Genomic DNA, 72,089 nt, shown 5'->3' on the forward strand with positions numbered 1-72,089 from the left:
CTCGCAGTTCCACGTGGCTGAGGAGACCTTACATCATGGAGGAAGGTGAAAGGCACTTCTTACATGGTGGAGGCAAGACAGAATGAGAAAGAAGTGAAGGCAGAAACCCCTTATAGAACCATCAGATTGTATGAGACTTATTCACTATCACGAGAACAGTATGGAGGAAACCACCATGATTCAATTATCTCCCATTGGGTCCCTCTCAGAACACGTGGGAATTATGGGAGTACAATTCAAGATGAGATTTAGGTGGGGACACAGACCCAAACCATATCAGGAGTAGAGTATGCTTTCTTCTGTAATTAAGTGAACTGTATGCAAGAAAACTCAAGGGAGCTAACTGAAGATGGAATAGCATCATGAGTCATTGGTTCCTCTTTACAATAAAGTACTCATAAGTTATCAAGTCTCTTCCATTGTGCCTCAAAAACAAGAAATGGACTCAGCCAAAGGAACACAGTCCTATATGCAGTCAAATGGGAGCTTAATATCCTCTACTACAATTGCTAAATAGGCTATTCGGTCAGTTTCCATCATTATGAGAACTAGCATTAAGTGGCAAGTGAATATATGTTTTTGTTTGATCATATTCTCTAATGAAATCACTAGTGACATCTTGCTGAAACTAGGGTCCAGTGGAACCCTGGTTGAAAAACACTAGTTGCTGAAAAATAATGCTTTTAAATTTTGTCATTCCATATAAACGTTTAGAGATATTTTTCAGTAAGTGTTTAAAATTGAAAGAGTAAAATAGTGTGAAATAAGATATGCAATATTTTTTCTTGGTATTTGCATATTTGAATACATACATGAAGTATTTTACTGAATTTGAGTAATGTGTCTAAACTTGATAATTATTCTTTAAAACAGATATTTGTTTTAAAATAAAATGAGTAAATAATAATTATTACTGATGATTGCATCTTAACTTTTTGAAAATTCATTTTAAATGTATTTTTTGAAAACATGTTGAATATAGCAAAACATTCTGATAATATATTGAACTAAGCTAATCATTTTTAACTTATCTTGTTTCCAGGATTTATCTTGTTTTTGCGTTCCTATAGATAGAAATTCCAAAGACATAGCATATAGTTATTTTATTTTTAATTTTTTGGGGGTACATAGTAAGTTTATTTATCTATGGAGTACACGAGATGTTTTGATACAGGCATTCAATATGAAATAAGCACAGCATGGAGAATGGGGCAGCCATCCCCTCAGGCATTTATCCTTTGAGTTACAACCAATTCAATTACACTTTTTAAGTTATTTTAAAATGTACAATTATGTTATTGGTTATGGTCACCCTGTTGTGCTATAAAGTAGTGGGTCTTATTTGTTCTATTTTTTTTTTTTTTTTTTTGTACTCATTAACCATCCTCACTTCTCCCAAGTCACCCACTGCTCTTCCCAGCCTATGGTAACCATCCTTCTACTCTGTAAATCCATGAGTTCAACTGTTTTGATTTTTAAGTATCACAAATAAGTGAGAATATGTAATGTTTGTCTTTCCGTGCCTGGCTTATTTCAGTTAACGTAATGATTTCCAGTTCATCCAAGTTGTTGCAAATGACTAGATCTCATTGTTTTCTATGACTGAATCGTACTCCTTTGTGCATATGTACTGCATTTTCTTTATCCATTAATCTGTTGATAGACACTTAGATTGCTTACAAATATTTGCTATTGTAAACACTACTTCAACAAATGTAGGAGTGCAGATATATCTTTGTTGTAATGATTCTCTTTCTTTTGGGTATATATGCAATAGTGGGCTGACTGAATCATATGGTATCTCAAGTTTTAGTTTTTTAAGGAACCTCCAAACTGTTCTCCATAGTGGTTGTACTAATTTACATTCACATCAACAGCATACAAGGAGCATTCCCTTTTCTCCACATCTTTGCCAGCATTTGTTATTGCCTGTCTTTTGGATATAAGCCATTTTAACTGTGTTGAGATGATATCCTATTGTACTTTTGATGTGCATTTCTCTGATCATCAACAATGTTGAGCACCTTTTCATATGCCTGTTTGCCATTTGTATGTCTTCTTTTGAGAAATGTCTATTCATATCTTCTGCCCATATTTTGATTGAATTATTAGAATGTTTCTATATTTTTTGAACTCTTTATATATTCTGGTTATTATTTCCTGTCAGATGGATAATTAGCAAATATTTTTTTCCATTTTGTTGGTAGTCTTTTCATTTTATTGACTGTATCTTTTACTGTGCAGAAACTTTTTAACTTGATGTGATCTCACTTGTCCATGTTTGCTTTCGTTGCCTGTGCTTGTGGGGTATTTCTCAGTAAGTCTTTGCCCAGATTAATGTCCTGGAGAATTCTCTCAATGTTTTCTTTTCATAGTTTTATAGTTTGAGGCCTTAGGTTTAAGTCTTTAATCCATTTTGATTGGATTTTTATGTATGGTGAGAGAGAGGGATCTAGTTTCATTGTTCTTCATATGGATATCTAGTTTTCCTAGCATCATATATCGAAAAGACTATCTTTTCCCCAGTGTTTGTTCTTGGCACCTTTGTCAAAAATGAGTTCACTGTAGGTTTGTAGATTTGTTTCTGGGATATCTATTCCCTTTCATTGGTCTCTGTGTGTATTTTTATGGCAGTACCATGCTGTTTTGTTTACCATAGCACTGTAATATAATTTGAAGTCAAGTAATGTAATTCCTCCAGTTCTGTGTTTTTTGGGTTAGGATAGCTTTGGTTATTATTATTATTATTTTTTGTGGTTCAATAAAAATATTAGGATTGTTTTTTTCTATTTCTAGAATGTCATTGGTATTTTGATAGAGATTGCATTGAATCTGTAGATTGCTTTGGATAATATGAACATTTTAATAATATTGATTCTTCCAACTCATGAACATGGAGTTATTTTCCATTTTTTTTGTCCTTTTCAATTTTTTCAATCAGTGTTTTATAGTTGTCATTATAGAGTTTTTACTTCTCTCATTAAGTTAATCCATAGGTATTTAATTTTATGTGTGGCTATTGTAAATGGGATTACTTTAATTTTTTTTTTCACATTGTTCATTCTTGGCATACAGAAATGCTACTGATTTTTATATGTTGATTTTGTGTTCTGCAACTTTACTGGGTTTGTTTATCAGTTCCAATTGTTTTTGTGTTGGAGTCTTTAGGTTTTTCCAAATGTAAGTTCATATTATCTTCACATAAGGATAATTTGGCTTCTTCCTTTCCAATTTGGATGCCTTTTCTATTTTTCTCTTGTCTAATTGTTCAAGCAAAGACTTCCAGTACCATGTTGAAAAACAGTGGTAACAAAGGGCATTCTAATTGTGTTTCAGATCTTAGAGGAAAGGCTTTCATGTTTTCCCCTTCAGCATAATACTAGCTGTGAGTCTGTTGTATATGGTTTTTCTTATATTGGCATATGTTCCTTCTATCCCAAGTTTCTTCTACAAGCCTGTAGCCTTGAGTTAGGCAATTATAACCTCTTAAACTAGAGTCTCTATGGCTATTTGCAGGGTGACCTTACTGATGTCTTCATCCATCATCGCATCAATCACAGTTTCGTAGCCACATCCTGTTCCCGTATGATTTGGGCCAATGCAGGGATGGGATATCACGGACTCCAAGTAAAGTGCTTGCTACCCCAAGACACTTTATGGTGTCTGGGACATCTTAGCACCTCTCTTAACACCTGGCATGGGACATATCATAATTCCAGTCACAATTATACTATAACCTTTATTCATAATTACACTGACCAGTGCCTAATTTGCACTACCCATCCATATGTTTCCTTATGGGAACTAATATTTCCATTACACCCCAAAGCTCCACATTTGTGACCCAGGTGCAGGAACAGGCTTGGTTCACCTCATGCATCACTAATTACAATATATCTAATTTAAATATTACTAGTGTCATGGTATTAAAAAGACAATCTGTGGCATTCCTACCAGTCAATTTGACATGTGATTGGCAAGGTTCTTCTGTTCTTGCCACCTTAGAATGTACCCTATCCCAGGTCAGATGCAAAAGATTCATAGGCACACTTTTAGCTTTTATAGTCTCCACTAAAGTCATCCTAGCAACTGCTAGTGCTGCTGTAGCATCTATTACTGAATCAGTACAAACAGCTACTTTTGTAGATAATTTGGCCAGAAATGTATCTAATGAACTTCTCTTACAGCAGGGTATAGATGAAAACATCCTTGCACATCTGCAGGCTCTTGATGCTACCTTGAAATATGTTGAGGAGTGACAAAATGCACTGGTATTCTGACAGCAATTAAACTGCGACTGGGGGCATAAACATATCTGTGTCACTTCTCTGCCATGGAATCAATCAATACATCATTGGTATTAGGTGAAACAACAACTTTGAGGAAACTTTCATGACAATTTAACAGCAGATGTGAAACAACTTAAAACTAAAATTTTAGAATCCCTTCACACCATAGATCTACACATCCAACAAACAGCCATATGGAAGGGTGTGCAAGATCATCTCTCCCGGACAGGACCTCACTCTTGAGGGTCACACCTTGATTGGAAAAAATGTTGCTGATTATACTCATGTATGTCTTATGCTCTTCGCTAATTCTAGGATGCAAAGCTGTAATACCAGCAGTGACCACCATGCCTGACTGACATGTTGCTGCACACTTCTGTACTCTTCAATCAACAAAACCTGATGCAAAAAACAGAAAAAGTCCGGAGGTTCGCATAGTTTCAGTAAAAGATTTGGCTTACGGCAGTCTAATCCTCTTACCTTGAGTTAATAGCTTAAAGTAGGTATATAAGAACATAAGGGAGTTTATCTAAAGAGCTTGTTTACTCACGTGGTCCTAAGACCAACCTTTAATTATTTGTAGGACTGCTCTCTCCGGGGGAGGGCGAAGAGATTAATTTCCCACAGGTTTGTGACTAAAAGCCTTTGTCATTAAATCTATGCTGAATAAATGCCAGCAAGGCTGGCTATCCGTGCGCAGCGGCCACAACTCTTTCTGTGAGTGGCCCAGCCCCCTGGCCTGCTCTTTCACTGAATATCTGTGTCTGAGTACATTATTCATCTGTCATGCAGCCTGGGTCTGTGGGTCAGACCCTGCCACTATGATGCATTCTTCAGTATACTAATTGCATTTTCAGCTCTAGAATTTCTGCTTATTTTTAATCATTTCAATTTCTTTGTTAAATTTCTTTGGTGGCATTCTAAATTCCTTCTCTATGTTATCTTTAATTTCTTTGAATTTCCCCAAGACAGCTATTTTGAATTCTCTATCTGAAAAGTCACATATATGTGTTTCTCCAGAATTAGTATCTGATGCCTTATTTAGTTCATTTGATGAGGTCCTATCTTCCTGGATGATGTTGATGCTGGTAGATGTTCTACAGTGTCTGGGCACTGAAGAGTCAGGTATGTGTTACAGTCTTCACTGTCTGGACTTCTTTGTAGCCATACTTCTTGGGAAGGCTTTCCAGATATTTGAAAGAGCTTGAGAGTTGTCATCTAAGTTGTATCTGCTTTAGGGGGCTCCCCAAGTCCAGTAACACTGTGATTCTTGTAGACTTTATAGGTACTGCCTTGATGGTCTTGAACAAGATCCAGAAGAATTTTCTGGATTGCTAGGCAGTGACTCTTGTCCTCTTCTCTCACTTTCTCCAAAACAGAGTTGCATTCTCTGTTCTCCACCACTTAAAGCAAGAGGTGGAGTGACATGAGCATCCCTGTGGCCACCACTATGACTGCACTGGGTGAGATGTAAAGCCAGCACAGCACTGGGCCTTACCCAAGGCCTGCTGTAACTGCTCCCTGGCTACTGTCTAAGTTTGCTTAAGGTTCTGGGGCTCTACAATCAGCAGGTGGCAAAGCCAGTCCAGCCTTCGTCCTTCCCTTCAGCGAATTTATGTCCCCCAGGCCTTAGGTGGGTCCGGAAGTGCCATCTGGTAGTCAAGGACTAGATTTATAAACCTTAGAAGTCTACTTGGTACTTTCCTGTACTGTGGCTGAGCCAACACTCAAATCACAATATGCAGTTCTTCTTACTCCTTTCTTCCTTTTCCAAAGGCAGAGGAGGCTCACCCCACAAGCCACAAGGAGTATTGCCAGACTACTGCTGATGTTCCCCTAAGGCCCAAGGTCTCTTAAGTCTCTTGTGAATGCTGCCTGGCTTGGGACTTCAGGGCAGTGGGATCCCATCTGGCCCAGTGTAAGTCCAGAAATATCATCCAAGTGTCAAGTCTTGGAATCAGAGAACCCAAGCGCCCACTTGGTGCTCTACCTGCCTGTGGCCATGCTGGTACCTAAGGTGCAAGATGAAGTCCCCTTTACTTTTTCTTCTGCTTTTCTCAAGCAGAAGGAGACCCTCCCCTTAAACCACAGCTAGTAATGTGCTGAGTCTCACCTGAAGCCAGCTTCTCTGAGGCTCACCCAAGGTTTTTGATATAGTACCTGTGTATTTCTGCTGGTTATTCAAGAACCAAAAGCTCTTCAGTTAACAGGTGATAAATGCTGGCATGACTGGGTCTTTCCTTCAAAGCAGTGGCTTTCCTTCTGCCCAGTGGATGTCTAGAAATTTCATCTGGGAGCTAGGACCTGGAACAGGGGCCTCATGATTCTGACAGGTATCCTATCCTGCTGTGGCTGAGCTGCTCTCCAAGATACAAGACAAAGTACTCTCCACTCTTCCCTCTCCTCTCCTAAGCAGAAGGAAGAAGTCTCTGTTGGTGTGTTGAGCTGTGCAGCCTGGGGTTAGGGGATGGGTGATTCCAGCACTATTTTGGCTTCCCCAGGTGGTATCTCAGAATGTCACATGCTGACCCAATCTACTGTCTCTGAGCAAGGTTCAGTGCTAGGACTTCCATAAGTGTTGCAGTCCTTATGCCCTAGATTGCCTTTCAAATGTAGTTGGAGACACAGAGTGCTATAGCCCTTGGGGGCAAGGTTTGCAGGAACTCAGTTTTGGACCACTGGGGTGGTTGATTCCCCTCTGGCTAGGGCTGGTTCCCTCCATGGGCATCAACTGAGTTTGCTTCTGTCTTCCTTTGTGCTCTAACAGGACAGCACTGAGTTCAATGTCTCTCAATTGCTGAATTCTTCTCCTGCAATACTCAGCATGCTCTCTCACCACTCCCTGCTGCCAGGATAGAGAAGGCGTGGTGTCAGTGATTCAGGACTTTTGTTTTGTTTTCTATCCCTTCAATTCCTCTTTTAATCATTTGAAGTTACAGACAGGTAATATGGGTGCTTACCTGATTTTTGGTTCCAATGAAGGTGTTTTTTCTTGTGAATACTTGTTAACGCATTGTCCTTGTAGGGGGCTGGGATAATGATCACGGGAGCCTTGTATTCCACCATCTTGCTCTGCTTCTTCCCCAGAAGTAACATGCAATTGGCCCTCGAAGAATGTGAGCTCGTACTGCATTGGTCCACTAATACATGTTTTTTTTTTTTTTTTTTTTTTTTTTTTTAATAAAAATATTGGAAAATGTTTTAAAGAATTTTTTAAAAACTAAAAATACTAGCAGATGAACTACATAGCCCAGAAATATCAAAAATATTAAGAAAAAGCTGCCATGAATGCACAAAATATATCTGGATGCTAGTCTATAATTTACTACCATAAAATATACACAAATATATTTTTAAAATTAAAACTGATCAAAACTTATACACGCAAATGCCTAAAGATGATACTTACCACCAGTCAAAAGAAATGTAAACAAATGTAAAGATTCAATATTAAATTATAACTGTATAAAATTGACTGTAGTATATACTGTATGACTAACAATTTTGTAGTTACTCCCTGTTGCTATTGCAGTGAGCTAAAGTGTTGTGAATATCCCATAAAACACTGTGTGACACCAATCATCTCCATGTGAAAAGTTTGTCTCTCAGTAAATTGCAGATCACAAGCAAAAAGTGGTCTCTTGTGTGTCTTGCATATTTTTCATCATGTTTAGTGCCTATAAAACCTGAATAACATTACGGGGTCCATACAAAGTGCCACTAGTGAGACTAGAAGTGCTTCAAAGAAGCAAAGTCATGACATTACAAAAGAAAGTTGAATTGTTTGATATGTACTATAGATCGAGGTCTACAGCTGCAGCTGCCTGCCATTTCAAGATAAATAAATCCAGCATAAGGGCCCTTGTAAAAGAAGAAAAGGAAATTCATGAAGCTGTCACTGCAGCTATGCCAGTAAGCACAAAAATCTTGCACTTTTTGTAAAATGCCTTCTTATCTTATACCGAAAATACAGCTTTTATGTAGGTGCAAAGCTGCTATAAGAAAGACATACCTATAGACTCTAATATAATTTGAGAAAAAGTTAAGTAATTACATGAAAACTTAAAGCAAAAGGAAGATGAAGGATCTACATCTACAGAACTTACCACCAGCAAAGGATGATTTGATAAATTTAGAAATTTAGATGATTTGATAATTTAAGCCTAGCCAGAGGGGTTTGGCTTAAAATATGTCAAAATAACAGGAGAAGCAGCTTCTGCTGACCAAGAGGCAGCAGAGTTATCAGAAACCATTAGGAAAATCTTAGAGGAGAAAGGGCATCCTTCCGAAAGCAGACAATAGTTGACTGTTCTGGGGGCAAAAGCCACAAGGACATTTATTAGTAAGGAAGAGAAGTTAGTATCACTATTTAAGGCAGGAAGGGATATAGGATAACCCTACAATTTTGTGAAAATGTAGTCGGGCTTACGATCAGAATATAAAGCTGCTAACCCCTGAACCTTGAAGGGAAAGATAAACACAAGCTGAAAGTGTTTTGTCTCCATACCAAGAAGCCCTGAACAATAAGAATCCTTTTTTTTCTGCATTGGTTTCAATGATACTTTGTCCCTTAAGTCAGGATGGACCTTGCCAGTAAAGGGTTGCCTTTTAAAGTTCTTTTGACATTGGACAATGCCCCTAGCAACCCAGAACCTCACGAGTTTGTGTCAAAGTGGTCTACTTGACCCCAAACACACCTCTAATTCAGCCTCTAGATCAGAAGTTCAATGGTACCATTAAGGCTCATTACACACTGTACTTTTTGGAAAGAATTATGAATGCTATGGAAGAGAACTTCAATAGAAAGAACATTATGAAAGCCTGGAAGGGTTACATCATGAAGAAGTCATCATTGTTAGAGAAAGAGCTGTGAAAGCCATCAAGCCTGAGATAATAAATTCCTGCAGGAAAAATCTATGTTCAAATGTGGCTATGACTTCCCAGGATTTAGGACAGAACCAATCCAGCAGAACATAAAAGAGATTGTGGATATGGCAGGAAAAGGAAAAAAAAAAAAGCTGTTTGGGGATTGGCGGGAGTGCTAACGGCTTTCTAGATATGAATCTTGGAGAAATTTAAGAACGGATAGACACTGCAATGGAGGAATTAACAGAAGATGACTCGGTGGAGGTGACTGCTTTCAGGTCAGTGCCAGATGATGAGAAAGAAGAGGTGCCAGAGGAAAAAAAAATGACATTATCTGTCAGAAGGGTTCCAGTTATTCACAACTGTTTTTGACATCTTTTACAAGATGAACCCTTCTACGATATGAGCACTGAAACAAAACAGAACAAAACAAAATGATGCAATAAGGATCGGTACTGTGTAGAAACATTTTTGGAGAAATGTGAAAGCAAAATGTCAGAAATTACGATGTTTTCAAGTTACATGGAGTGTGCCTGCCTCTCCTGTTTTCCCTTTCAACTTCTTTTCCTCTTCTGCCTCTGCCACCTCTGAGAGAGAGACACCAACTTTTGTTTCTCCTCCTCCTCCTCAGTCTGCTGAACATGAAGCCAGTGAGGATGAAGCTTTGAATAATGATCCAATTTCACTTAATGACCAGTAATTATGTTTTCTCTTCGTTATGGTTTTCTTACTAACATTTTTTTTCTCTAGCCTACTTTATTATAATAGTGTATATCTATATAACATAGAAAATATTTGCTGACTTCTGGAAACACATAGAAAAATAGGAAACAGTACCCATTTTTTAAGACATTTCAATGCAGAAAAGAAACTGATTATTTATACTGAGGTGTGATATCCTATATTAAAGGTATAAGCAAAAGGTTATGGAATGTAAAGAAGGGGATAATACAGATTTCAAGTTAAGGGGAAGGGATTATTTTAAGAATTAGAGACTAGCTTACAGTTTTCAAAAAATTAAGGGTTGCTGAGAACCCCTGTCTGCCACACTGTTATTACATATACGAGTAACAGGAATATTATTCATTTATAAGTTAATTATTTTGAAGATGTTCAAATAAGGACTTATTTCCTCCTAATTATAGAGGTAACTAATTTAAAAATTCTGAGTATTTCTATATGGTTTTGTGCTTAAAGAGCCAAGATATATAATTCAACAAATTCTAACAGTGATACTTTTACACTTGGCTAGAGATACTCGGCAATTTCCAGAATTTATCTAACTTGAAATAAAATCTGTTTGCAACTTACCCTCATTCTTATATATCCATTAATATTAATAGAAATCTTTAAAGTAGTATTTAGAAACTAAATGCAAATTAATCAAGGCTATCACTTATGAACCACTTCAAATCGAATCTCTTTCATATGCCCTTTCTCCTCTACAGTGAGCAATTTCTACCCTTTCTAACCATTCAGCATTCACTTTTTGGGGCTACATTATGGTAATATTTTATCCTGTGTAGAACCTACTTTTCCTTGGTTGGGACAGTCTTTTTCTCTTTTTAATGTGTGTTGTTTCATTTTTCTTGGCTTCAGAAAATTCAACCTTGAGCATAACAAGAACTCATATTCCTTTTTTAACATTTTATTTTGAAAAAAACTCAGACTTACTGAAAAGTTGAAAAATAATACAAAGAATCCCCATGCAAGTCACAGATATTCTCCCAAAGTTAGAATTTTACTGCATTTGCTTTATTATTTTCTCTTTATTTCTATTCTTTCTCCATGTGAGTACTTGTGCGTATGTGTGTGTGTGTGTGTACTTTCTTCTGTAATGTTTAAGTGTAAGTTGTCGAGCTGATGACATATTGCTAAATAATTTAATGCATATTTACTAGAGTCAAGAAATTCTATTCCATAACTTCAGTTAAATTTTTGAAATCAGAAAAGTAATGTTAATACACTATTAATACCTAATATATAGGCATTCTAATTTTGTAATTGTTTCACTATTTTTCTTTATAGAAAGAGAAAGAAAGATTCTCTGGTTCTGGATCCAATCCAAATGAAGATTGTATTTCATTTGGACTTTCTGTAGTCTCCTTACTTCAGAATAGAAGTCTTTCTTTAACATTCATTACTTGACTGTTTAGAAGATTAGCGGCCATTTGGTCAAAGGTCCCTTTATTTGCATTTATTTGGTGTTTCCTCATGATTACATTAACTTGATGCAATTTTGTCTAGACTATCACAGAACTGATCCTCTGGTTTTTTTTTTCAGTGAATCCTATCAGGAAGTTTAAGATGTCAGTCAAAAGTCATAGTCTCTTATTTGTGTTACAAATAGATGAACATTCCCCCAGTCCCCAGAAAATTGGACATAATTAGATTAGAATAGTACAAATCAAGATATCTAGTACTGGCATAATTTTATTTTTTTACTTTTTAAATTTGTTTATTTTTATTTTACTTTAAGTTCTGGGATACATGTGCAGAACATGCAGGTTTGTTACATAGGTACACATGTGCCATCATGGTTTGCTGTACCTATCAAACCATCATCTAGGTTTTAAGCCCTTCATGTATTAGATATTTGCCCTAATGCTCTCCCCACCCATTCTCCTCACCCCCTGACAGGCCCTGGTGTGTGATGTTCCCCTCCCTGTGTCCTTGTGTTCTCATTGCTCAACTCCCACTTATGAGTGAGAACATGCGGTTTTTGGTTTTCTGTTCCTGTTAGTTTGCTGATAATGATAGTTTCCAGCTTCATCCATGTCCCTGCAAAGGACGTGAACACATTCTTTTGTATGGTCACATAGTATTTCATGCTGTATATGTGCCACATTTTCTTTATCCAGTCTATCACTGACAGGCATTTGGGTTGGTTCCAAGTCTTTGCTATTGTGAATAATGCTGCAAGAAACACACGTGTGCATATGTCTTTATAGTAGAATGACCTACAATCCTTTGGGTATACACCCAGTAATGGGATTGCTGGGTCAAATGGTATTTCTAGTTCTAGATCCTTTAGGAAATGCCACCCTGTCTTTCACAATGGTTGAACTAATTTACATTCCCAGCAACAGTGGAAAAGCATTCCTATTTCTCCACAGCCTGTCCAGCATCTGTTGTTTCCTGACTTTTTAATGATCGCCATTCTAACTAGCGTGAGATAGTATCTCATTGGGGTTTTGATTTGCATTTCTCCAATGACCAGTAATGATGAGCTTCTTTTTTATGTTTGCTGGTCACAGAAATGTCTTCTTTTGAGAAGTGTCTGTTTATATCCTTCGCTCACATTTTGATTTTTTGTTGTTGATGTTTGTTTGTTTGCTGTAAATTTAAGTTCCTTGTAGATTCTGGATATTAGAACTCAGTCAGATGGATTAGATTGCAAAATTTTTCTTCCATTCTCTAGGTTGCCTGTTCACTCTGATGATAGTTTCTTTTGCTGTGTAGAAACTCTTTAGTTTAATTAGATCCCATTTGTAATCTTAACTTTAATTTGACATTGAATTTTTAACTTTCATTTGGTTTCCTAAAGAACAATTTATAAATAATTAGCATTTGTTTTATATATGCTGAATTAATTCATTGCATAGAAATACTGACAGATACATAATGAATCTATGTGGAGATATATATATATATATAAACACATATATGTATTTTTTTGAAGTGTATGTATTTCACAGGGGTAAAACACTTCAAGATCTGTAAATATATTGGGCATAGGCATGAAATAGAATATCACTGAAATAATTTTGATCGTATGTTTTATTAGTGACAACATATGTATTTTAATTCAGGAGAACTGGTATCAATTCTGGGTATCAGTATTCTTGGGTTCTAACATCTGTGCTGACTTTACAATGACTGTAAAACTTTGTGTAAGTTAACAAATTCATCTAGGTAGCACGTTCCACAATTATTTCGCGAAGATAATAGAATAGAATATTATGCCTTTTTTTCCTCTCAGGGAGTTTTAAGGTTAAAATTAAGCTAATACATAATATTGAATTTAATTAAAATTACTCTTGGAACGTAGTATTAGTTTATAAATCAATAGTTCACAAGGGAAGAAATTGTGCTAATATAACTGAGAGAAATGTTATCCCATTTATTTTGTTCGTCAGTAAGTGGATGTGGTGTTTCATTAAAAAATGATTGTCTACCTACCATAAAAATATTAGATCATTCTTTGAGAGAAATAGACCAGTAAAACTCTGGGATTTTGACATGAGTTCACTTTTTAATATTTCAGTTATCAAAAGTCACTGCCTCGATGAGAAAACAGTAGAATGTTTATGAAGGTTTATAGCTGGCTCATTTATAAATACCCAAAACTCTTTGCAGACAATAAAACTGCATGCCAAGTTAATCGTAAACGCCACCTGCCTCTCATATATTTTTGGTAATTAAACTTACAGAGCTTTCAGAGAATTTTCGGTCGTCTCTTAATATGTAAGACTACTGCAAATGCCTTTCCCGTGATGCTTATATTTTCGCTTTTGGTAATGTTGGTTGTTGGTTATTTTTACAGTTGATTTTTTAAAAAACTTCATCAATACCTCAGAGAGCACATATAGCTTCAAGTGTCTTCCCTGACTAAATCTGTACTAATCTTTTGTCCAATTGTTGACCCCTCCACTCTCTACATATCTCATACACATTTGTACTGTCTGTTGTTGGGTCTTATGTTAAGTGTGTAAGTTCCTTTAAATCTGCTCCCTGTTCTCTAATTTCTTTGCCTGGACATAATTTCAGGTCTCACCCTTCTTGTAATGGAGTATGATAGTGACCACAAAATGGCATCCCTACCTTCTCTCGGTTCTTTCTTCAAGCCACTCAAATGTTTCCAAAGTGCAATTAAAATCATTGTACCTTCTTGTCCACATCTTTCTAGGAATATCCACTAAATACCAAATCAAATACTAGACCTTGGTTTAAAAAGAAGCATTTGGTGAAGTGTATAATATATGGGCTTTTGAATAGGATATGGATTGACTCTTCGTTTTTCCCTGAGCAAGGTTTTGAAACTCTGAAAGCCCCACCTTTCTTATTTGTTTTAAAACCTACCAGATGACTATGAAGATTTATGTCAGTTAATTTATATAAGGCATCCAGATCACTGCTTGATGTACTTCCTGCACTCAAATAAATGCATCCCTCCCACTGCCCTAAAATAGTCACATACTTCTCCTTTTCGGCTTCCTGTATATACAATGTTCTTTCTTGTCTCCTACAAAGAAGCCAAAAGAGGGGTTGTGTGTATGTGTGTGTTTCTTCTTCTCCATTTTTTGTCGTTTTTGCTTCTCTCTTTCCACAACTTAGAATATTCACTGACTGTTAAGTGTCTTCTTGTTTTCTCACCTATAAAAATTTTATCTGACCTTCAAGTTTCATCTCACATTCCAACTACTGCGTGCATTATTTTTCAATTTCTTTCCACTGAAATGTTGATTACTTTCTTTTGAAACTCCATAGTTCTATATTCTTTGCTTATGATATCTGGCACATTCAACCTTGTATTATACTATTTGAATTTTTGTTGCTGAACTCCACTCCAGATGGTTAGCAGATTCAGGGACGACGTATCTTAAGGCTTCCAGCAATTTCACAAGCTAGAAATCCAATAAATATTTATGTGACAGATTATACTTTCCAAAGATGGCTGCAACAATAACTCCCATTGCACATATGTTATGTAATGTAACATTGGCTATTCCCCATCAAGAAGTAGAGTGTCTCTCTTCTCTCTCTTGAACCTGGGCAGAAATTTTGAATATTTGGGGTAATTAGAATAGGACAGAAGTGAGGCTGTTCCTCTTGGTAGCTTTCACTTCCTGACTCTTAGAATGTTTGCTCTTAAGATTCTCCCTTCCTGGAACTCCTTTTTCTCTTTGTGTTTCAGTTTGCATAATTTCTGTTGATCTATCTCTATATATCTCCAATACACCTTCAAGTTTACAGATTCTTTTCTTGGCTGTGTTGAGTCAATAATGAGCTTGTCAAAGTCAGCCAGACACGATGGCTTATGCCTGTAATCCCAGCACTCTGGGAGGCTGAGGTGGGTGGATCACCTGAGGTCAGGAGTTCGAGACCAGCCTGGCCAACATGGTGAAACTCCATCTCTACTAATAATACAAAAATTAGCTGGGCTTGGTGGTGCATGCCACTAATCCCAGCTACTTGGGAGACTGAGGCAGGAGAATTGCTTGAACCAAGGAGGCGGAGGTTGCAATGAGCCAACATCACGCCATTGCACTCCAAACTGGGCGACAACAATAACTAAACTCTCTCTCAAAAAAAAAAAAAAAAAAAAGAGCGCATTTTTCTCATATATATTTTATTTCTCATATTTTCATTTGATTATGTCTTATAGCTTTCATCTCTCTGCTAAAATCACCCACCAGATTATGCATACTCTCCACCAGAGCACTTAACATAGCAATCGTAGTTTACCTAAAATCACTGTTTGATACTGTAGCATCTGAATCATATTGGCTATTGTCCTCTTGATTACCTTCTTTACACTGCTTTTTTTTTTTTTTAATTGAAATCTATTTTGTGTAGGATATTGGAGGCCAAGATAAGCAGCTTCATACCTGGAAATGGGCCTGCCTTTCCTTCAGCTGAACCCTTAATATGAAGGCCAAGGGAAAAAGTAAACCTAGTGACACGGTGAACTGGATTTGAGATTTGTTGTTGCTGTTGTTATCTTTAGTGTACATAGGCTTCAGATACCTCAAGTATTACCTTATTTTTAGTGTGAGAAAAGCTTTGTCAGTGGGAGTTTCTCAATATCTGTTCCATCCTCAACTTTAGGAGTTTCCTTTCTGCTTCACCTCAGACAGCATACTCTCCAAATTCTTGCCACATTCCCCGCCATAGTCAATTTGTTAGCTGGTTACCTCGGCAGATGGCACTCTCTTTCATTCTGATTAAGTTCCAGTATTAGAGGTGGGGACTTCTTAGTAACACTGTTTCAGTCCCAGTTAGTAGATCTACTGGGTCAACATGTATGCATGCCACAGTTCCAGGAGTAGATTTTATTTTCCTGTTAACTTTCTGTAGAGGTAGTGAGCTTTCGGTGATGGAATATGGGTGACAGTTTTTGTTTTCTTATTTAAAAAAAATATATATATATATATATAATTTGAACTTTTATTTTAGATTTATGAAAGATTTCTACAAGGAGAACTACAAAACACTGCTGAAAGAAATCATAGATGTTTGTTGTCTTTCTTCAAAAATCGAAGGATTTAATTTGCAGAAGAGACAGGAAAAGATGATCTAGATGGGGCTTCCTTTACACACCAGCTGCCGTTCTCTCTGTCAGGTCTGTGCCGTGAGGCATGGGCTCCTGTTTCACGGAAACTCTGGGATAATTAATGTTTGTTGTTTTAAGCCCTAAGTTTTGGGCTAATTTGTTACCTAGCACTGGATCTCAATAAATATTATCTGCTAGCTGCTATCATGTGGTGAAAAACCTTAAGACTCTTATATTAGGAAGACTTGCCTGAGGAAATAGTTTTAATAGGAAAGCTAGAATTATAAGTTAATTCTCACTATGCAAGATCTGGGTATTTGTCTACCGTATGATACTATATCTGATTGATTATTTAACTCTTAATTAACACAAATCTATTGATTAAGGTATGTCTCCTATCACTTCAAGTTTACATGCTTTCAACTAGTCATCAAATCAGCTGTGTTTAGAAGTAACCTTCCTCTTCTAAGAGCAATAGTTACTATAAGATGACATAGCTGCTTAGGATTCAATAGAAGTTTATTGTCTGCATAGAAAAACCTGAGTCTAAATGAAAGAGAAGATATCAGTGATTCTGTGAATAGCTATGACATGGCCTCTGAATAATAAAAGGGGAATTTCTGTGAATTTACCAATGCCTAGTAAAGTAGTTTGTTCTAGCTGAAGTGAAATCAGTAGAAATAAGCGAAGCTGAAGCCAAATTTTGATCTAAATAGCTGAAGGTCATACTAAGTGAGTAAACATACTGCAATTTAATAATTATGAAATATTATATTTCTTAAGTATCTGTTTAGCTATTAATGTTTGGCTTGATGATTTAAAAACTAAAGATGTTTTTAGTTAGGGTGGACTAACTGCTATAAAAACAAACCTAAAATCTCAGTAACTTACCATAATGAAGGTTTATTTCTTACTCACGTCACTGGTCATTAGTAAACTAATGCCTCATTGAAGTAGGTGTTTTCCGGTTAGGGCTGCTTCATGCAGGTATCATGGATCCAGGCTTCTTGTACCTATGGTTCCACACGTTTTAAGGGCTCAGTTTTCTAAATCTGTCTAGCAGAGAAGTGAAATTCAGACTGTGGTGAAAATGTTCTCAATGACTTTTGCCCAGTGGTGACACACATCAATTTCATTTTCATTCCATTATTGAGAACAATCACGTCTGATGGGTAAGAGGCCTGGTCAAGAAGATCTAACAGTGTGTCAAGATGAAATAAGTGTTGGGAAATAGCTAGCCAGTTTATGCTACAAGATACATGTCTATATAATTGCATTTATGTTTTGTGATTTCCTTTTACATCAAGAAGAAGTCAGAAAGGATTATGTATGAAATTGAATGGGAGAAAATTGTGATGTGTGAAGTAGAACAGATTAGGTAAATACATCTTGAATATCACTATTATTTCTTCTTCAAATGTTTGCTATAAATCCTTAATGTTGGCTATAATTTGATATAATTTACCAGTAAATCAACTGGAATTCAAGTTGTTTTTAAGACATTTATTTACAAATTTAATTTAAAAAGACAGATATAGAACCATTTAATTCTCAATCTTGTTGGACATAAAATTTTGTAAATAGCAATTAGCTCAAATTAGGTTGTTCAGATTTGTATACTTACTCATATTTTGTCACTTTGATTTCAACTACTAAGAGGTATTAAAATATCTAACTTTGATTGTGAATTATTTCTTCCTTTAGTTTGGCCAGGTTTTCCTTGTGTATTTTGCAGCTCTGTGATTAGACACATATATGTGAATGCTTATTACAACTTCCTCATAAATGATTTTTTTCACAATCATGAAATGTTTCCCTCTGTCCCTGCTATTAACTTTTATTTTCAAGTTTATGTTGCCTGATCTTAATATAGCCATACAAGCTTTCTCATGCTTACTATTAGGATGGTACATTGCTTTACATTCTTTTATTTTAATGAATCTAGGCTTTTATTTTTTATTTTATTTATTTATTTTTTTGAGACAGAGTCTCACTCTGTCACCCAGGCTGGAGTGCAGTTGTGCAATCTCAGCTCACTGCAACCTCTGCCTCTCGGTTCAAGTAATTCTCCTGCCTCAGCCTCCGGAGTAGCTGGGATTACAGGCATGCACCATGAGGCCTGGATAACTTTTATATTTTTAGTGGAGACATGGTTTCACAATGTTGGCCAGGCTGGTCCCGAACTCCTGACCTCAAGTGATACGCCCGCCTTGGCCCCCCAAAGTGCTGGGATTACAGCCATAAGCCACCATGCCTGGCCTGTGCTTTTACTTTAAAGTGTATTTTTAAAGGCAGAAATTGTTGTGTTTTTTTTTTTTTTAATCCAGTATGACAATAATTTCCTTTTAATTTGAATAGTCCATTTGTGTTTAGTGCAATTATTCATGTGTTTGGACTGATTTCTATTATTTTGCTACTTGTTTTGTATTTCATCTCTTTTTTGTGTTATTTTTTATTTTTATTTCTGCTTTCTTTTGAATCAGTAAAGTACTTTGACATTAATGCATTATTTCACTTTCTTTTATTTGTCCTATAGCTATGTCCCTTGTATTATTTTTTATTTGCTTTTCAAGAGATTGCAATAGATATCCTCAAACTGTTAACATCTATTTAAGTTGTTATTGTGTCCCCATTTAGTGTAAAATGTGACTTAAAGAAATTTTTTTTTTTTTTTTTGAGATGAAGTCTCACTCTTTCACCCAGGCTGGAGTGCAGTGGCGCAATCTCAGCTCACTTCAACTCCCACGTCTCAAGTTCAAATGATTCTCCTATCTCAGCCTCCCAAATAGCTGGGATTACAGACGCACGCCACTATGCCTGGCTATTTTTTGTATTTTCAGTAGACCTGGGGTTTTGCCATGTTGGCCAGGCTGGTTTATAACTCCTGACCTCAGGTTGTCTGTCTGCCCAGCCTCCCAAAGTGCTGGGATTACAGGCGTGAGCCTCCATGCCCAGTCAACGTAAAGAAATTTAATAAAATTATTATCCTTCCCTTTTTTTGGTCATGTATTTTACTGTTACTTCAGACTGCCCCTCAGCTATCTCAGGTCTTTGATAAAGTTTTAATATTTTTATTTATTATTTAGATTTAATAATACTTATTAATTTTTCTCCAAGTTCATCAGTCTTTTCTTTTGTAGGTGTTTAATGCTGTTATTCCAATCCAGGCTACTTTTCGTTTCAGATCATGTACTTTTAAGTTATAGAATTTCCATCCATTTCTTCATAACTTCCCATTCTCAAGATTTCCCACTTTTTCATTCACTTTATCTATATTCTGCCTTGCAGTCCTTTGATATATTTTTAGCAACTTAAAAAACAAACAAACAAACAAACAAACAAAAACTTTGTCCCTGCTAATTCCAACATCTTTTCACCTTGGTGTCTCTTTTGATTTTTTTTTTTTCTTGATCATGCACTATATTTTTCTACTTCTTTACATAGATTGTAAGTTTTTATTGTATGTTGGACATAATGGATGACACTTGCAATATGTGAATTATGTTGTTTTTCTGTAAAAGTTATGGTGATTTGTTATGGCAGGCAGTTTAATTATGAAGCATCCTCTTGATTCTATCAGGCTCAATTTTATTTTTTATTAAGACAGATCTATTTTAGTTTTGTCCTAAGAATTGCCCTTACTCTTTAAGTGTGTAGTCTTTCAAGGTTTACCAGAGCCTCCCAATTTTATAGAGAGAGATATATATATATGTACTGAGAAAGTTATCATACCTATGTTTGGCTTCCAAACCCACAGCAGTCATTCTCAGGTAGTGCTCATGGAGTCTAGTTGTGCATATTACAGCCCAGCCTTTATTTAAAGACTCCATGCAAATGTCTGCTATTGCTCCTATGCACAGCTTTTTCCTTTTTAGACCTTGAAATCCTCGCCTCTTCTCCAAGTTTGAAACTTGCACCAGCAGTGTGGTGAGATTGTTGTCTCTTTTGGATTCGTTCTGTCTCCACTGTGCAGTGAAAAGTGCCCCCAGGCTGGAATCCAGTCCAGAAACAGGTATAAAATGATATGTTTTCCTTTTTCAAAAATCATATGCCTGCATTTTAATTTTTGTTATCTCAAATTTTTCCAGTTTCATAGCAGTTTATAGAGGGAGACATGTCTTTTTCCAGTTCCTCCATTATGATAAAAATTAGAAATCCCAGTTGAATCAACTATCGTAATAAATAATTAATAGAAGGCAAAGTCCGTTTTTCTCTTCATGTCTTGTCTTTTTTTACATCATGTAGCTCAGGTAATATTATTGTATGAATACAATGTAGAGTCCTGGGTGCTCATTTTTACAGCTAATTACAATGATTATAATTAATATATAAATACTAATCACCCTATCTAATTTTTAAAATTAAAAAAATAACAGCAATATCAACTCATCTTTAGATGCCACTTATTCAATAGGCAATCACAGCAATTGCCTTAATTAGAAAAGTTATTGGTAGAAGAAAAGACAAACAATAAAATGAAGACTACAACTTTCTGAAAACCAAGTCAACCTTTTTTTCTTTTTTCTAAAAATAACTGTGTCCTTTGATGAGTACTTCTATAGATATAATACCATGGGAAATAAATGACAAGTGTGAAAGGGAGTTTTTCAAATTCACACAGGTTCTCCTACTCTGCCAGCATGAAAATGCTATTGATAATAATAAAATGTGATTTTGTTTTCATCATATGCTTCCAAAAATCCGGTATTAATAATAAATAAATTAAACTGAATAGGATTTAATATAGGAAATCCTGAGTTATAGCCAACTGGAAACCAGAGGTCTTAGAAAATGTAAGTGCCAGTTCCAATGAAAAAGTATGTAGTATATCCTACTAGTTGTCTTTGGAGTATATATGCAGTTAATTAAAATAATTTGACTTCTAAACCCTGTACTAAATGAAAATCAGAATAGCGTACTTTAAAATCAATAGAGTATGTTAAAAAGTTTTAGTTAGCTACTAAGCTAATGAAATTTCAGTTTTGTTAAAAGAAGCATTTAAAACCATTTTTAGTGCCGTGTGCGGTGACTCACGCCTGTAATCCCAGCACTTTGGGAGGTCGAGGCCGGCAGTTCACAAGGTCAGGAGATCAAGACCACAGTGAAACCCCATCTCTACTAAAAATACAAAAAATTAACCGGGCGTGGTGGCGGGCGCCTGTAGTCCCAGCTACTCAGGAGGCTGAGGCAGGAGAATGGTGTGAACCCGGGAGGCGGAGCTTGCAGTGAGCCAAGATCATGCCACTGCACTCCAGCCTGGGCAACAGAGCGAGACTCTGTCTCAAAAAATAAATCAATAAATAAAAATTTTTTTAAAAAAACCATTTTTACTATGTTAGGAATATTATCTATTCTTAATTATTCCAAATTTATACTGTATATCTTATTAACTCCTAATTTCTTCATTTTAAGACTACACATTAATTTCACTGGTTTATTATTTGCATTCAGACACCACAAAAATTAATTAGAAGATATTTTAATGTAACTGTGATTTATTAATATTCTTATATTTATATTCTTAGGTATCTTAGAAAGGTACTTCAATGTGACTTTAAATTCTGTAAGAGTGTCTTTTTAAAATCTTCTCTACTACTTTTATTTATCACCACTTATTACACATCACAATAAATACTTATTTCATATATTTTTCATGTTGTATGTTTGCTAGTATGTATCAAGAAGAAAGAATGGAAGAGCACTCAAGCTTTCTCCAATGCTGACATTTTGAAAATGTCATAGTTTATAAGGAAATAACAAAAAACCGTATTACATGGCAGAACATTCTGACCTTTTGCTTGGAAATTGATACGAGTTCTTGGGCAAACTCTGTAAAGAAACTCAGAGGTAAAATTCAGTTACTAATAAGTAATTGAAGATTTCAAAGGTCACAGCACGAGCAACAATTTGGTCTACAAGCTAGGACATGGAATAAATTTATTTTTCAATTATCAATTTCCTCTCTAATGTTATTTCAGGGCAGCAGACATGTGAAGGCGTGTGTGTGTGTGTGTGTGTGTGTGTGTGTGTGTGTGTTTTAAGGCAGCTTTGGATATTGATTTTTAAAGCATTTTTTAAAGGTTACATTGAGATATAGTTGGCATATAACAGGTTGCGCATAATTAAAACAAACAACTTGATAAAATTTGACATACGTATATACCTGGGAAACCATCACCATGATCAAGATAATGAATGTGTACGTTACAGGCAAACTTTCCTGGTGCCTCTTTGTACTCCATTCTTCCCTATTCCAACTCCTAAGCAGTAACTGATCTACTTTCTATCACTGTGGACTATTTCACATTGTCAAGATATTTTTGTAAATTAAATCATACTGTATGTTCTTCTTAATTATCTGGCTTCTCTCAACAAAATTATGTTGAGACTCATTCATGCTGTAATATATATCAACAGAAGATTGTTATTTATTGCTGAGGAATATTTTGAATGTACATAATACAGTTTGCTTTTTCATTCACCTGGTGATGGAAAGTTCAGTAGTTTCAAAGTTTTGGCTACGATAAAGTTGTATAAATATTTGCATACAAATGAGATGGCTGGATCAGAGTAGGCATATTTTTAACTTTTAATGGAACTGCAAAATGGTTTTTTAAAGCTGTTGTAACACTTTACATGCCTCCCAGCAGTATATGAAAGTTCCAGTTCCTCAACCTCCTTGCCAGGATTTGAAATGTTCAGGTTTAAAAATACTTTTTTCAACTTTTATTTTAGAATCAGGAATAACACACGCAGGTGTGTTACAAGGATACATTGCATGATCCTGAGGTTTGGAGTACAAATGAATCTGTCACACAGGTAGTGAGCATAGTACGCAACAGGTAGTTTTTTCCAACACCTAACCCCCTCTCTCGCTCTCCCCTATTACATTCTCCAATCTCTGTTGTTCTCATTTTTATGACCATTTGTATCCAGTGTGTAGTTTGCCCTTACAAGCAAGAACATGTAGTATTTGATTTTCTGTTTCTCCATTAGTTTGCTGAGGATAATGGTTTCCAGCTGCATCCATGTTGCTGCAAATGTCACGATTTCTTTCTTTTATACGCCTACATAATATCTGATGGTATATATGTACCACATTTTCTTTATCAGATCTACTCTTGATGGGTACCTGGGTTGATTCCATGTGTTTGCTATTGTGAATAACGCTGCAATGAACATATGAGTACACATGTATTTTTGGTCAAAATTTTTTTTTCTTTGGATATATATACCCAGTAGTGGAATTGCTGAGGTGAATGTTAGTTCAACTCTCAGTTCTTCAAGAAATCTCCAAACTGCTTTCCACAGTGGCTGAATTAATTTACATTGCCACCAACAGTTCATAAGTGTTCCTTTTCTTCACAGCCTCACCATGTTATTTTTTTTTAATAATAGCTATCTGTGTTTTTAAAATAATAGCCATTCTGACTCATGTGAGAGGTGTCTCACTGTGATTTCGATTTGCATTTCTCTGATGATTGGTGATGAAGAGCATTGTTGTATGTTTAGTGGATGCTTGTATGTCTTCTTGTGAGAAGTGTCTGTTCATGTTCTTTGACACTTTGTTTTTTCCTTGTTGATTTAAGTTCCTTATATAATCTAGATAATAAGCCTTTGTTGGATGCATAGTTTGTGAATATTTTCTCCCACTCAATAGGTTGTCTGTTTACTCATTTGATAGTTTCTCTTTCTGTGCAGAAGTTCTTTAGTTTAATTACAGTCTATTGTTGCAAGAAAGGGGTTCCGACGCAGATCTCGAGAGAGGGATCTTGAATGTTGCGCAAGAAAAACTCAGGGCAAGCCTGTACAGTAAAGTGAAAGGAAGTTTATTAAGAAAGGAAAGGAATGAAAGAATGGCTACTCCCTAGACAGCGCAGCCCCAAGGGCTGCTGGTTGTTCATTTTTATGGTTATTTTTTGATAATATACTAAATGAGGGGTGGAGTATTCATGTCTCTCCCTTCTAGACCATGTAAGGTAACTTCCTGATGTTGCCATGGCATTTGTAAACACAGTAGGTCAGCTGTGTCTAAACTCCAAAGGGAGGAGGCTTCAATGAGTCTTGTCTAATCTTCCCCACTTTCTGTAAGGGCCTGAACTAATTTTTCAAGTCTTTGGAGTCCTCTTGGCTGAGAGGGGCATCCATTCAGTCAGTTGTGGGGATTAGAGATTTGTTTTTGGCTTACAGTATTGTATCCCAGCAATCTTTGCCTAGTCTAGAAATTTTAAAATTTTACATTTCACATGAAGGCATATAATCGTTTGACTTAATTATTGTATATGATGTGAGGTTTGGATCAAAGTTAATTTAAAATTTTTTATTTTGTATAAGTTATTTCAATAGTTCTTTCACAGTTTTTGAAGACTATCTTTCCCAACTAAATTGCCTTGTAGAAATCTGTTGTCCATGTATATGTGGCTCTCTAATCTCTTCCATACAACTATGTGCGTATCTTTATGTCAATACTACACCGTATGATTACTATGACTTTATGCATCTTTTGTACTTGGTCATTAGCTACTTATATCCAGATGGGTCCTCAACTTATGGTGACTTGATCTGTGAATTTTCAACTTAACTATGGGTTCATCGAGGTATTAAATGCATTTTAAACCTACAGTATGGGGTTTTATCTTGGGTTTACCAGGACACATCCTCATTATAAGTCAGGGAACCTCCGTATTTGTAATTGTTGTATCTTTTTGATATCCTGACCCTTTATCATTATAAAATATTCTTTAACTCTGGCAACATTTTTTGTTTTAAAATCCATTGCCTTTGTTTTAAAATCTATTAGTACAGCCACTCCAACTTTCTCTTGATCATAGACACTTGGGATTTAACCTCAGCATCCCGAAGCTGGGAGTAGGATAAAAATGCTAAAGTCATTATCCTCTGGAGAAGGAAATTCTCCAACTGGGCGCTAGGGTGGGGAGTGGGAGGATGAGGGAGACCTGTGTTTTTGGCTACTGCAGTCTGGAGAGGAGTCTGCTTCGCTGAGCTGGAGAGGAGGGAGGCACTGGTATAGGTTCAAATTCTGTATTATCATCCTTCTTAACCAATTTTTGCAGATTTTCTTGAATAGGTGTTTCTTCTCTTACTTGGTGCTCTTAGGATCAATTCCAGAAGGTTTAAATGATTGGATTCGTTTTTGGAAAATAATTTCTCCCAATTTCCCTGGGGATTGTGTCAGTAGAGCTCTTCATGTTATCATACCTAAAGTGAATCTCTGGAATTTCTAATGTATACATAAAATGTTGCTTTTTAAAAAGCATGAAGTAAAGATGGCAATATGTTTACATGTATTACAACTTGGTACTTACATGGGTTTCAGTTATATTATTTTCTCTGATGTTTTTATGTCTATAATATTTTATAGTTTTAAAAACTAAGAGAAAATTACTAAGAGGGTGTATATCACTGAAAGTATCATGGCACTGACTGAACTGTTTTGCATCTTTATTCCATGTGTAAGATAGATAGGTCTATCATAATCTGGCAGTATTGCTCAGATTGTGATTAATCACAATGAAGATTTATTTACGTATAACTTATCACTATTACTGCCTACTTCAGACCCCCATCGCTCATTCTGGGTCCCCATTGTTTACACAATCCAGTCCACATTTATGTGTAAATAATTTACATTTTTTATTATCAGGACCAAGTCTGCTTCTCCAGCCTTATCATCCACTGCTCTGTTTGCATGGCTTTTAGCCACTATAGAATATTTAATGTTATTCATGTGTACTACATTTTCATTTATATCTGTATTTTGTATTTTCTTTTTTTTTTTTTTTTTGAGACGGAGTCTTGCTCTGTCGCCCAGGCTGGAGTGCAGTGGCCAGATCTCGGCTCACTGCAAGCTCCGCCTCTCGGGTTCACGCCATTCTCCTGCCTCAGCCTCCCGAGTAGCTGGGACTACAGGCACCCGCCACCTCGCCCGGCTAGTTTTTTGTAATATTTAGTAGAGACGGGGTTTCACCGTGTTAGTCAGGATGGTCTCGATCTCCTGACCTCGTGATCCACCCGTCTCCACCTCCCAAAGTGCTGGGATTACAGGCTTGAGCCACCGCGCCCGGCCTGTATTTTGTATTTTCTTTGAACTGAAATTAGCATTCTCCATACTCTATCTGAAGAAATGGTAGTCATTTTCTAGGATGAGCTCATATATTATTCTCTTTGTGAATACAAATAGTAGCTAAAAATTACTGAGCTTGTGTATATGTCAAGCAAACCGCATACAATTCCAGATTTAATTTACTGTCTTTGGAAAGAAGGCAATTTTACCCTCCTAAGTGCATAAAGAACATTACAATGAGTGAATTAAATCCCAGATTTCTATGTCATAGCCAGTATGTCAATATTTCTGACATCATAGATGAGTATCTTTTCTCTAGAACATTCAGGTTTCCACCAAGTTTTCTTCAACATTTTCCTCTTCAATTGTCTCACTTCACTTTCCACACCTATTGTACTTACTTGCTACTTCCCCTCTGTTAACCAAGAATGTTCTTCATAATGCTGAGCTAAATAATGCTGACTTCATATTCTGATCACTTTGATATTTGATATTTACAAGAGGGTATAATTCATTTAATAAATTCTGAAATTATTGAGGCTTTTTTTTGTTATATTCAGCAAAAAGAATCATGAGAAAAACAGAAAAATTCTCAGGAAATATTTGTTGATGGTTCTTGTTTTAATAGATAAGTAATTATGAAGGTTTGGGACTTATTTTTACAATGTGACAGTATTTGTCTTTTTACTTAATAAAATTAAAAATTTATTCCACAGAGGCCAATAAAACATTATTAACATGGGATATATATGTGTGTATACAGTATCCAGTAAAAGTTATGCATTAAATTTTACCTGTAGTTTTAAAAGTTAGGCTTAAAATTTTATGGAAATAAATCAGATTCACATGGGTATATATGAGTAATACAAAACAGATAGCTAGAATAATTTATTTGAATTATATTGCAGTGTAAACATATTTTACTTGATTCTTCATGTATTAGTTCTGACAGATAGGAAATTTATTTCAAACCCCTGGGTTCAATTTTTCAGTCTTTTACTTTCTTCCTAATCTTTAATAAAATAATATTTTAAAAAGTCATACTAGCAAAACATGAGGTAATAGATATCATTAACCATTTATTAAAAAGGACACTTTGCTAATAATTATCCTGATGCCATTTGAAACGGCATCTTCATGTATTCTGTATCTTGCTGCAATTGATCTAGCATTAATAGATTATAATGCCCAGGAAAACTGATGTTCATTCATTTTGGTCAAGGACAAAATGTGAAACTGTGTCAAGTCATTGGAGGATTCTTTTTTTTATAAATATCCTATTCTTAAATTTTACTATGCATATCTACTTCCATTTAGGCATCCTGAATATTAACAAATCTCAATGTGTAAAGTATGCACAACAGGGATTTTTAGCACATATAATGAAGTCAGAAATTTATAGTTTATTTTTTGGTTAAATCTCTTGCCTTCCAAATTTCTTTTTTTCTGCTTTCTTCTTTTCTTCCTGAGTATTTTTAACACAAAGTTAAAATTGCTGGCATATTTCAAGCAACATTATAACCTTCAGAGAAAGAGAAACAAGAGCTGTATGCTTTTTTTTTAAAAAAAATGTAGTCTTAAATAGACAAGCATTGCCAGTAGATTATATTGCATATAATGACAATGACAGTTATTTGACATTGTGTGTGACGTGTGCATGAATGACCAATTGTGTATGTATCAAAGTAGTCATTTGAAATAAGATGGAGCAAAGCATTCTGTTATCATTTAATCATATGCTAAATTAAATGGGTATATAAAATATTTAAACATCAGAAAAATTATGTTTATTTAAATTACAACAATTTAGAACAATGCAGTTATTTTCACTTGTTTTCTTCACCATTTTCTCTTACAGTTTTCATACAGATTTCAAATATCATTTAAAAATTGATGTATCTAAATAATATAAACACAACACTTTACTGTTTTATGCAGTATATCAACTATACTCATGTCTTTCGTTTTCAAAAGCAAAACACATTTACACGTAATCTACTTGCCTTTAAAATTGATAAAAATAAAGTGAAATTATCATCATCCTTTTGTCAGAATGAAAATTCTCATTTTTAGTGGATAAATTAATAGGATCTATCATAAGAATAGCAAATGAACATAGCACTCACATATCATTGAATAACCGGTAAAAACTTACCCCAATGCAAATACTACATGGGTTTGTTTGGATGCCACTTTTTTCCTTCCTGTAGGGGGTGATTTTAAGCAAGCAAGGATAAAGTCATGAGGTGTGTTAGGTGAGGGAGTAGAAATTAGTGAAAGTGATTTTTGTCCTGAAATACCTGGAGTGTTATCAAGTAGCCCTAGCCTAACTACTCCTTTTTGATTATTTCCTTGGGTAAGCAATGCATACTTACACAACAGCATGAGAATAGCTTTCATAGAACTATGTGTGCAAAGCATTGACTGCATCAGCTTAGTTTTGCTGCTTTTTCTCATATATTATTTCTTTTGATGTTCACAAAACTGCAGGACAAGTTTTATTCTTTCAGTTTAGTAAATAAGAAACGAGCTCTCAGAAGGTGTCATATATAAGAATCAAATAGCTAATGATTGTTTTGTTAGGACTTAAATCAGAATCATATTATCCCTCATCGAATTGTCTTTTCACCATATTGCATCTATTGTGGCAAATTTAGTAAGCACTTCAAGGATGGCAGGTGATTTAAAAGCTTTTTTATCCCCCAAACAACTCTGGAGTTTAGTGTTAGAATGTCTGTTTTTCAGATGCAAAACTGTAGCTGAGATAAAATAAATTATTTGCTCAAGAAGTTAGTGGTGTTCAAAAATTGTGCATGTGTTTCAGGCTGCAAAGTCTCTATCATACATTTTTTCTGTTGCAACCATTCACTGGAAAAGTGGAAGTTTATAAAACTGAAAATTGTATAGCCCTATAAATAAGTCTTGAATTCTTTCATTAAACCTGGGCTGTGAACAGAGGCAATCACACACAGGAGTGTGGCAAAAATTTATAGGAATATATAAAATATTAATTCATTAATTAGTAATTTGACTTTAACAAGTTGAAATTTTGTCTATTACTTCATGTGCATCATAAAATATTTATTAAAGCATGAAGTAATCAATATTTAATAGGCAGCCAAATTTATCTTTCCAAGCATTACTCAATATTTTTTTCAATAAAGTGTATATTAAAAAAATTTTAAGCTCTGTCCACGTGCAGCAACTCATGCCTTTAATCTGTATATTTAAAAAATTTTAAGCTCTGTCCACGTGCAGCAACTCATGCCTTAATCTGAGCACTTTGGGAGGTCAAGGCAGGAGGGTCACTTGAGTCCAGGAGTTCAACACAAGCCCAGGCATATGGCAAAACTGTGTCTCCACTAGAAATACATAAAGTAGCTGGGCGTGGTGAGACCCTGTAGTCACAGCTACTTGGGGGTGTGAAGCAGGAGAATCGTGAACCCAGGAGGCAGAGGATGCAGTAAGCCGAGACAGCGCCACTGGACTCCAGTCTATTCTGAGTTATTAAATTAATTACATTAATTTTTAAAAAATATATATATAAAATAAATATATGCCACATATATAGTTAATATCACATATTAATTATATATATGATATGTTTATTTGTGTGCGTGTGTGTGTATATATAAAAGACTAAAATCCTCTTTGGCCACTTTTCGGAGCCATTGATAGTAATGTAGTAATGACATTTTAAAAAGAGAATGTCAGATAAATAGTGAATACAATAAAATTTGTAAGACCTACTATTCCTTTACCTAACACACACACACACACACACACACACACACACACATTTAGAACTAAAGCCGCTAAAGAATAATAGTACTTTCAGCATAGAAGTATAGCCATCCTCACCTGGTTACTTAAGTAAGGTGTCCTGTAAAGGGTTACATTATTAATATTTGAAGTCACTTTTCCAGAGGAGCTATTTTCTCCATTCAGTAGACTTAAATACATATGCACCTATTCATAGCTATAGTGGATGCTTAGGATTTAAAATGCAAAATAGATATTATTTAGAAGTTCTTGCTTGCAATTAAAAGGGTAGAAGAGAGGCTGAATCCATCTTCCCATCTTTTTGGCTCTTTCTGCTAGTAAGCAGAGTTAGGAAATTTTGAGTTTTATCTGTGACAGTATTCCATTGTTCATTCTCTGGTCTTGGTTTGTTGTATATGCAATGTCAGTGGTATATTCATGTATGTTCTTTATTTCCCGGATTGAAGATATCGTTTTGTGTCTATGAACTGATGCCTTCAGTGGTCTCAGAGGTATCTCTGGCAGGCCATTTTTTCATGATCATGGGATCATTCTAAGGTAACTTCAGCATTTCCAATAATTTAGTAACACCCAGTTCTCCATATTAGTTTTTTTTTTTTTTTTTTCCTTAGATTACTTCAAGTAGTTTGTTTCCTTCCTTGGACTGATTTTTGCTGCTATGAGTCTTGTGAGGAACTCTGTAACCTTCTAGCTTTCTTTCCTCTTACCTTTAATCTTATGTATTAACATATTAAGTACAGTGATTCTTAGAAAAAGCATGTATTATTTGCCACCTCCCAAAATTATACACAAAATTGAATTTATAAAATTTGAAGTCTAATTGCAATATCATCATTTTTATTTACTCTTTTTACCTACTAGCAATAAAGAATTCAGGGCAAAATTTAAGTGTTTGAAAAAAGAGTCTGTAATAGTTTTTATTAAATATTTTGAAAAAAGGATTTACTCTGCAAGTTTTTTTCATAGCATTTATTATCTACATTGCTGGTCCTCAATCATAATATTATGAGATGTATTACAGATTACATATAACGAATGATAAGGTGCTTAGTATTTTGATTGTGTAACTTTGCAAAATTAGAGAGGTTTCAAAGTTTTCCTCTCATTGATGCCACTCTTGCTCATTTTGTTGAAGCATTATTTTTAAAATAGTGGTGGAAGTGGAAGGCATATATCTTGAATACTAGTACTTAAGCATTATGGGCCAGCTAACTACAGAACTGTGACAGAACTCTTTGGGAACATTAAAAATGGTAATTACAAGTTAGTTTAGTACTGATATTGCCATGGCTGTAGGTTGGATTTGTGCATAGTATACATTTTTAGGTTCAAGAAATATTTATTGAGCTTCTACTCTGCAGGGTAGAGATGGTGCAGTGATGAAACAGATATAGACCTGGCCTCAAAGACAGTTTTAGCATGGATGATGGACATCAACCAGCCAAATATACAACTTGTTATATATTAAAAACTGTTACAGTTATTAACAGTTATTTGAAATTACTAGCAATTAATTAATTGTTTAATCATATGATTGGGAAATTGAAAGTCTCAAAGGTTAGGAAACATTTTCTTTATCATGGGCCATTTAAACTGAGATTTTAGAGAATGAGTAGAAAGATGATGTTGAATGAAGGAGAGGAGAGCTTTGTCCAAGCATAAGGAATAATATGTGCTCTATATAAATTCATACTGGAAAGAAATGAGGCAACTCTAACAACAAAAAGAGGACTTGTTGCTGTATTATAAAGATCACAGGAGCAGATTTAAAGAATTCAGTTATAAAAGCAATGTGGAGCTATTGGAGGTTTCAAGGAGAAGAATGACATTGTAGAGGACTACGTGCTCGCAAACGAGATGTTCCCGATAAGTCCTGCTCTTGTAAACAAAGCAGGACGTTTCTTCTCTGCAAACAGGAAGAACAAAGGAGTCAGCCGCAAACAGCAGACTGGGAACTGGTTAATGTTTAAGCATCTTGAGAAATCAGAAAGTTAGGGAAAGGTCAGAAAAACAACTCATGACATGAAAACAACTTGTGTCATAAAAACAACTTGTGTCTTGTGACGTAGTAAAATTCCACAAGCGTGTATAAAATAAAGCAGAGCGTGCTGCTCGGGATGGCCACCATGTTTGTCTTGTCCTGTGTTGTCTTGTGTGTTCATTCCTTTGTTTAGGAAACACGTGGACCCCAACATGACATAATTAGTTTTGGATTTTAGAAAGATACTTAGAATGGAAAATTGATTAGAGGAAATTTGTGGGAAGACTAATTATGTTGCCATTTTCTTAATCCAAGCAAAAGGTGATAGTAAGCTGGATGAGGGTATTGGTAGTGTGTATCAGCTGAAAGATGACAGAGAAGTGTTGTATGGATATTATTCAAAGTTCTATTACTGTAAATTTTATCAAAGAAAAAGCATCAATTTTAATCTCTAATGTGACCAAATCATATTTTTCCAGACTATTGTCATGTGCTCTAAATCAAAACAAATGAAAAGTTGAATTATTTGTGTTGTGATGTTGTTCAGCTTAGAGCTAAGATAACAATTTTCAAATTTATTTCATTTGAGAATAAAAATATTTCAAACAAAAATAACAAAATAAAGGTAGCTGGCATAATCACTAATCCTTTTTAAGTAAACAATAATGTGATTCTTGTTTGTGTAATGTGTAGGGAGAAGGAAAACCCGGCTGGGTTTTCTGATTTATTGAAACTCTTTTGAAATTCAACAAGCAGGATTAAGATTGTTGAAAGCCTAAGTTATCTAGAGAGTTTGTGTAGTCTAGCATGGAGACTTTGCTTGTCAGATGTCTCAACTATAGTGAAAGGTAACACTAGCATGACAGAAATGGTACTTGTTGAACATGTTTATAATGCCCCTGGGATGAGATGTCTAATGCAGACATAACTACACAATTCCCTTCCTGAGTTATTTGTTTCTAACATCAGCGTTTTCAGGAAACTAGACAGTTTTTCAATGTAATTTTTCTTAAAGTTCCAATTAACCACATAATTAATGAAAAATATTGAGAATATGTTTTAGCACTTTTAACTTACAAAAATCAATGTGGTGTGTTTGCTTATAGCATGTGTTTTCTTTTTATTTAGTAGCAGCTAACAACTTATATATTGTCACATTAAAATTGTTGATATCTTTACTGGAGACATTCTCAGGGTTTATCACAGTCCCTATATTTATAACATATTGCAAGAAGGCTGTTAGAGCTTAGAAATACGTTGATTGTAGCTCTCCTTATGTAGAGATTTTCATATAGATTACTAAAAGGAGTATATAGTAGTGTGTGATCTGATGTGTGATCACCATAACAACAGTAAACAAAAAAGCAATCATGAGAAGTTGAAGCAAAAAGCTGGGTTCTTAAGTTTAAGAAAGTTTAATCTATCAAGATTTAAAAAGCAAACACTGATTTTTAGAGTCACAGTTCAGAAAATTAGAGAGATGATGAAATGGAAAGTTCTTTGAGCAATGTTATAATTTGCTGCTCTTCCTATTTTTTAAGCCATGACTAGCAATAGACTGGGGGTTTTCTTTGAAGAGATTGGTTTAGAATGTTTCTGGATTCAAGAAAATGGACACATTTTAAGATGAGGGTGAAGTGCTGGAATGAATGAGGATGTAGAGCAACAGAAACTCTCATTCTTTGCTGGTGGGCAAGCAAAATGGCACAGCCACTTTGGGAGACAGTTTGGCAGATTTTCACACAACTAAATATAACCTTATCGTATGACCCAGTAACCTTACCGTATGATCATCCTCCTTGGTATTTACCTAAAGGAATTGAAAATTCCTCTAAAAATGGATGTTTATAGTAGCTTTATTCATAATTGCCAAAACTTGACAGATAAACTGGTACCTTCAGATAATGGAATATCATTCAGTATTAAAAAGAAAGGAGCTATCAAGCCATAAAAAGACATGCAGGAACCTTAACTGCATATTACTAAGTGAAAGAAGCCAATCTGAAATAACTACAAATATCAGGAGTTTGGGGAGAGAAAGATGATTTTTTAGGGCAGTGAAGCTACTCCGTATGGTACTTTAATAGTGTACACAGGTTCATTATATATTTGTCCAAACCCATAGAATGTGCAACCCCAAAATGGACCCTAATGTAAACCACTGACTTTGAATGATAATGATGTACCAATGTAGGTTTATCTATTCTACCAAATGTACCTCTTTGGCGGAGGATGTTGATTAAGGAGCTATGCACATACTGTGGTAGAAGATATGCGAGGAAGTCTCTGTTCCTTCCTTCAATTTTTCTATAAACCTAAAACTTCTCCAAAAAATAAAGCCTATTAAAAAAAAACAACAGGAGGAAGAAATGAAATATATACCGCTGGTTGAGATATAGTTTGTCATAAAATAATAAAGAAAACACCAGTGAACCAACAAATTTTACACAGAAGTACACTGACATTTTCTGAATACAATTTATAAACTCATTATTTAAATATACATAGTTTATTCCACTATAAATTTAGTCATTTTAATAAATCTCTTGCTTTTAAATTTTATTACATAAGCTCTTAGTTTCATTACTGAGTCAAATACTTTGAGGAGCGTTAGCTAAATTGGACAAATGTACTTGAAAATAGTAGACAAATATATTATACCCCAAATGAAAATCAGAAAAAGAGAAGCCTTCACAAAATGGTCATTGAGTAGTGTGCATTTTTTTGAGCATTCTGTCATTTGCATGCTGTCTTTATATTTCTCGTGCTCTTTTTCTTTTTTTGTTTAAGGCAACTAAACTACTGTGGCTAGAAATATAGTTCTTTCTCAGTTAAAGTACCCTGATGAGGTCTTCTGAAATATGTCTGCTATAGGTCTCTGTCATTGCTCATGTTTCCTTTTTGTAGTTGGCTATATTTTATACACCTCTGACTTTCCACACAAAGAGAACTACTTGTAGATTCAGTGCTACAGAAATCTTCCCCTCTTTATGGCTCTAGTACTCTAGCTATCAAATTTCTTTAATAGTTAATATACAGAAGTAGGTACACATAAAAAATGAAACTTACACAAAGGCAGATAATTATTTATGGATAATTCATCAAATGTGATGCAAATATCTAGAGAACTATTAGATATAAAATACTGTGTTGTAGGCCGGGCGCAGTGGCTCACTCCTGTAATGCCAACACTTTGGGAGGCTGAGGCGGGCGGATCACAGGGTCAAGAGATTGAGACCATCCTGGCCAACATGGTGAGACCCCATCTCTACTAAAAATACAAACATTAGCTGGGCATGGTGGTGTGTGCCTGTAGTCCCAACTACTCGGAAGTTTGAGGCAGCAGAATCACTTGAACTGGAAGGTGGAGGTTGCAGTAGCAGAGATCACACCACTGCACTCCAGCCTGAAAACAGAGTGAGACTCTGTCTCAAAAAAAAAATAATAAAATAATAATAATAATAATAATAATAATGCTGTAAACTACCTTGAAAACAGAAGCTCTTATTTGGAAATGTGATGGGAATTCAATATTTAATGTATTTTCTAATATTTTCCACTTTATTTTATTTTAATTATGTAGTAGAAATGTAATGAATCTATTTTCTGCAATCCCATAAATCTTCCCAAGTCTGCTCCTGTATGGTAGCATGCCATGCAAACATGATTACTTTCTCTTATGCCATGATGTGAAAGAATTTCACTAACACTGAACAACGGATTGATGTCTTTAGAGCCATTCTTATGTAAATCAGAACTCCCAGGTGGTTTGAAAATAATGACAAGTTATTTTGGAAATTATTACAAGAAACTCTTTTAATATTTTTAAAAATATGTTTGTAACAAATGGAAGAGATCTTTGAGAAAGCTAAATTGAAGAAAAGTTGTATCATGTACATTTTACTTGTTTAATACTGCTGTACACATTCTGCTTAGAAAACACCCATTTACAATGTCTCCATAGAGTATTATCAAAAATATAAACCATTTAGTGATAAATAACACAAAATATTTGCAAGACCTGTATAATTAAAAGCATAAAATATTGCTGAGAATATTAAAAAGATCTAAATAAGTGGAGAAAGACACTGTGTTCATAGATTATAAGATTCAATATTGTTTAGATGCCAAAGATCCTGATAGTAAGTGTTGTGTTTGTTTTTGTTTTTGAAAAATGTGGTAAGCTGGTTCTAAAATTTATATGCAGATGTAAAATTGGAGGACTTATACTATGTGAATTCAACACTTATCATAAAGCTATAGTAATTAAGGCAGACAAATAAGTCAATGGAATAGAACAAAGAGTAGAGAAACCAATCCACACATATATGCTCAACTGATTTATGGCAAAGTTACAAAGGCAATTTAGTGGCAAAAGGGTAGTCTTTTCAATAAATGGAACTGGAACAATTGCATATTCATATGTAAAAGTATACTTTTGATCAATTACCAAGCACCAAGAGCAAAAAATAAATAAAAATGGATTGTAGACCTAAATGCAAAACTTATGGTTATAAAATCTCTAGACAAAAACATAAGAGAAAACTTCTATGGTTTTGAATTAGCCAATGATTTCTTAGATGTGATAATATAACCATGATCTACAAGGTAACATATTTACAAATTCGACTTATTTAGTCAGTTTTAAGAGGATGGAAAAAGAGGCTGCAAACCAGGAAAAACGATGTGCAAATTACACATCTGCAAAGGCTTAAATGTAGAATATTTCACAAAACCTTAAAACCCCATAACAATGGAACACACAATCCACTTTAAAGTGTGCAAAATATTTGGGTAGATACTTTTTTTTTTTTTAATACTTTAAGTTCTAGGGTACATGTGCACAACGTGCAGGTTTGTTACATATGTATACTTGTGCCAGGTTGGTGTGCTGCACCCATCAACTCGTCAGCACCCATCAACTCATCATTTACATCAGTTATAACTCCCAATGCCATCCCTTCCCCCCTCCCCCCTTACCATAATAGGCCCCGATGTTATGTTCCCCTTTCCATGTCTAAGTGTTCTCATTGTTCAATTCCCACCTATGAGTGAGAACATGAGGTGTTTGGTTTTCTGTTCTCGCGATAGTTGGCTGAGAATGATGGTTTCCAGCTGCATCCATGTCCCTACAAAGGACATGAACTCATCCTTTTTTATGGCTGCATAGTATTCCATGGTATATATGTGCCACATTTTCTTAATCCAGTATGTCACTGATGGACATTTGGGTTGGTTCCAAGTCTTTGCTATTGTGAATATTGCCACAATAAACGTAGACTCTTTAAGGAAAATAAACTGATGGCTAGCAAGAAGGGGGAAAGATACTCAATATCAGCATTTATTAGGGAAAAAAATTAAAATCACAATGAGATACCACTACAAACCTATCAGAATGGCTGAAATTAAACAGATTTACATATCATGTGTTGACAAAGGTATGGATTAACTGGAAGTTCTAGATTTTGGTGTTGAGACTGAAAAATGATATCACCACTTAAAAATGCCTAGTAGTTTCTAAAGAAGGCAAACATTTGCTTACCGTATAATCCAGCAAGTATACAACTGAGTTTTTACACAAAACAGATTTAAAAATAAGACTTGTACACAGATGTTTATAGCTGTGTCCATTATAATAGCCAAAAAATGAAAGAGAGGGAAAACAAAAGTCCATCAAGAGGTGGATGGACAAACATGGTACATTCAACAAACTGTGGTACATTCTTATGATGGACTGTGGCTCAGTCATATAAAGGAATGGTTTATTGACATGCACAAAAACATAGATGAATCTCAAAATAGTGTGTCAAATAAAAACTGCTACATTTTATAAAGAAAAAATTATGTGATTCATTTATATAAAATTCTAAATAATGCAAATTTACCTTTAGTGACAGAAAACAGGTCAGTACTTGCTTGGGAATGGAAGGTAATGACGAGGGGTAGAAGGATTTTTAAAGTGACAGAAGGAAAATTTTGGTGGGGGCTGGTGATGCATACATTCATTATCTTGATTGTGGTGTCAATATTCATCAAAATGTTATGCTTTAAACATATAAAATTTATTAGATGTCAATTATACTTCAATAAAGCTCTTCAATTTTTATAAAATCGCTATGTTGCTAATGACTTCCATACTAAGAAGCACAGCTCTAGAAGTTTGTTATTCCTTTCAAATCTTGCTCTCATCATCCTACTATAGAATTTTTTATGTCTATCTTTAATGCAAACAGAATTTTAGTGTCAACTTTGTTATTTTCTCTGCCTTGATAAACGCTTTATTATACAACCAAACTTCCTAAAATAATGCTTCTAGCTTGGTATCCCAAACAAAACATATCCTTTTCTATGTAGATTCTTTTTTATACAGCTGAAAACATTATAGCTGAGAAGAGTCTTAATAATATTGGAATATAATATATACATTTTATAGATGGGGAAATTGAGGTTTGGAAAGACTGACTTACCTATGTTATCAACAAAAATGATGCTGTTGCTGGAATCCACTTCTCCATATTCTCTGTTCAAATTTTATTTTAGATTTTCTTTTTTTTTCACGAAATCACACAGATTCCCTATGTCCTCTTCTTGAAGCCCTCCAACACCTCTTGGAGGTGGATCTTTCCTACTTACCCAACCTTATTTATCTTTGCTCTCAAATATTTAACCCTATTATGTGTGTTATAAATATCATGTCCTCTCTCCTCTCTAGTTCTAACATGGTTGTCCTTATTTTACATTATGGACACCCATTGCCTTTGTGTGTTGTATCCTTTCTCCATACTTTATTGTATTTTCTGCTTATCTCCTTAGTTTTGTTCATTTGCAGTTGGGTCTTAGTGTAGGTCAGTGCCAAATACTGCTTTCCCAAAATAACTTGTCTCCTCTTCGTCCATAATACAAGTATTGTAGTCAAGTACTTGACTACTCAGATATACCCTATTATACACCTCTTTCTCTGTTAAATGTAAACCCATTATTAAGTTCTCCCTTAGTTCATTTTGGCTGCTATAACAAAATATCAAAAACTGGGTAGCTTATAAACAACAGGTATATATTCCTCAGTTTTGGAGGCTGGGAAGTATAACATTAATGTGTTGGCAGATTCAGTGTCTGGTGAGGGTCCTGATCCTTACAGAGGGTGTTTTTTTACTGTTTCCTTACATGGTGGAAGGGGCTAGTTGGTTCTCCACAGTCTCTTTTATAAGGACACAAATCCCAGTCGTTGGGGCTCTTTTTCATAATTCAGTTATTTTTGTAAAAGCCCCATCTCCTAACATTATTTAAAGGTTAGGATTTGAACATATGAATTTGGAAGGGAGACACACACATTTAAACCGTAGTAAGTGCTCACCCACGGAATTGGTGGAAGTGTCCCACTTCCTTGATAAAGCCTGCCTTCAAATGATAATAGGCTTTCCCAAACTCTTTTCTTTTAAGGGGGAATATGCATATATCAGCCTATCTTTGTCCTTGACAATGGTAATACTCAAAGAAATGAGAAAGTTAAAATCTGTGAAGTATTCCTATTTCTGAAAAACCACATGAAATATAATTCACTTGCTTAAAATGCTGTGAGAATAACAAACTGCTTCTTCCCCACCCCCAATAAGGTAATGCATTATTGGTACTGCTTTACTTTATCCAATTAATACAAGGCCAGAAGTCCTTCACCTTGTGGACTCAGCTTCTTTCTCTCTAGGGACCAATCATTAATGGGCCTAATAGTACAGTAATGGCCCCATTTTCTCCAGTAACTACAACTGGAAATCAGGCTTATTGCCCTAAACTTGAGGAGGGTCCTCAGCTTAACTATGCTAATAAACTATGTGCTTATGAAGATTCCACCTTTTGGAAAGTAGTGGAATTTAGAGATTTGCATTAGAATTTCTTAAAATCTTCCTTCTAGATGAGAGCTATTAGGTGAATTATTTAACTTCCCTATTGTATTGTCCTGTAAAACAAAAAATACCGACATAGAGAAAATGTGAGAATGTAATAGAATTTTAGAAAAAGTTAAGTTAAATCTACTTTTCCTGTTGTCTTAGAGTTTTAATTGATGTCCCTGTATTGATGATAATGGATGTTAAACCGTCACACATTCAAAAGAGTGATGCTGGTGCATCCTGCTAAGACTCTAAAAAGTGGCCAACAATATGTTCTAGCCTCTCCAATCCATCCCCTACTTCCAGCCTATGTATGGGAGAAAGCTGGAGGGCCGTGATAGGGCTTGATCAAAGTCAGGAGTTCTTTGAAAACAGATATTTGTGTAACAGAGAATATGATGGTGTTTTCTACTCCCAGTCATTGGAGAGGGGAAAAGGATGATAATTCCCACATGCCAAACCCAGAATCATGGGAGGATTGGTGCCATTATAAAATCCCAGGAGGGTGAGAGATATTTAACAGTGTTGATATGTCTCCCTCAGATTTTGGAAGGTAAAAAATCTGGTGTCTGACTCGTTCAAAAGAATCAAAATTTAGAAGATAACGGGAGGTCTTCTGATAGCCTAGGAGTGAGGAATCAGTGGAAGGAGAGTTAAGCTGCAGTCAACTACAATAAACTCAAGCTGTGTTAGATCCATTTTGAAAAGATCTGACAAAGATGCATACCTGAAAGGTCATGTGTGTGGGCAAACTGCTTATTTTATGAACACAGTGTTTCATTTTTTTTTCCTTGATGGCTCTTTATAGATAAATTTTCTTCCTTTTGTACAATGAAATAGAATAGAAAGAGATCATTTACAAGTTTCTTAGTTTAGGTTAATAATCAACTTGCAAATTAAACATAAGGTGTTGAATCAAAATAATACTTGATCATAAAAATAAAACAATGATACCAAATTTCTGTGTCTGACATGATGCTGATTCCTAATATAAACAGGGAATTCATGTTTGGCTCTCAATGACCATCACATAGTAGTGTAAATCCTTTAACAGAAACAGACTTTGTAAGTTTCACTTAATACTTATTTTATCTTTGCTTTAAAAATTAATCAGTTACTATTTTGCTACTGTTAATATTTTTGATAATGGCAAAAAATGAGTCAGTTTTTACGAGATAAATAGTTGTTATTTCAAAAAGAAAAGGAACTTGAAGTTAGGAATAATTTTGTGATACTTTTCATATCATTCACAGTAGAATCACTGAGGATGGTTCAATAATAAAGAGCTTGTTGATTCAATGGTCTGTGGAATTGCATCAGCCTTTCATCTCATATTGATGTTAATATCGTGCCAAGATGATTCACATAAGAAGCCATGCGCATGATTTTGTCTCAAATTTTGGTTCTGAGCCAAGTAATAAAACATTGTGAATCCAATCTTATCACTAGCATAATGGTAAATATTAGCTGTGAAATAAAAAAAAAAATTAATCTCATTAATTTTAGAGATCATGATCTGCAGTATAAAAATATTGCTTTAATTAATCAAATTGTATTTCAGACAATGTGAAAATACTTTCACCTCAACGGCATGAAGATTACATAGAAGAAAAAGCCAGATGCAAGTCCTTATTTTTCCTCATTCATTGAATTTATTTTCACTAAGTTATTTTAAAAAATGGGTATGTATTAGGCATTTATATTTATGGGGTTTATGTGATATTTTAATACAAGCATAAGTTACTATTTTTTAAGAAGTGAAAGAGGAGAAAAATTAACACTATAAGTGTTCCTGGTAATTTTCACAAAAACTTTATTCAAGACTCGTAATAATCTTACAAGCAAGTCTTTATTATCTCTGTTTTTATAGACAAAAAATTCTAAGTGTCATGTTATGCCCAGACCGTTTATTCCGCGAAGAAGACCACCAGAGTCCAGAGTCAAAGCTAAGCAGCAAGGATCTTTATTACAGGTTCGAACCTGGAACTCTCACTTGCTCGTGAAACGAGACGGGCAGGAGAGCTCCCCCTCTGAGTCCTGAACAGCGTTATATAGTCTAAGGAAAGTGGGCATAGAATCATTGTACAGAATAGATGTATGATTGGCTGGAGTTCAAACAAAGCGATTTGGCAAACTATGATTGGTTCCCGCCATTTCTGATATTTCAGTTCAACTCTTCAGGCGGAAGAGCAGTTTTACGCAAAGGCAGTTAATCACGTCAGGCTGCACAACCAGTTTATGGTTATCTTACTTAAACACGTCTTGTGACCTGGCCTCAGAAAGAAAAACAGGTACTAGTTATCTTACTTAAACACATCTTGTGACCTGGCCTCAGAAAGAAAAACAGGTACTAGTTATCTTACTTACGAAATCTCTGGTACGTGCAGAGATTAGGGAGCGGAACAAAGGGTTTAGCAATAGGGTGTGTAGCGAGGGGGGGGGCGGGTACGCATTTTTGTGTCTTTGTGTCCTTTCAGTCATAGGTTAAACGATTTCACCAGTTCAAAAAGGTAGTAAGTGATTTAGCAGGACTAAACATTTTTTCCAGATTCTAAATAGTGTGTATGATTTTCCCATAAATATTACGTATTCTTGAAGCTAAAGAGATTGTGGAGACAAAAGTGACTCCATCTTGATCTGCCATGTTGATTTCTGATTAACTCTGGTCCCATGAATGCCTCCTGATTCTTACTTTATTTACCGTCCTTATAATTCTTACACTTTAAGGACTTTAGTGTAAGAAATGTCAGTCTTCATGCTGTTGCACAAATTATAGGCTATGATACGCATAACGTTCTTGCCAGTTCTGGAGAGTTGTCTGTAATCGTCTTGCTGAAGCACTGTACCTTTTTTTCCTATGGCATATAAGCCTATGGAATAAGCATAGGGAATATATTCCCTGTGGAATATAAGTCTGGGAAGTGACAGTGTAGAGATCTACCTGCCTTGTGGCCTCCCAAGGCCCCACTTCTGTCTCTAAGTTCACACATTAAAACATCTTTAACTAACAAACTGGATATGTCTGCCTCGTTCCTTGGTTTCTAGGCTCCTATGGTGTTTGGGGGCCACTTTGCACATGTGACCTTTTCACAGAACGGAGATATAAATGGGAATAAAGCTACAATCATAATTTAGGACTAATCAATATCTCTACAGGCAAAAGAAGGTAGAACTTCAATTCTTCCTTAGAACAACATGGACTGGTGTTTTCGAAAAAGCAAAGTGGAAATGATCAGGCAGCAGGGACTCCATGCAGAAAAAAGTCAAGAAGCAAAGAAGAATTTCTCAGAAAAGGAGATTTGAAGCACAATTGTCATCAGTTCATAGGAGAATTTTGAAGGTAAATAGCTTAACGTTTATCACCTTACCCCTTCCCCAGAGTTCCAACCGCATATCACTGATATCTAGAAAAGTGATAAGTTAGCTTTTACTCACCAGTGTCTTAGATATTCCATACCTTACAGTCCACTAAGAGCAAGTGTATCTCATATGCTGCTTTTATTTTAAATATATGAAGATCATGATCTTACTGGTTGGCAGCACAATGCATTTTGATATGCAGCATAGGGAACAACTGTCCTTTTGGCTGTCTATTATTATCTCATTCACAGTTTGCTATGTAACATCACTCAATGCCTTGTATGGCACTGCAACCTTCTAAGTAACTTTTGACCTTTTAATTTGAATTTCTGATTATTATTATTTTTACTCAGATATATTATGGTTCTTAACATTTTCCTCAATAGAAAGATACTTTATCATTTTCTTTTAATTATTTCTTAGTTCTCTATCTTGTTGAAACCAAGTATTTTAAATGCAGGTTAGTCCATAATTAAACTCTGTGTGCCTGAAAGTGAAGAATCAGGGCAATTACCTTAATACATTCAACTCTAATGTAAATTTCAGTAATTAGTCATGTGTATTTGTTTAAGCATACGTAAACGTAGAAAAGATACAATAAAATATATTATTTTAATCTTAGGGTACCACCATTGAATATGTGGTCTGTCATTTATCAAAAGTCCTTATGTGGCACATAACTCACAGGAAAAGAGACGAAGAGTTGTAAAGGTGTCTTAGTCAGCTACAGCTGCTATAAATAAATAAATAAAAAATCCATGCACTGCTTATGAGCAACAGAAATCTATCTCTCACAGTTCTAAAGGTTAGGAAGTCTGAGATCAGGATGCTGGTATTGCCGGATTCTGGTGAGGGTCCTCTTCCAGGTTGCAAATTGTCAACTTCTCACGGTGTCCTCATGGGGCAAAAGGAGCAAGAGAGCTCTCTGACTTCTCTTTATAAGGATACTAATCCTGTCTGTGAAGGTTCTGGCCTTTTAATGTAATCACCTACTGTAGGTGCCATTTCCCAATACCATCGCAGTGGGGGTTAACATTTCAACATGTAAATTTTAGAGGGGTCACAAATATTTAGTACATAGCAAGGGGTGTATATTTTTGGCAAGGGTTACTTTTATTGCTATCACAGGGATTAGTAAAAGCTATAACGTTATTGCTTTAATGCTGTAGTGTTTGTTGGTATTGTCTATGAATTATAGCATTTTGATTGTAGCACGTGTGAGCATTTTTATTGTAATATTGGGTGAACACAATTTCTGGACATTCCATAAATGAGACCTGATAGACAGTGATTCACTGTTCTGTTTGTTTGATAGCACTAGTTAATAAAGTGTGTTTTATTTTGTTGATTTGAAGTAAAAGTTGGCTGATAGGACTTAGAAGGTGTCATTGAGTCACAAGTGATATCCAAGAGTCTGGTTTAGCTGGAATGAGTGTTGCTACTGGAGGTAGAATAGGAGGAGGAGTGCTAGCCTAAGTGTTAATGTTCGTGGTGATGTTACTAGGACTGACCTACCCAAATAGTCAACAGTGTGGTTCCATTATCCCCAGATTGACTCATGTTATTTTCCTGGTGTACAGATTGCTTGCTGTTTTCAGTCATATCTTGTCAGTGATAGGGTATAAACTACCAAGACTAACACGATTCTGCAGTGGATGTGTAGTTACCACTAGCAAAGGTAAGAACTTTTCACATAAAAAGGACGAACAACATAGTAGAGGTTAAAGTTGGAGGTCATCTTCAGCAAGAAGCAGGAGATCTGATTTTACCCTTGGTATCGACCAAATGATATTATCTGGTCTAGGGTGGGGGCCAATTGCTTCTACATCATGTTGAATTTCTAAATGTTGAATTTTCTACGAGAGACAAGAAAAAGATGAAATTATCCAGTGATATTCCTTTGGTGTCGGCAGTACTGCCAGGGCTCCCATGCAAATTGGTTTGTATTTTTCTGTGCAAACTAGCAATTGTGGTTGTGTCTATTGTGGGTGTATATACCAGCAGAGATCTCAGTGTCTCTCCAGGTGGTCTCCTTATTGGCTGTGAATTTAAATATGGTGTACTTATGCCATAAAAGTGTGAACTTAATATTACTAGGTCTATGGTGAGTATTTTTAACCTCACTTGGAAGGCCATTGTCATCCAAGTTCTCTCAATAGACCCTGTTTTAAGGCCCATATTTCTTTTATGATACATGTTCCTGTAAAATAGTAGAGTAAGTGAAAATACCAAGAAATATTAATGTGTAATGTTGATTGTTCAAATAACCAAGAGCACCTGCAAGGCTTCTCCCATGCTTACAGCTTATGACATTACTAATGGCAGTTGGCAGGCAATTCAAGCGCCAACATATACCAATCTGAACAAAGAGGGATATGCAATTGTCCACCAAACCAAACGTGCACATAGTCATTGACTCAGAAACATGTACTATGGCATATTTAACCACATGCTGGGGTTCCTTCTGCCAACCTGATTTTATGTAACATAGAATAATACTCTCCCCTGTCCAAGTTCCCCTGCAAACTTCATTTATCATAATGAGCCTATTCCAATAACTCTCTGCATCCAACAATAATGTACAGAGACTTATATGCAAATATCTGGGCAATGATAAATTGAGCCCATAACCGATTTAGTAGACCCAAGTGCTCATATCATACATGCTTATTTTACCCTAAACTTTACCAACACTGTCTGCAATTGCACCAAACTATAAAAACTTCCCTTCATAGAGACACAGAATAGAGGAAGTCTTGTGGGCCTGTAAGGGAATCAAATGGCTTTCCCTCATCAGACCCTGGACGATATTTCCTGCACTTGGATTTGGATCAAAATTCCAGTACCTTTTTACTCGGCAGTGGAAGCCCACCATGCCTCCGCCTTCCAAAGTTCTTGCCTCTATAAACCACACTAGCCACAGTTCTCCAATGCTGCAAACGAGTTTTCCTAATAGTCTTCAAAGTGCTAACCACTTTAGGATCACACATTTCTGGGACAATAAGAATAGCATATGTACAACGTACCAAACACAATTAGAGAAACACGGTTATCCATGTGTAAGGTGTTAGCCACACAAATTAAACAAATGACCTAAGGACTAGAACCCTTGACTGAATCTTACCATACATTAGCGGCCATTATGTTAGATAATTCCATAGTCCTAGATTTTTTACTGGCTACCAAATGAGGGGTCTGTACTCAAGTTAAACATCTTGCAGTATGTGGATAGATAGGAACATGCAGCAAAGGGGCCATAATAGCACTGTACTGCCCAAAGAGATTGAGCAAATTAAAGTCTTTTCTGAGCTGTTTGCTTTGCTTTTCCTTAGTACATGATCAGACAAGCTGCAAATTTCCTCTGAAATACTAGTTCACATCCTTTTAAGAGTCTGAATCTTAAAGATATTTCATCACTGGCTCTAAATGCAAGAACTAGATTGTAAAACAATAGGAGACCAAGGAATGTGTTGTGATATACATAAGATAAGGATACCCTCTGTGTTATTGACCCTCTGCTGTTAACTTCTTCATAGTAAGCTGGGGCCAATTAGCTCAGAAGGCCTCCAGCATCAAACCCAAAACTGTTTGTGGTTTTACACATAGCTCCAAAAAACAGATTATAAACAGCAACTTAGGCTATCTTCTATGTATATCATGCAAAACTGCATTTAACATCCATAAGCCATTGATAAAATAAACACTGTAGCTAAGAAGGAGCCTCAGCTGCTGCTGCCCTTTGGTGCTCTCTGACTCAGAGACCCCCTGCTGTGTTGCTGACTGCCGTTACCCAGACACATAATCCCCCTAACTGGTACCATATCCCGTGGGAGTTTCTTTGCCTTCTTCTCCTTCTGTGTCATAGCCTCTGGAAGGTCCTAGGCTATAATGGTCTTCCCAAGCATGCAAACTTGTTAAACTGTTACCCAAATAAAGCTCACTGTGTGTTTCTGCCACATGGCGATTATATCTTTTCCTCTGATCAGGTTCCAGGTCCCTTAAACTTACTACACTGGAGCCATAGGGAAATAGAAAAAGAGACCTGCAAATAATTAGTTGTATTTACTTTTTATTACAAAGTGGTCAGTTAAAATGCAAAGTGTTTTGACCCAAAAATCAGGAAGGGAGAACTTAGTCTGTAAGATCTAGGCAACGCAAAGCCAGATTATTTATTTGAATTCCTTCCAAAGGCTCAAGACTACTAGGAAATGGTCTTGAGCCTTTGGAAGGAGTTCAAATAAATAATCAGGCTAATTGAAACTTATTATGTCCAACATGATTACCCTTCTTAAAGCAAATTAAAATTAGAACACTTTAACTTGAGAAATAAAGTCCAAATTGGTGTAAATCTATAGCTAAAATAGATATCAAGAAAAAATTAAAATGCTATTTGTCTATTTACTTTAATTCCAGGTCCCTATAGTCATATTTAATTCAGTTTTGACCATATTGTAGAATAGATTAAAAACAGCTGAAGGCCACTTATGCTTTTGACCAGATGGATTAACAAGGATCAGGTTTACCCTCCTATAGGAATAAATAAAAACTAACCAAATATATAAAATGGTGATCTTAGAGAGTTATTTTCAGGCAATAGATAACAGTGATTCTGAAAGATGAGAAATAATGAGGCAAGTCCTAGAATTACTCCAGTGTATTGCCTTGAGAGAGTTTCCAGATCTTGGTATATATAGAGAGAACCAGATGGAGACTATGGAATCCTTGAGTTAAAGAGATGGAGCTAAGCGTTGAGGAATGACAAAGAAACTAGAATTTTTAGGACAGCATACCATAGACTAAAGAGATGTCCAGAAATAGAATTCTGGGGATCTATAGAGGATCACCCTTAAATATTCCATGAGTCTTGACTAGCAATATGTAGGAGGAAACTACCCAAGGCCAGGAGAAGAGCATGAAAGATTAGAAGAAGAATATCCAGCACTCATAGAGTTTGTGGAGTAGTGTCTGTTCCCACTAAACGGGATGGAAAATAACATAATTGACAGGGCATTGGGTAAAGTATACAGAAAAGTAATGCTTTAGCAGTGGAGAACAATTAGCCCTAGAATGAGGATTGCTCCAGAACCACCTAGCAAACTTCAAAAGCAAGACAAAAAAGGGTAAAACTCTTTCCAAGTAGTTAACTTCATCACAAAACAAAGCTTAAGAATATTTATAGGCCCAGCACGGTGGCTCACACCTGTAATCCCAGCACTCTGGGAGGCCGAGGCGGGCGGATCACGAGGTCAGGAGATCGAGACTATCCTGGCTAACACCGTGAAACCCCGTCTCCACTAAAAATACAAAAAATTAGCCGGGCGTGGTGGCGGGCGCCTGTAGTCCCAGTTACTCAGGAGGCTGGTGCAGGAGAATGGCGTGAACCCGGGAGGCGGAGCTTGCAGTGAGCCGAGATCGCGCCACTGCACTCCAGCCTGCGCAACAGAGCAAGACACCGTCTCAAACATAAATAAATAAATAAATAAATAAATAAATAAATAATATTTATAGAAACATAAAAATTTCCATCATCCATAAAAGTAAAATTCAAATGTTTGAATCCAATGAAAAAATTAGCAGGCCTGCAAAGAAACAGAAAAATGTGGCCTATAAAGAGGGGAGGAGAAAAATTAACCAAACTGTTTTCCATACATTTAAAAAGTTAGAGAGAGAAGACATTTAAAAAGATTCAAATGGAACTATTAAAGAAAAAACTACAATGTCAAATTTGAAAAATAACTTGATAGGTTAATGACTATGTAGAAATTGAAAAAATAATAAACTTGAAGGCATAGCAATACAAATCATCTATAATTTTACATAGACATTAACGAGGAGAATAAAATGAACAGCATTAGTGAGCTGTGGTATAACTTCAAGTTACCTAATAAACCTATAATTGGAGTCCCTAAAAAAGTGGAATCCAAAAGAAAACTGACATAGTAATGGCTAAAGCTTTCAAATTTGGTGAAAACTACATACCTGATGATCTGAGAAGCTCAGTAAATCCCAGTGAAAGACTACTATACCAAAACACATTATAATCAAATATTTCAAAACTAGTGATGAGAGAAAATCTTTTAAAAAATCCAAAGGAAAGAAACATGTTATGTACAGAGGAAACAAATTAAGATTACATCAGCTGTCTCATTTGAAACAATGCAAACAAGAAGAGAGTAGATACAAATATTTAAAGATCTAGAGTGCTGCAGAAAAAGAAACTGTCAACCCAGAATTGTATAGCCCGTGAAAACATCCTTCAAAAATTAAAAAAAAGAAAAGTGAGTTTAAAAAGGGAATAATAAATATAGTTTAAGGCAATGAAAAATTGAAATAATTAGTCACTGGCATTCTCTCACCATCTAAATGTTAAGCTATATTTTTCAGGCAGAAGAAAAAGTGATACTTGATATAAACACAGATCTATGCCAGGGATTGGCAAACCATGTATCACAATCTGCCTAGCACCCTCTTTTTGTATAGCCAAGAGATAGCCTGCTTTTTATACTTTTAAAGGATGATAAAGAAAAAAAAGAGAGAGAATCTAAAACAGAGACTGTATGTGACCTGTAACTCCTAATATACTTACAGAAAACTTCAAATTCATCAGCCGTACAAATAAAAGAACGTACTGAAAATGTAAATGTGAATATGTGGAGAAAAAAATATACATCTATTTTTATTTAAATTATTTAAAATATAGTTGACTACTTAAATATGGATAATAGCAACAATATTGAAAGTGAAGTGTATCAAGTAGATGTAACAATAACAAACAAGTCCCAGCTGGGGATAAAAGGGAAGTCCATTATTTACCGTTCTTATAGTATAAGTGAAGTAATATAACATCATTTGAAGATAAAGAGTAATAAGTTAAAAATGTATTCTATCAAAATAAAGAGTTGTAGCTAGTATGTTGACAAAAAAGGTAAAATGGAATCACAAAATTAAATAAATCCAAAAGGCAGAGAAATAGAAAATAAATAGAAAATAATCAAAAGAAATAGAATAAAGAATAAATAGGAGATACAAAGTGTACAGCAAACTGATAGTTTTAAACCTAAAAATTTCCATAGCCACATTTTATATAAATGATCTAAAAAGTCAAAATGTACAAATAGAAAAATTAAAGAGAAGAGTAGCATAAAAAAAATACCACCTTTAAGAAAAATACTTTAAATGTAAAGGTATAAATATTTTAAAAATGTATACCATGCTAAGACTGTCATACTATCAAACGAAAGCTAAAGATTCTTTTTAAATTTTAGAGTTCAGAGCAAAGAATATGGCTAGGGGTAAAGTGGTCCATCTCATAATAATAAAATCATAAAGCATTAAAAGTTTAGATGTTTATGTATTTAAAAATGGTTTCAAAATAACAGAACTTAAGAATACATAAAGTCTAATAGGATTTTAAGACAAGATAGATAAATTAATAATGATAACTGGAGACCTTAATACCACTTTCTATATAAGAGTTGATAGAATAGTCAGAAAATCATCCCAGGTATACAGTAGTTGACTTGAACAATATAGATTAATTGAAATTAGGTCAACTTACCAGATTGAATTTAATGTACAGAGTAGTCTACCCAATAAAATCAGAATACACATTCTGCTGATGTTGAACACATGGAATTATTTGGGAAGTAGTCATACATTGTCATTTTTCAGGAAGAGTTTCTGCATGTAATAGTTTTACAAAGATTGATCATATGCTAGCAACTTTTAACAAATCAGCTATAATAACTAACAACTTTTAATAAATCCAAAATGATTCAAGTCTACGAAGTACATTTTCTGGCCACAATAGAATAAAATTTGATATTAAAGACAGAAATATTTCTGAGAAACCACTAAGTAGTTTCAAAATAAACAGTCACTTCTAAATAACTGATGAGCCAGTGAGAAATCTGAAAGAAAATTACAAGTATTTTGACCTAAATGAAAAGGAAAAGATGACATTTGAAAAGATACATTATATATCACAAAAGCAGTATATAGGAAAAATTTATACCACAGTGGTAAAAATTTTATAGCACTGAATTCCTATAATAAAAAAGAAGAAAGGTCAAAATCAATAGTTTTTTTTTGAGACTAATTAATGAAGTAGATTTTAAACCTTTAACCTAATTAAAGGTTTAAACCTTTAGCCAGATTAAAGATTTATTAGGAAAAGTGATATTAGTACAGTTTCTCTAGATACTAAAAGAATATTAGGAGAATGTTATGAACACGTTTATACAGATATATTTAACAATTTATATGAAATGTACCAGTTTTTTGAAAGACATCAACTACCAAAGCTTACCCAAGAAGAAATAAATTGTAGAGTCCCATATATAAAGCAATTACATTTGTAGGAACAAACCTTCCAACAAATAAAATTCTATGTCCCAATTACATCACCAGTGATTTCTACAATGTATTTGAGAGAAAAATAATACAAATTCTAAACAAACTCTTCCAGAAAAGTGGAAAGGAATACTTTCCAAGTGAATCATGTGTGAGGAATTAACCTGACACCAAAACCTAGACAGAAATACTTCAAGAAAACTACAGACCAAAATACTGCCTGATGAAAGTTGTAAAAAGCTAAAACAAAAACAAACAGAATACAACAATACGCAAAATGAATAATACATGGTGACAAAGTGGGTTTTACTTAGGAATGCAAAAAATGCGTTGTAGTTCACCATATTAAATTATTTAGAAAAACGTCATCTCAATAGCTATGGAAAAAGTCATTTGACGAAATCTAGAATTCCTAATAAAAGTTTTCAGACAACTAAGCATAGAAAGGAGCTTCCTCAACCTGATAAGTACCATCTATGAAAATCTATATATCTCATCATATTTAATGGTAGAAGACTGGATGCTTTCTGCCTAAATCAGGAACAAAATAAGGAGGTCTACTCTAATCATTTCTGTTAAACATTTTACTGGAAGCTCAAACAGTGTAATAAAAAAGAAAAATGAAACACAAAGTGTCCAAATTGGAAAGGAAGAATTAAACTATTTTTATCCACACAAGGCATAATTGTCTTTTTAAAATGTTTGCTGGAATCTACTTAAAATCTAATAGAACAGTAATAATGCATATATGAAAGGATACACATAAATATAAATAATCTATTACATTTCTATATATTAGCAATGAAAATGAGAAACTAAAATTTAAAAATACTATTTACAATAGCATCAACAAGTGGTAAACACATAGAGATAAATCTGAAAAAAAAAATTGTGAAATATACATATGCTGGAAACTACAAAAAAAATGCTGAAATAATTAAAGAAACATAGACAGAGAGAGATATACCATATTCATGAGTCAGAAGACATATTAATCATTGAAATGTCAATTCTCCCTAAATTAGTATATAGGTTCAATATCATCCCAATGGAAATTTCCACAAAAGTTTTAGTAGGGATTAACTAACTGATTTTAACATTCATGTGAAAATACAAAGGGCCTGGAATAATCAAAGCAATTTTGTTTAAAAAGAAATCCCACAAAACTCTCAGAAGAGACAAAGAGTATTAATACTATCTTTCAAACACAATGTAAAGCTACATCAATCCAGAGTATGATGGATTGATGTCAAGAAAGACAAATTCTTCAATTTACTTTATGTCAAAGGTATTTAAAAAACAACAGAGGCCATGTTTGGGTCATATTAGGAAGACATACTTGAAAATATCCAGAGTCTGGTGATACTCAATTGAAACTAAAGCTAAAATTTACATTAAAGAAATTTATAAGATTGAACATGCATTGATACTAAAAAATAATAATTTTTGAAGCACCATGTTGTAGTAGACATAGTGTGTATACTACTACATCCTGGTACATTTAAATCTTGGCCCAACTGTTTTAAGACTCACAGCTAATGTTTAGAGCTCTTCCTATTCATAAATAATAGGTGATAACACCTCTTAAGGGTAGTCATTTCAACGTGAGAGATTATGTCTGTCATAAATGTCAGAGGTGTATTATCTAATAATAGGAGCTCAATAAATGCTGACTTTCTCAATTTTGTGTGTGTGAATAGTGAAGTCTAGAGTCTGTGCTTATCTCATGTGCTTACCCTTTATGACTAACATGTTATTTGGCAGAATTTCAACAAATGCCAGCTAAATTAAATCTTGAATCAAAATAATCCAGAGTTGCAAATAATTGCCAGAAAAAAATATGCAAAATAGTGCAGGAAGAACAACACACAAAAAATAGAGAAGAATAGGAATAGAAAATGTCAAGTATTTTAGAGCAAAGAACATTTGCAAAAGTTGCTTTTATTTTTTTCCGGTTGACTAATCAGGAGACTAGAAACTACATTTTCATTGAAGACAGGTTTTTCATTAAAGTGTGGTATTTATTTATCATTTTTAGAAGTATGAAGTTTAATATCAAAATTACAAGCCAGAAATAAAAACTGTGCTGCTACAGTCTGAAAAGTGAACCCTTGTGCCCTAAATTCAAGGAATAAATTATATATAGCTTATCTTAAAACAACCAGGTTAGAAAAATAAAACTTACAGCATTTAAAAATCTTGATATCCTTAAATGAATTACTCAACAACATTGGGGGAAAAAGGAATAGAAAACATCATAGCAAAAACGAATACGATTATTAATTTCTTTATCTCTATGTACTTCTAATAATGATGGTAAATCAATTTAATGTCAGGTTAAAAACTGACTTTTAACTTTCTATCTGCAGGACACCGGCTATTTTTTATGTACATAGAAAATATAGTTAAAAACCATGTATCCAGAGAAGGAAATCTAACGGAATAATCAGAACAGAGACTGTGGTCCAAATGATATTCACAATATTTCTGAAATTGAAGAGTTTGTTTGCAATTTTAGATGTGCTGTTTTTGACTAACAGAATAGAAAAATGAGGAAATTCACAGTTACATAAAATTTCTGAGTTGAATAAATATATCAATTGAGAGAAAAAGAAATAACCCATATTTTTCATTGCTATGAGAGCATTCAACTGCACACATGCCTAAAAAAACTGTTTGATTTGGTTAACATAGTTTTTATATTATTTATTTCACTATGAATAAAGTGGAAAACTTGTATATCTTATAAAGCATGTTTTGTACATAACATATAGAGTAGTTTGGATTTTTGTTTTGAAAATAAGAGGAACACAAAGGATTTTAAATAAGAGTATTGCAGAATCAGGACTGTACTTTTGAAAATTCATACATAATGCATTGAGAAAAACAGAGAAATATTAGTTAAAATTATTAATACATGAAAGAAAAGATAAAGTACTAAGTTAATACAGTGGTAGCAGTGATGGCAAGCAAGGGGAAGTCTATTATATTTTGGTGTAGAGAAGTTATATGTGAACAAGAAAGTACATCTATTTTATATAACTCACAGGCTTCTAGCTTAAGAAAGTAGGTAATCACTGGTGTCTTTCACCAGCAGTGAATATAGGACAAGTATGTTATGAGGGAAGAGAAGCTTAATTTTATACCTGATGCATATGGGACACTCATGTATAAATGGAAGCTGAATATATAAGACAAATGCAGAAAATAGAGGCCTGAGCAGAAGAGAGATTCATCAGAAAAAACTAGCATATTACAAGTAGAAATTCAGTGTTGAATATGGAACAAATTTTCCAAAGGAAGATGATAGAGTGAGGATAGATGACTAAGGAAAAAACTCTGGGTGTCACTAGCCTTTACCAGTTGAATGAAGAAACAAAAGAGTTACCATGTAGTTTCCAAAAAAACTGAAGAAGACAATTCTTATTGATTATGACAGAGACATTGAGATGTATTCATTAAACACCTATTTATTGAGTATCAACTATGATACAGTTGATCAACTGTATCAATTGTAGCAGATACTCAAGACACAGGAGATAAAATTAAAAAAGAAATGGTAAGGGTCTGCCCACAAAAAAGGTTTAAGTCTAGAGGGAAATAAAGTTAACTGTATAAATATGTAACTTGGAGGTAAAGGGTGTGCATGAAATAGTGGAAGACAAAAACAGGTTAAATATAACTAAAAAATAAAGTGTGATAGAGCAAGGGCCATTAGTAGAGGTAATGAAAGAAGTTGAGAAATTAAGAAATAAAACAATTGACCACATTCTCTTCTTCTAACTCTCTTCTATTTATTTCTCCAATGGATAATTATGGAGGAAGTGTCTATAGCACAGGCTGAGAATTAAATCTGATGGAAAGAAATAATATTTATTCCCTTTCAATTTAGGTAACAGAGAGATCTCCAATCACGATGGTGCAAATTCTTGTTCTGCTACATATTAACTACGTGGATATTAATTAACCTCTGCAATATTACCTATCCATTTGAAACTTCAGTTTCATTATTTTTTTAAAAAGATGCCAATATGAGTATCTATCTGATATTAAATAACATGATTATTGATAATGACTCTTTTTAGCACAATTATTTGAATATATTAACAGATCAGTAAAGAGTATTATTATGCTTTTTATTGTTTCTGAGAGTGTAGCTAAAAAGGAGAACACATATTTCTCTATGAGAATAAAAATTTGAGAAAATTCATGAATTGTAAATTATCATTCAATAATTAGCAGAATGTTCACCAGAGATGGGGATTTGAAGAGGGTAATGAAGTATAAAAGAAAAATTGAGAAAAGAGACTAATAGGCTCTCAGGTCAAATGCCCTGATGAGAAATTAAAACATTAAGTTCTTAAAATACACAAAAATACAGAGTTTATTTTTCCTTGGGAGTGCTGGACATCTTAGGTATAGGAAAAGAGACATTTTATTTTGTTTGCTTGTTTTGTGGTTATAAAGAAATATCTTGTGAAATGACCATTCTTAATTATCAAATAGAAGGTTATCTATGTTCTCATTAGGTAATTGTCAGTACAGCATACAGTTGAGGGTGGTATTGCAGAATAATATGTAACTAGAACAGTTTGCAAGCAGTATGAGTATTTTAAGTATGGCATTGATGATTTCCAGCATAAGCCAGTGCAGGTTCAAATGTATCCCGGAAATTCTATGGTAGCTCTGATCCCCTTAGTAGTAATTGGAGAAAGATGCACGAACCAGGAGATGAAGGGTGCTGAGAGGAAGGACGAAGGCGCTATAGGTAAATGTACTGAGAGGAAGGACGAAGGCACTATAGGTAAATGTAGATAGTAAATGTTCTAACTTCTCTCTCTCTCTAAATTAACTTAAGAAAGATTTATTAAGTACCTTTATTAAGTGATTGGGACGATTTTAGGCACTGTTTATATATAAATATACCAAAAGAAGCTTGTATTCCAATATTTAGCAAGCTGGTTATCTTTCACTGTTGTGTTTGTGGTGTATTTTAGTCATAACATTAACAGAAAATACTAATTTTAAAAATATAATTTATAGTGTGATGCAATCTGTTGTGCACTTTGAAAACATCTTAGCATTACAATTATTTTCTAGAAGAATCCAGTTTCAATTTTATATGGAGTTAAATAGAAAACTAAACATAATGCAAAATAATTTACCTAAGCAGGAACTCAAAGATTTTATCCACTGCTGACATTTTATATGAAACTATGAAATGACTTAGAAAACATTTCAATGAGCTATCATTCCTTTTCAAAGAAACATAATACTCAAATGTATCACTTCACAATTTTTTTCATTCAGAGATTAAGAAAAATAGAAAACATGTAGACACACAATTGTTCAAAGTATATGTGTTACAAATCCTTTCTAAATGAACTACATTTATAGTTTTTAAAATGCAATTTCCTTGAAAATATTTCGATGCAGTATTTCTTCTCTTTCCTTTTAAATTGTCATCTTATGAATAAATTTATCTTCAGTACTGAAAGCTAGATTAAAACATTTAGCACCATAAGATCAGACTAGACTACATATGAAAGTATCTGTAATAATCCATTGTAGAGTACTAAAGAAGTATTATTCATACTCACTACTGTATTGCGAATTATGTGCAAGCACAGTTCACTGAGCAAAGTCAATGTTCAGTAATTATTAGTAGAGTGATTGAGCAGATATCAGTTCCATTTTGTGGTTTGTTACTAAGTGTTTTAAAAATATCAATAATAAAATCATACAGTCTAAATTTTGATGAGCTAATTTACATGTTTATTTTCACAGAAATTTGTAAACATTTAATGATATGTAAAACGAAAATAGTAAAACACATTGACTAGTCCAAATGTAGAGTCTGCATTATGAAATCAGTTTTTTAAAAAATTTTTCTTCATAACCATTCTGATATCCCTAATCTTTCTTCCATGCAGTTCTGTTTCCAGAGGCCTATATCCTTTCTTTCTAGTTCTCTGCCTGCCCAGAGATTGTACATCTTTAGAGATGAGCAAAACTCTGCACTCTGCAACATCAGCACCCTCTGACTAATCAAAAGTTAACGTGGCCCAGGTTTTAGTTTCTGTGTTAAGTCTTGTTGGAAAGTAATATAATAAATCTTATTACAAGATATAGCTGGTTATGTATACATTATATCTCTGGAGAAATTTTCATTTTAAGAGAAAGGTCAAGGATGTCTTAATTACAAACATTGCATTTTTGGTTATTTAAATAGTATCTGAGGAAATGGTGAAGATATACAGGAAGTGAAGAAAGATGCTTGTAGCTACCACGTGTGAAAGATTATCTCAGTAAATAGAATTGGTTGTATATTCATCTATTACAATAATACCAAAAAAGAAGATATATACCTTCAAAGTTTAAGAAAATTCAGAATTTTTATAGTCAGCAAAATGACTGGCAAAGATAATGACACAATAAAGATACAAAAATGAATATTTTAAAATAGAATTCTGATAGGAAAACGGCTAATTTTAAAAATTATGTATGTAAAGGTGAGGTTGCTGTTAAACATTTTACACCAATAGAGAGATCAATTGGAATATTTTATATGAAGAAAAGAAATAATGGCTTAACTTTGTCAATAAAGCAAGCATCTAGTTGTGTTCTCTTGTCTTACTCTCTTTACTTCTATTGCACTTGAAATGATGGCAGAACTTTTGATTTATCACACTTTTAATTGGTCTCCTTGGTGACATGTTCCATATGCTTATTATTCATTTAGTCAAACTTCTCTCTGAGTTTACTATGATACCTGAATACTAATGTTTCTATTTCCCAATCCTTAATATATCATTTATTCAAAGACAGATCCAGTATAAAGTATCTCCTTTTTATTATTTTCAGAAACTTCTATCCCTATTTTTCACATTTCTTGCAGAATCACTGGAAATATTTTTTTAAATAACAAATAGTATAAGAATGACGCTCAAAACCTGGGAAAAAGAAGTAAATTATTTGGTTGCTCTGATGCATTTGAAACCATTATAAGAATGTGTTTTCTGGCTGGGCACGGTGCCTCATGCCTGTAATCCCAGCACTTTGAGAGGCCAAGGAGGGTGGATCACTTGAGGTCAGGAGTTCAAGATCAGCCTGGCCAACATGGTGAAACCCCGTCTCTACAAAAAATATAAGAATTAGCCAGGCGTGGTGGCACATGCCTGTAATCTCAGCTACTCGGAAGGCTGAGACAGGAGAATCGCTTGAACCCATAGGCGGAGGTTGCAGTCAGGAGAGATTGTGCCACTACACTCCAGCCTGGGCAACAGAGCAAGACTCCGTCTCAAAAAAAAAAAAAAAAAAGAGAGGAAGAATGTGTTTTCGAAATGAAATGTCTAAACCATTTGTTGAATGTAAAATCTACACAATTCAATTTAGCTTTGTGTCAAATATCAATTCACTTAATATATTTTTTATCATATTGCAATCTTTTTTTTTTTTTTTTTTTTTGAGATGGATTCTCGCTCTGTCGCCCAGGCTGGCTGGAGTGCAGTGACGAGTCACCACGCCCGGCCCATATTGCAATATTTTTAAGCAAAATTGAAAAAAGATTTCTTTAGAAATATTACACATTTATAGTAGTTTTAATTTTTTGTATCTTACTTTTGATAATCTGGATATATTATAAACTATATATAAAGTATTTATTTGTATTATGTGTAGATAAAAGATAGTAAGGGCTTAGAATACATAAAAGCAAGCAAAGAAACAACACTTATTCCATTATTATATTTTAGATAAACATCTGAACCTCTGTTAGTTAATTACAATTAGCAGGTATAGTTTTATATGTCTAGTTGATATATATATATATTCAGGTACTTAAAGATGATAGTTGATATCTTATTTGGAAGTTATACAGGGATATATATATATATCTTCAAAATTAAAATTGTATTTGCACATCCTAAATACCTTCCAACCAAGACACCAATGGCAGAACTTCTGGTGGTGTTCTACCCCTCTGTCAAATTCAAATATCAAAATTTTCACAGCTAATGATACCTGAGGACCATTACACAGGCATTGTGATACAGTTGAAAGGATATATGATAAATTTTGAGTTCGCACTCAGAAGATTGGATTTGCCTTGCAAAAGGACTTAATGCCAGTGCCATTAACCATCTCCTTTCCATTTTCACTGCATCCAACACTCCGATAGATGAACAGAGCTACACAGTCAGCAGGTACACTGTAGGAAGACAAGATTTTTCCTTAAATGCAAAATATTTAATATAAAATATTATACTTTAAGCAAAGGGAGGAGGAGTAAGCTAGCACACCTAGTTAAAAAGAGACAAATGTATTTATAGACTACATGGAATATGACAAACTATGTAGGACACTACGTAGGACCCAGACCAGACCAGGCCCGGATGGTCATTTCAGGAACAGGAGCTAAGAGTTTCATCACTTACTGATGAGGAAGAGATGAAGATTTAAAATTCATTGTGCATTTAGATTCTCATTTCAGAAAATGAATTCAGTTATCAAGAGAGCATTTTTATCATCTTTGTAAAATTTCAAAGAAAAAATCACTGTAGATATTTTTATATGAGAACATTTTGAATGATTAATCCTACAGAGCTATTTTCTATCTCATCATCTAGAAAATAAAGTATACAAATGCAGGAAAACAGCCACTGTTCAGAGTCCAGATGAGGTCAACTACATTATTTTTATACTTTGCTCATAATCTGTATGAAGAAATGAATAAATATCAGGTGCAACTTTCTAATTTCAAAGCTGTCCAGCAAGAAAATGAACTCCTTAATAAAGCAGAGATTTTCCCCACTGCGAGAATTGTTCAAGCAAAGACTATTAACCTTTTTTTTTTATTTTCTGGGATATTATTATAGGATCCTTTTTACATTGAGGGAAATGATTTATACTTTCAGTAATTAGGTTTCCATTATCTAAAATTTTTTATACATGAATTGATTAGCTTTTATGTTGTGATATTGTGGCTAATGTTTTTCTTAAAGACTTTCTTTTGTTTTTTAGCCATATAGAGTGGTGTCGGGGTGAGAAAGGTGAAAAGGGGATATAATTCACCCCAAAGAGACACTCCTTATCAGTGAGAGATAAAATTAAGAGTGTTTGGCTTCAATAAATAACCAAAATTATTTGATGACATTGAGTATGCATGGAAAAGTGGTTAATGTAGTTAGATAATTCAAGACACTATAAGAAATGTGTGAAATAAAAGAAAGATTGAGAGAAAGGAAAGTCTGAATAGAAGAGAACCTATCTATAACTGAGAATTGAGAGTATTTTTGAGGCTTATGGAATTACATTGAGGAATTCACATATTATAGCTAAAATAGTATGATAAAATGATTATAATTTATAGAGAATCAGAAATATGATGCAGATTATGATTCTGAGAAGTGAATACTGTTTAAATTGAAATAAATATTTTTCTTAGTATTTTGTTGGTGGGCTGCTTTCTAATGTTTTGCTATAGACAATGTTTTTATACTACATTTATGATTATTTTAGGAATGCCTTCTCTTACTTGCTAAATTTGAAAAAGTATATGATTTGAATAAAGATTAATGTTTATGATTATTTTAATTGTTACAATATGACTTTAATTTTCCCAAGAAAAATAATTTACAACTTTATTAAGAGATAGAAAATAACCTTTCCCATGTGTTCTGAACTTCTTAGAAGGCCCCACAAACTGCCTCATTTATGTGACAAGGTGTTTGTTAAAGAAGAAAATTATGTGCTGCATATACAGTAGTGAAGTAAATTAAAATTAAGAGTTATTTCATGGATTTATAGTTGATTCTCATGTTTGATGAGCCTTTTAAAGGTTGTTTTGTGTAAATTATTCCAGAAATATTATACAGTAATTATACAGTAGCATAACAACTACACATAGTAAAACCCTAAAATTAAATGATTAAATTATTTACACTTTGGACATTGGATGGATTCAAGTCCCAACTCCAAGACTATAAAGAAGCTCTACAGGATTTCTTAGCATGTTCTAAAACTAAATTTAAATTATAATTATAGTCTTCCTCTTCATACTAAAAATATGTAAACCATGATGAATAATTTGGAATAATATTTGCCTAGCAAAATAAATATCCAAAAAAAGGTTTTATTGGTCCTATTGTAAAAATTATCAACTAGACCACAAATGTAATTATACAGTATTCTGATCAAGTAATATACTATATTAGTTCAAATTTAATTTAAAAGAGTATTAAAATACGATGTAACAACGCAATTGATATGAAATACTGAGTAACTGAATAAAGACATTGCAATATTGTTTCAGTTCTCTCTCATCTGTAATAAAAAAGTTAAAATCACAGATATTTGAAAAGTACTCCATCTTCCAAGTTTACAATCTCTTTATGTCTTTTTACATATATTTAAAGATGTCAACTTATATATCCCTTTATATATTCCTTTGTATTCATTTTATTGTAGTAAAATGCAAAATAATACAGCCTGCACACACAACTATAAATTAAGCTACTGAGGAACTCACAGATACTGTTGATGTTGATTATAGCCAAATAAATAATGTAAAGGCTACACTGCTCTGCTCATCCAGAACCAAAATCAAATTATCCTGTGTAGCAGATACCACAGATGAATCTACAGGAAAATCCACATTTTAGAAAAATCTACATTCTTCCAAATTGGAATAAGTGACTGTTACAATAGATGCATAGATATTAATATTGGTACAAAAAATGAAAAATAAAGAAATAATACCTCCAAAGGAACATGTTAATTTCCCATGAACAGATCCCCAATAAAACAAAATCTATAAAATTTCTACAACTGAATTAAAAATACTGATCTTAAGAAAACTCAGCAAGCTAAAGGAGATAATAGGTAGATAATACAAAGAAATCAAGGAAACAATTCATGATTCAATGAGACTTTCAAAAGGGAGAGTGATATCATAAAAAAGAACCAAACAGAAATCTTGGAAATGAATAATTAAATCCATAAAATAAAAATACAGTTGAAAGCTTCAGCAATAAACTAGATCAAACAGAAACAAATAATTTATGAACTAGAAGACATATATTTTAAAATAAATTAGAAAAAAAAAAGAAAAAGAAAAATCAGAACGAAGAAAGCCTGTGTGACTAATGTGACACCATTAAGCAAACAAATATTTGCATATTGGAATTCACAGAAGCAGGTGGGAAAAGCATAGAAAACATCTTTAATAATAAAATAGCTGAAACATTCTCAAGCCTTGGGAGAAATATAGACATTTAGATATAGAAGGCTCAGTGAGTCCCCAATAAATTTTATCCAAACGATCATCTCTGAGGCAAATAGTTAAACTGTCAAAAGTCAAAGACAAGGAGAAAATTCTAAAAATAGCAAATGTGTCAAGTCACAAATAAGAGAATCTCCATCAGACTAACAGCAGATTTCTGAACATAAATCTTATAGTCCAGGACATGAATAATATATTTGAAGTGCTGAAATAGGGGGAAAAAAACAAAAATAAAAAACTTTTAGTCAAAAATACTATTTTGAGCAAAGCAGTTCTTCCAAAATAAAGAAAAAATAAAATATCTCTCAGACAAGCAAAAACAGGGCATTCATCACCACTGGCCCAGCCCTGTGAGATATGTGTAAGGAAGTCCTACACCTGGAAATAGTTCAAATACCCCACTTAAAAGACATAGAGTGGTGAATGAATAACACAACTTGACCCAACTATATGCTAGCTACAAATGACTCATTTTACCTGTAGAGACACACATAGGCTGAAAGTGAAGGAATGGAAAGTTATATTCCATGCATGTGGAAACAAAAAGCATGCAGAAGTAGCTGTCTTTATATTAGGTAAAATAGGCTTTAAGTCAAAAGACTTAAAAATATATAGGCCGGGCGCGGTGGCTCAAGCCTGTAATCCCAGCACTTTGGGAGGCCGAGACAGGCGGATCACGAGGTCAGGAGATCGAGATCATCCTGGCTAACTGGTGAAACCCCATCTCTACTAAAAAATACAAAAAAACTAGCCCGGCGAGGTGGCAGGCGCCTGTAGTCCCAGCTACTCAGGAGACTGAGGAAGGAGAATGGTGTAAACCCAGGAGGCGGAGCTTGCAGTGAGCGGAGATCCGGCCACTGCACTCCAGCCTGGGCGACAGAGCGAGTCTCCGTCTCAAAAAAATAAATAAATAAAAAATAAAAAATATAAATAAAATATACAAAGGTAGTTATTATATAGTGATGAAAGAATAAACTCAGCAAGAATGATTAAATTCATATATATCAATTGTAAATATATGTGCACTCAATACTGGAGCACCCAAATATATAAAGCAAATATTAGAGCTAAAGGGAAAGGGACCCCAAAACAATATTAGTAGGGGACTTCAACGCCTCGCTTTCAGCAATGGACATATCATCCTGACAGAAAATTTTTAAAAATCAGACTTAAGCTGCACTAGATCAAATGGACCCAAATGACCTTTAGAAAACATTTCATCCAAAAGCTTCAGAATACACATTTTCCTCCTCAGCACATGGAACATTCTCCAAGATAGACTATATGTTGGGCCACAAAACAAGCCTTCACAAATTTTTAAAACTTGAAATTGTATAAAATGTTTTCTCAGACGACAATGGAATAAACCTGAAAATCAATAGCAAGAAAAACTTTGAAAACCGTAAAAATACATGGAAATAAAACATCATGGTCTTGAACTACCAATGTGTCTATGAAGAAATTTTTTTAATTATAAAATATTTTGAAACAAATAAAAATAAACTGTAAAACTATACCAAATCCTATGGGATACAACAAAAGCAGCACTAAGAGGGAAATTTATAGGAATAAATGCCTTGATCAAAAAAGTAGAAATATTTCAAATAAACAGCCTAAGAATGCACCCCAAAGCACTACAAAAGCAAGAACAAACCAAACCCAAACTTAGTTGAAGGGAAAATAATAACGATCACAGCAGAACTAAATGAAATAGAGCAAGAAAATATTTTAAAAATGAAATCTAAAGTTATTTTTTGAAAAGACAAAGTTGAGAAACCATAGCTAGACTTACTAAGGAAAAAGTGAGATGACCCTCCAAAAAATAAAACTAGAAATGAAAAAGAAGGCATTACAACTGATATCACAGACATAAAAAAGGTCATTAGAGACTATTATAAACAATGATACACCACGAAATTGAAAAATCAATAAGAAATGAATAAATTTTTGAACACATGTAACCTACCACGATTAAACTAGGAAGAAGTAGAAAACTCTAACAGAGTGATAACAAATAATAAGATTGATTCAGCAATAAAAAGTCTCCCAAAATGAAAAGTCCAGGACAGAAAGGATTTACTGCTTGAATTCTACAAACTTTTAAAGAACACCAATTTTTTTCAAACTATTCCAAATAATTGAAGAGAAGGGGCTTCTTCCTAATTCATTCTATGATGCCCACTTTTATTTAACACAGTACTGGAAGCCCTAGCCAGAGCAATCAGGCAAGAGACAGAAACAAAACCATTCAAACTAGAAAAGAGGCCTAGGCTCCGCCTCCTGTCAGATCAGAAGTGGTTTTAGATTCTCATTGGAGTGCAAAACCAATTGTGAACCGTACATGCAAGGGGTCTAGGTTGCATGCTCCTTATGATAATCTAATGCCTTATGACCTGTCACCACCTTCCATCACCCCCAAATGGGACCATCTATTTTCAGGAAAACAAGCTTGAGGCTCCCATTGATTCTTCAATTTGGTGGGCTGTATAATTATTTCATTATATATCAAAATATAATAATAATAGAAATAAAGTGCACAATAAAGGTAATGCATTTGAATCATCCCAGAATCATCCTCCCACCCATCCACGGAAAAATTGCCTGTAACAAAACTAGTCCCTTGAGTTCAAAAATATAATTTCTTGAATTTCAGATAAACTGCCTTTCATGGGTACCAACCACTGTGCAATATATTTTGTTGACATGTGGGAAAAATTATGTACCTCATAGTCCATTTAATCAAGCCAATATATGTATTTGGATTTTAAATTATGAGTTTTCTAACAAATGAATGCAAGCAGCAAATTGAGTTTAGTGAAACACGCTATTTTTCCACCCAATTATAGTTCTTAAAACTCTAAAAGGGAAACATCTGTTGAGCCAGTTATAGAGCTGGTTGCTGACTGAGAACAGCAGGAGAGATTGCAGTTAATCATCTGTACTCCTACCAGGAGCCCCGCTCACCATTATGAATTACTGAGGATGGTTTCTTGAAGGATAAGACACTATGTAGTTTCCATATAAAGAGCAGTAAAAGTCACAGCAGGGAGAAATGGGAATTGGCACTTTAACAAAAGGAGGAGGAGTTCTTAACAGTTTCATTAGTAGCTCAGAGGTTTGTATCAGCACCTTTTTGGAAAACACAGAATAAAACCTGCTGTAAAATAAGGTATTAGTCTTAAATATAGCAAATAAATTAGTCAATTTACTGTATCTTAACAAGGTGTTAACTTGAGTAATCAGCATGTTGAATAAACCTTCAGTTTAATTTGTGTATGTACATTTAGCATAGAGGGACGCCAAATGAATTATCCAAGTTAGAAACAGATAAAGACAAGCAAGAAATACAGCAGAGTATATTTTATTTTTCTCTATTGGAAATCATCTGTTTACAACAAACTCAAGTTTCATCATACTCTTAAATATTTCTATAAATATTATTTATGGATTATAAACATAAATACAAAAGTGAAACTGAAGGAATATAAATACCTACCTGTCTTCTGGGTTTTTTTTTGATTCTATGTATTATATTTTCAGTGCTGAGAATCTACATCTCTGTCTCTCTCACTTTCTTTCTATTTTCTTCTTTTTTCCTTTTTTTCATCTTTTTTTTTTTTTTGATTCACTGAAGACAAAATTTCTGCATCCTCTTCAATAAAATAGTCAGTTTCTTTTGGCCTTTCCTTCTATAAATTAAATAATGAACATTGCATTAAGTTTTCCCCATTATTTGTGTTTATCAATCTAATAAAATATTTTGTGGATTCTCATATACAGCTTTTTGACGGTCTATCTTAATATTCCTTCTCTAGAGATCAGGATGAACTGAATTTACTGATATTTACAAACTTAATGCATCAATATTTTTTCAGAATTTTTTACTGAAGAAATTACCACATAAATAGACTCCCAGGTACACATCAACACGTGGACCACAAATGGAAGCATTGATTGAAATACATTTTGTTTTTAATTTGAAAACAATCAAATCTTTAAAGAGTGGTAGATAGACAATTTTGAAATTCCCTGACCAAGTATCTTTATAAGTATCTCCAAATATTATTGAATTTTTATTATTTAGGAATCAGATTATGCCTATATAATATTCAATTTGTTATGTTTCCAGGAAATTATTTCAATGACCATAGAAGACTGTAGACATTAACAGAAATTCCTATTTTGGTGTACTACTTCAACCTATTTACCAAATTACCTCTAAAATCTACAGTTATGGATGGGTTCAGAGTAAGAGAAGGTTCTGCAACAGGTCCAGGCCAATCTGCTGTGACTGTGAGATGTTATGACCCACCACATCTGATGGTGGTTAAAGTGTTGGTGGCAGATAGGAGTGCTGACTGGGGCCTTGAGCAGTCCACTATAGGAGAATCATTATGCACACCATTAGGCTTTGGAGCAAAACCATGTGGATACCTATTTTCCTTTTGAGAGAAACAGCTTTTTTGGCTTGCCTTAGGGCTTTAGTTGAGATTGAAAGCTTGATCACAGACCACCAAGTTATTATGTGATCTAAACTACCCATCATGAAGTGGGCGTTTTCTGACCTACCAAGCCATAAAACTGGTCATGCACAACAGCAGTCCATTATCAAATGGCAGTGGTACAGATGAGATGGGACTTGAACAGACCCTGAAGGCATAAGAAAGTTGAGTTGACCAAGGAATGACCCAAGTGCCCACGGTCCTTACTTCTGCTTTGTTAACTTATCTCTCCCAGTGCACAACTATAATCTCATGGAAAATTCCCTACAACTAATTTAATGAGGAAGACAAAATTTGGGTCTGTGATTTATTGGTGATGCTGCAAAATATTCAAGTATTTGTCAAAAGAGGACAGCTGCTGCCCTATAGCCTGTCTTTCAAATATCCCTGAAAGATGGTGGTGAAGGTAAATCTTCCCCGTGGGCATAACTTGAACAGTGCACCTGACCGTTCATTTTTTTTTACTTGGAAGAAGAAATAGTTAGAAGTATAGGTTTATATTGACTCATAGGATGTGGCCAGTTGTTTGGTAAGATGGTTAAGAACTTGGAATAAGATTAAATTTGTGATCACGGGAAGCATGTGGAGATACCTCACCACACATGATGTGGAAATGTTAGTAGCTCAAGTGAAAGATTACCAAAGGGTAACCTCAACAGAAGAGAGTTTTAATAACCAGGTGTGTAGGATTACCTGTACTCTAGATGTTAGCCTCTTTCCCTAGCCACTCCTTTCGTTGACCCACAGACTTATGAAGAATGTGGCCATGATGACAGGGATGAAGATTTACATCAGATCTGCAGTGTGGACTTCTACTCATCAACATTTACTGGTCACAGAAACTTCTGAGTTCCAAATCCAGCCAACAATACTGTCTGTATGCTACAGAATATCTTATTCAGGATCATATTATTCCTCACACCATCACTGCTGACCAAGGAATTTATTTTACAACAAATAAAACATAGCAAAGGCCCTTGCTCATGAAATTAATCTTGCTATAATTTTCTTCATAGCATAGATAATAGTATGGTGGAATGGTTTTTGGAAGACTCGTTTATGATGTCAGCCATATGGCAACGCTTTTCCGGGCTGAAGTAATATCCCCAGGATATTCCGCATGGTCAGAATACATGTGCGGTGCCATATCTCTTACAGTCAAAATGTATGGGCCAGGGAATCAAAAGGAGGGAAAAAAAAAAAAATCAGAGAGTACTATAAATATGACTTCAGGTGATATACTAGCAAACTTTTCCCTCTCATTGCCATGATTTTAGGCCCTGTGAATTTAGAGATCCTAATTTCAAAGGAAGTAATGCTTCCATCAAGTGATAATGCAATAATGATTGCATTGAACTAGACATTGAGATTTGACCCAGCCAAATTAGGGTCTTCAATTAACAGGCAACGAATGGAGTTTCTGTACTAGTTGGAGTGATTCTTCTGGTTATCAAGGTAAAATTGGGTTTCTACTAAAAATTTAAAAAGATATATATTTCTGAAACGGAAGAGATCTTCCAGAGTGCTTCTTAGTAAGCTCATGTCTTATGATTGAAATCAGTGGAAAACTAGCACAGCTCAATTCAGGCTAGACTGATAATTACCCAAATCCTTCAGGAATAATGATTTGGGTAACTTCATCAGGCAAGAAACTACAACAAACTGAAGTTCTTGCTGGGAGCAAAGGGTATAAAAATAGTAGTGGAAGAAGTTATTTAAACATACCAGCTATGACAATGAAACCAGTTGCCGATATATGGACTAATTTAATTATGAGTATTTCTTATCTCTATATAAATATGACTCTTTTGTGTGTGTGATATCACATACACAATGTTTATTTTCTTTTCTTTCTCCTCTTATTCCCTAATCATGTAAAAAAGATGTGTTAATAGTGCTTAACTTTATATCTCAGTATTTAAGTTATACCATGTCAATAATGGAGCATGAATAGAAGAATGAATATCACCCAAAGAGAAAAAAGGGACTTTGTATTCTTTCTTTTAAAAGATTAATATGTTTTCAGCTGTATCTGAAATAGCTGCAATATGTTATGTGAAAGCATGGCTTTGCTGTTTTCAATATCTGGAGATTAATATGATTTAAGAAGATGTATACAGGTACCAAGTTGACAATAGGTGAACTTGGCTGGGCTTAACTACTTTTTCTTAAGTTTTTCAGAATTTTATTTTCTGTACGTTTCTGGTTAGGGTGGAACATGACAGAGTACTTTATGGGAGGTTTGGAGGGAGAATGTGAGCAGCAACCACTTTGTAGCTCACAAATGTTGTCACTGCTGGCTCACTTCATTGATGTGAGGCAGCGGCAGTCTGCATTTGTCCCACCTTCCACTGGATCCTCTTTCAGCTTCCTTACCTCTTGGACTTGTGCGGATGCTTAAGTCCATGACAATGGGCCTTAACGTCTGCAATATAATCGTACAAACAAGGTCAGAGGCAACAAGAATTGACATAGGTGACAGTCTGTTCTTGGAGCCTCTAGCTTGCCTTTATGGGCTCCTGATTGCTCTTGCTCTAATTTACATCCATCTTCCCTCCCCAGCTGCCTATCTTGTGAACTCCAAGCTCCAGCATCAAACCCAAACCCCTAGGGATTTGGCCTTCTGCATTTGTTAAGGTAAGACTGTAGGCTTGTGAAGTACACAAGACAGATAGTCGGGGGAGGAAGATGGATAGATAGATATAGATTAGCATTGGTTCTGCTTCATTGGTTGAACCCATAATAAAGTATTTCCTTTGTGTCCTGGACTCATTCTTAAACATATAGAAGAAAGAAATATGATGTTACTAATTTATCCTTAATTTTCCTAAAGACCCAGAATTAAATTATTCCGTCTTTTTTGAAAGTTAAGAGTAGCACAATACTCTGAATATTTCTTATCTTTTCTTGCTAGCAATAACTAATACAAGAAAAAAAGTAGGGAAAACTGGGGAGTCAGTAGAAAACAAACGGTTCAGAAAATCCACAAAAATATTGTTAGCTCACTAAAAATTCAGTTATTACTAGAACATGCCAGTTTTTTGTCTTTAAAAATAGCAATACCTTTCCACCACTGAGAGGTGCTCTCACACCTGGAGCTACAATATTTCCAAATACTATCATATTAAAGCTTGTGCACATATTTTTCAAACATAATATTAAACATAGGACATTTTGGCTTAAACATGCTTGTATGCCATAGTATGAAAACAGATAATTTTGTTGTTACACAAACAATGGTTTGCCTGTGATAAAGTCATCCTTATTTAGTCGCCCTTTAGTCAGCATATCAAAGGAATAATAATCCCTAACATGGTAAATTCTTGATGTATTATGTTTTAAAGCAATACCTTATATGTACTCAATTAGTGAGATTTTGACATTGTCTTAGTACATTGTAAGTGTACAGAAACTACTTATTTAGACTTGTCCTTTTATTTGTCCTCCTAAGCTGCTTAAAAGCTTCTTGCTTTGTCATAATTTTTACTTATTTATATTAAATATTATTAACATTTGTAAGCTTCTAGTGAATTTGCCTGAAAGGACGATGGCTTCAGAGAAACATTCTTCTTTTATTTGACTGGGTATTTTATAACAGGGGAAATATGGTGTTACAATCAAACATTGGACCTAATTGCTGACTTTAAAGCCTGGCTCTGCTTCTCACCTGTTCTGCAACCAACAGGATGAATTTAAACATCTCTGTATCTTATTCCTTCTCATTTGTAAAACCGTAGTGATAACAAAATATGTGTCTTCACAAATTGTTGTGTAGATCAAATGATCTAATTCATGTAAAAACCCTTCGAATAGGGCCTGGCATATGGTAAATGCCCAATAAATGTTACCATAATAATAACTTCTTCTGTGCATGCTGATAAACTATGAGAACATATGGACCTAAAAGACAAGGCTTATAATTAACAAAGAAAAGTGTAAAGATCTTAGACAATAAAAGTAAAAAAAATTTTAAAAAGTATCTTTTAAATATAGCCCTCTGCACAGAGATATTGCAAAAACAGTAAAAGTCAGAGCAATAGATGCACATAACTGTTTTATAACTAGCAGTTAGGTCCTTAACTTTATATAACTTTGAAATGAAATTGTAAAGCATAATACATTTCTCTCAGTAAGTTTCTCCAGATTCCCTTTGAATTTGTGTAGGACCAATAGATATATCCAGGCACTATTTGACAAAACACTACTTTTCAAAAAGTAGGAACAGCATGTAATTACCTCAGCATGATATTTCTTTGGTAATTGCAGATAAATTGATAAAAATATCTCGATTACTAGGCAAGCAGAGTATTGATTGCAATTTACTAGGCTATAAGAAAAAGTGATTTTCCCTCAAGTTTTAATATAAGTACTTACTTGTTTTATTCTATGACAAATACAGACTTTTTCATTTCAGAAACTCAGAGTCTTC

At 34.4% G+C, this 72,089-nt stretch overlaps 1 long non-coding RNA gene across 1 annotated transcript; it reads left to right on the forward strand.

Moving 5' to 3' along the window:
* The first annotated feature begins 17,596 nt into the window (after positions 1 to 17,596).
* Positions 17,597 to 58,499, forward strand: LOC119619771 (uncharacterized). The gene is made up of 4 exons (XR_005236241.2): positions 17,597 to 17,809; positions 41,727 to 41,847; positions 43,322 to 43,505; positions 57,811 to 58,499. It is a non-coding gene; the product is annotated as an uncharacterized lncRNA (long non-coding RNA).
* Positions 58,500 to 72,089: the final 13,590 nt, after the last annotated feature.

The sequence above is a fragment of the Chlorocebus sabaeus genome, chromosome 25, assembly GCF_047675955.1.
Source record: "Chlorocebus sabaeus isolate Y175 chromosome 25, mChlSab1.0.hap1, whole genome shotgun sequence".
Classification (NCBI taxonomy): Eukaryota; Metazoa; Chordata; class Mammalia; order Primates; family Cercopithecidae; genus Chlorocebus; species Chlorocebus sabaeus.